The sequence below is a fragment of the Oncorhynchus kisutch genome, linkage group LG9 (genome assembly GCF_002021735.2).
Source record: "Oncorhynchus kisutch isolate 150728-3 linkage group LG9, Okis_V2, whole genome shotgun sequence".
NCBI lineage: Eukaryota > Metazoa > Chordata > Actinopteri > Salmoniformes > Salmonidae > Oncorhynchus > Oncorhynchus kisutch.
Genome location: NC_034182.2, coordinates 22,795,929 through 22,853,348, shown reverse-complemented (window position 1 = coordinate 22,853,348; position 57,420 = coordinate 22,795,929). Strand labels below are relative to the sequence as shown.

The 57,420-nt window shown below is 43.2% G+C and overlaps 2 protein-coding genes and 1 long non-coding RNA gene across 9 annotated transcripts in view; 2 read left to right on the top strand and 1 right to left on the bottom strand.

The window, feature by feature from the left end:
* The window catches only part of si:cabz01007807.1 (uncharacterized), a 10,279-nt gene extending 3,182 nt beyond the window's left edge, over positions 1–7,097 (top strand). Inside the window, exons 6-37 of one of the 4 annotated variants that reach the window (XM_020491347.2) lie at positions 1–8; positions 115–180; positions 302–358; positions 535–579; positions 691–750; positions 921–956; positions 1,078–1,149; positions 1,243–1,293; positions 1,377–1,436; positions 1,537–1,593; positions 1,673–1,768; positions 1,861–1,911; positions 2,002–2,067; positions 2,173–2,259; positions 2,422–2,484; positions 2,594–2,659; positions 2,759–2,815; positions 2,917–2,976; positions 3,057–3,116; positions 3,263–3,361; positions 3,448–3,498; positions 3,621–3,683; positions 3,795–3,893; positions 3,984–4,043; positions 4,209–4,274; positions 4,372–4,476; positions 4,586–4,636; positions 4,716–4,796; positions 5,250–5,324; positions 5,448–5,487; positions 5,610–5,667; positions 5,824–7,097. The exon at positions 1–8 is cut by the window's left edge and continues 964 nt beyond it. In XM_020491347.2, coding sequence (XP_020346936.1) covers positions 1–8; positions 115–180; positions 302–358; positions 535–579; positions 691–750; positions 921–956; positions 1,078–1,149; positions 1,243–1,293; positions 1,377–1,436; positions 1,537–1,593; positions 1,673–1,768; positions 1,861–1,911; positions 2,002–2,067; positions 2,173–2,259; positions 2,422–2,484; positions 2,594–2,659; positions 2,759–2,815; positions 2,917–2,976; positions 3,057–3,116; positions 3,263–3,361; positions 3,448–3,498; positions 3,621–3,683; positions 3,795–3,893; positions 3,984–4,043; positions 4,209–4,274; positions 4,372–4,476; positions 4,586–4,636; positions 4,716–4,796; positions 5,250–5,324; positions 5,448–5,487; positions 5,610–5,667; positions 5,824–6,574 — 2,717 coding nt within the window. In that variant the 3' untranslated portion in view covers positions 6,575–7,097. Of the gene's footprint in view, positions 9–114; positions 181–301; positions 359–534; positions 580–690; positions 751–920; positions 957–1,077; positions 1,150–1,242; positions 1,294–1,376; positions 1,437–1,536; positions 1,594–1,672; positions 1,769–1,860; positions 1,912–2,001; positions 2,260–2,421; positions 2,485–2,593; positions 2,660–2,758; positions 2,816–2,916; positions 2,977–3,056; positions 3,117–3,259; positions 3,362–3,447; positions 3,499–3,620; positions 3,684–3,794; positions 3,894–3,983; positions 4,044–4,208; positions 4,275–4,371; positions 4,477–4,585; positions 4,637–4,715; positions 4,797–5,249; positions 5,325–5,447; positions 5,488–5,609; positions 5,668–5,823 lie in introns of all 4 variants that reach the window. The other 3 variants (XM_020491346.2, XM_031832164.1, XM_031832165.1) reach the window with 3 other exon arrangements.
* Positions 7,098–16,287: 9,190 nt separating this feature from the next.
* On the top strand, positions 16,288–34,627 carry LOC109896357 (uncharacterized). 4 transcript variants are annotated; one of them, XM_031832161.1, is made up of 25 exons: positions 16,289–16,655; positions 16,915–16,978; positions 17,448–17,510; positions 18,767–18,823; positions 23,083–23,160; positions 23,296–23,355; positions 23,451–23,513; positions 23,647–23,721; positions 23,913–23,978; positions 24,087–24,158; positions 24,261–24,326; positions 24,473–24,538; positions 26,606–26,677; positions 26,787–26,858; positions 26,950–27,027; positions 27,154–27,219; positions 27,535–27,618; positions 27,725–27,808; positions 28,315–28,368; positions 28,516–28,623; positions 30,599–30,638; positions 30,736–30,787; positions 31,116–31,530; positions 32,195–32,392; positions 33,039–34,627. In XM_031832161.1, exons 2-25 carry the CDS (start codon positions 16,916–16,918, stop codon positions 33,333–33,335), a joined length of 2,349 nt encoding a protein of 782 aa, XP_031688021.1. In that variant the 5' UTR covers positions 16,289–16,655; position 16,915; the 3' UTR covers positions 33,336–34,627. The 4 variants fall into 4 exon arrangements, with proteins under 4 accessions (XP_031688023.1, XP_031688021.1, XP_020346193.1 ...); XM_020490604.2 differs by having other exon boundaries at positions 16,290–16,655; positions 23,904–23,978; XM_031832163.1 differs by lacking the exon at positions 26,787–26,858 and having other exon boundaries at positions 16,288–16,655; positions 23,904–23,978.
* Positions 26,795–55,452, bottom strand: LOC116375284 (uncharacterized). The gene is made up of 3 exons (XR_004211036.1): positions 53,424–55,452; positions 32,836–32,893; positions 26,795–27,647 (listed from the first exon to the last, which is right to left on the bottom strand). It is a non-coding gene; the product is annotated as an uncharacterized LOC116375284 (long non-coding RNA).
* Positions 55,453–57,420: the final 1,968 nt, after the last annotated feature.

Below are 57,420 nucleotides of genomic sequence, written 5' to 3'. Positions count from 1 at the left end.
CCCCCCAGGTAGTTACCTACAAGTCTTTTTTTCCTCACGTCTTCGTACAGTCTTTGATATCTGTGTGACCTCTCTTTCCAACACTGCAAAGAGTGACATGTTGTGACCTCTCAGGTGAAGACCTCCAACAGCCCTCCCAAACCACCACCTCAAAAAAGACAGCCCAAGTTACCGAGTCGTGTAAGAACACCTCCACCATTTTTTATTTGTCCCTTTTTCTCCATGTATGTAAGCATACCAATTATTGTAATGCCTGTCTGTGATTCACTTGTATCTCATTGGGTTTCTGCTATGTCTTTAGACCGAAGCTGAGCGACCAGATCCTAAACCAGGCCCTCAAACGAAGAATACCGCTCAGGTAAGTTTCTGTGCCAAGTAAGTCTATACATACTAAGTCTATTCCTACCACAATCAGTTGAACAACCTTTAAATGACAGAATTTTTCTATAACTTTCAGTAGACAAGACGGTGTCGTGTAGGAACATGTCATCTCTCTCTCTCTGTTGATCTGAGAATAACATTCTGGTTTTACAGGACAACGAAGTGGAGGTTTTTGAGAACATTCTTTTGACTGGCCAGGTATGTACTAGAGGGGCAACACTTGGACAGAATGAATGTTGAACTTTTTTCTTGTGACTGTCTTATTGCTGTGTGTACTGAACTGGGTTTACTTTGTTAAACCCAAAACAGGAGATATGTGTGGAGGATTGGCCTGAAAACAGTCCTGAGCTCAATCCTGACTGGAAACCTGTAAGAACTCATTTAATGGCTTTTTCTACACGTTCATTGTTTGCATGAAATGATCAACTCCTTGCCACACTCCTACCCTAACATTACTGTATTTTATTTAACATGAATCTATTGTACATTGACTAGCCTAAAAGTTAATCAACTGTTTGATTATCTTTTCCCCTCGCCAGTCTGGCAAACTGAGGCTTAGGAGGGAGTCGATGAAGGTAAAGTCACCACATCACAGTTTTTCTCAAATGTGTGCTTAGTGGTGGTCAATTGATACTGAAGGTGTGACTGTGTGGTGCTATTTCTGTTCCTCGCTCATCTCGCTCTCTCCTATCTCAGGTGGCGTCAGACTCTGATGGGGGGAGTATAGAAGAACTGGAAGAGAATGGCGCCGGAAAACATGCGAAGACTGTACGTCTCACACTCTTATTTGTATTCGTTCTGTCTGTTTCTACATTTATATCCTTTTGTTTTCAACTTTTTCCTTTTTTTATTTTTTTTCAGAAAAGGGGGAGGACGTTCAAGGTATCCTTTCTTTCCAGAAGAGGGTCAAAGGTAAATCAAACTTTATTTTTTTTTTATGAATAATGTATATATGCTCTGCTGCTGTAGTCAATAAACATGTTTTTATTCTACAGGATAAATATTCTGAAGACCTGAAGGATAGTGACAGCGGCACACTACGTCGAGGATCAAAGGTGAGGACTGTTATCTTTGATTAATTGTATGTGTGATTGTGTAGGTAGCTATATGGAAATGCTTTATTGTCAATGTTTTAATGTCATTTTTTTGGTTTAGGAGAGATTTTCGGAATCCAAGGATGGAGAGAGCAATAGTCTCCGTTGGAGGTCAAAGGTGAGTGTGTTCCTGTGTAAAGATTGTAATGAATTAAGACGTTTTAATACAGTATTAATTACTTTAACGTGTTGTCCAGGGGGGCTTTTTGGATGAAGACTTCCCAAAGAAAGGGGTAGATGTCTTCTCTGCAGATTACGAAGATAAGGAGAATTACATGGAGCACGGCAAGCCGGTATTTCTTTTTAACCAGTTAGTTTTGAAAGACTTTGTGTGAATTTCATTCATTTAGTATTGTAATTGTTTGAACTTCCTTCCCCTTAACAGAAGAAATCATTCAAATTCAAAATGCCCCTTGTGAATCGCAGAGGATCTAAGGTATAATTGAACATATAATTTAGGGAAGGGGTGTTTAAAAATAATTTAACATTTCTTGGAATAACTTTTTCTTTTCTTTTTTTCTTTTAGGATCGGTTTTCAGCTGACCATCTTGAAAAAGCTTCAGGCCTACATTTGCCTCAACATAGAGCGAATGTATATATATATATATATTTTTATATCTGTGTGTTTGTAAACAAAAAGAGCAATATATTGGTGTACAAAATCTGTGTTGACATATTCCTGTGGTGTGTTTTCCAGGAGGGCTTGCTAGAAGATGACTTTCCTCAGAAGGAAGTAGGATTCATATCTGCAGGGGAGAATGAAGATGAAGAAGACTCCAAACAGGTACCTATCTTCTTTATGTCTATATTTCTCGGTTTTTTTTGTTATGAAAGACTACTCATCAAAACCACTGCCGCTTTTATTGTATAAATGTTGTGCTGACAAAAGTTGCAGTCTTAACACTGATCCCTGTGGAACACCCCATATGGGTTTGTCGTTTAACAGGCCCTGGGTTTGGATGAGAACTCTGAAGAGGAGCCAGAGGAACGTGATGGGACGGGTGGATTTGTATGCTTTGTCTCATGCTTAACACGTTTAGGAAGTTGACAACTGTTTCGTATGAAAAATGTATCAAACTTCTATCATTGAGACTGTTTCCATCTGTTTTTCTGCACAGAAAAAAAGTAAAGGTGTCAAAATTAAGTTTGTGCCTCACAGAGGGTTCGCAATCTGCCTCGAAAAGGTAAGGAGGGCAACGTGTACAGTAGGCGAAATGCACATGCTTTTGTATTCATGCAAAAACTGATATAACGGCAAGAATGTTTTGTTGTTGAATTCCCAGGATGAACCAACAGGCGCTCATGAATACACACCTCGCAGAGGTTCAAAGATGATTCATGTATGTATATACTGTGTGTAGAAATACTTGTGACAAACACAATATGTTCGTTTCTATACACATTTTCACTTGTCCATATGCAGTAATTATGTGTTTCTTAGGAGAAACCTCTTGATGAACTTAAAGGTGCCCATGGTTATACACCACGCAAGGAGTCCAAGGTACTGTGAGTTTCTATGCGTGTACTCTATGTACACAGTACTACTGTATGTACAGTCAACATTTGTTTATTCTTTTGTAGGTTAATATTTTTGAGGAAACCGAAGAAGTGAAAGGCTACACCCCGCAGTCACACCCCAAGGTTGGATGCGTGTCTGTGTCGTAATTGTCTGTGTAGTTGTGTTAGTATTTGTGCCAACTCAAATTAGTCTATGCTGTTCAATGTACAAAGAAAATGTCAAATGACAGTATAAATGTTTGATTTATTGAATGTTTTTCTTTCAGCAGAGCTTTTTGGATGATTACTTGCCTGAGAAGGGGGCAGGTTTCTCCTCAGCAGGAGCGGTAGAAGAATATCAACAGAATGTGATGGAAGACTGCAAACCGGTACTTCCCTCTTTCTTTCACATCCCTCACTTCCTCTGTCTGCTCTTTATTTAACCTAATGACATGATAAACGTTGTCTCCTACAGAAGAAACCGTTCAAATTAAAACTCCTACATATGAATCGTCGGAAATCTGGGGTAAGGTTTTTTTGTTGGTTTCTGTGTGGTTGTGCTTTATAATTTTTGGAAAATACTGTTTTTCTTTATCAAACAAGATGATCAAGTTGTGAATGTTGGTGCATTATTTTTCATTCTTACAGAGCGCTGAGGAGAATTCTCAGACTAGTAGCACACAACAGTACTCCCCACAAAGGAGATCAGAGGTTTGCCAATTTTTCTGTTTTCCCATGTGAGCACATTTGAATGCGCTGTCTATTTACAAGTTAGATACTTTATAAGTTGGGACTCAACACGTGTCTCTTGTTTTTGTCCAGGAGGGCTTTCTGGACAGTGATGTGCCTCAGAAGGGAGCAGATCTCTTCTATGCTGGACAGATAGAAGATGAACAGAACGAGATGGAAGACTGGAAACCGGTACTTCTCTTTTCCTTTACACAGTAGAACTTTCTCCTCTTAAGCTTTGGATGGATCCCACTCGTGCTCTAAATGTCCTCTCTTTAACAGAAGAAACCATCGAAATTTAAGAACCACCTTGCAAGTCGGCGCAAGTCGAGCCAAATCCAGGTAATTATTATGTTTGTGTAGGCCCTCTGAGTGTGTCTGTTTTATTAGAGAATGTGTCGATTTTTATATTTCTCTTAACAGATTTACATTTGCCATTATTGGCCTATAAAGAACATCTGTATTAGTTTTAAAACAGGTCTGTGTACTTTCATTCCTTTATTCTAGGAAATGTTTCCATATGAAAAGTCACAGATTGGTTCCGAGCGCTACACACCTCGACGAGCATCCCATGTGAGGGCATTTCTATTGGTCCAAAGATACGGCTTTTGTGCGCACTTTACGTTTTGTCAGCGGAAGAGTGTTGACATTCCTGTGGTATGTTTTCCAGGAGGGCTTTCTGGACGATGACACTTCTCAGAGGAGGTCGGATCTCTTCTCAGCAGGAGGGCATGGAGATGATTATGGACAGGATGATATAGAAGACTGCAAACCGGTACTGCTACTACTTTATAAACATCCTTTCTTCATTTACTGTGTGATTTATTTTTTTATTTTTTTTTCTTTAACCCGCTGTTAATCTATATCCCATCTTTCCTCTACAGAAGAAATCATTCAAATTTAAAGCCCCTCATAAGCATCGCAAAGAAACTAAGGTAATTGTGTGTGTGTGTGTGTGGTGTTACTGCCATATGTTTACAGATGTTAGTGTTGGTTTCTCTCTCTCTCTCTCAGACTAAAGCGAGAGATGAAAGGATGACCGAGTACCCACCAGGAGCCACATCTAGTGACTACTACTTTTCAGAGGCTGCAGAGGTACACCCATACAAGAACACATCCAACATGTACATTTGTGCTGAATCATTGTCCTATATTGGAGACAGACCTGAAACGACTGAAAACCATGGGTAGTTGTCTTGATCGGTGTTGTATGACTAACATAATAGCTTAAAAAAATAAAAAAAGCCACACACACCCACGTTGTTGTCGACAACTATGGTCTGGGTCTGGCTGGCTTCTGTCTCTGTCTTGTGTGGCACATTCCCGTCGGTCATGTAACTGAACCGGATCTGCTGCATACTGTAAGGGATTTTTAGGCCTCAGGGGGAGGGAAAGCTGGCAAAGGCCATGGTTCTCATAAAAGGCAGTGCAGACTATCCCTTTGTAAGGATAATAAGGTATGCACAGCAAATAGATTCAAACTCAACCAGCAATCTCTCCTACTCCCTCTCACTTCTTTCTCACATTGTCCCCTCTTCTCTCTCTCAGGCTGAGTGGCGTTCTGCTCAGATTGACGAACAGCTTGCAGACGGTCTGGAGGATGAGGAGGAGGAGGAAGAGGGGGTCAGTATTTGACGAGTCAAATGTCGCTCACAAATCACCATCTGCCCTATTTCAATGGTAACAGTTTGAAAATGTGACTGTGAAAGCAATGTCCAAAGATATCAGCGTTTCTCCGTCTCACAGGACACTGACAGCTTGATGGAGTGGTGGAACACTGTGGAACGTGAGTCATACACACGTGCGTACACATACACATGTGCATGCACTCACAAGCACGTATGCATGCACACGCATGTGTTCACACACACACACAGTTTGTAATCTGGGAATTGTCTTGTGCCTCAGAATGGGATGAGCTGCCTTCAGATGATGAAGACAAGACGGTGAAGGACGATGAGACTAGGTATGTCCTCTTTGTGGTGATGACAACGTAATCAGTAGTCAATCTCGTGAAACATTGCTGATGTTTGAATACTTGTTCTCTCTGCCTCCCTCTCGCTCCTCTCCCTCTTGCCATGTCCTTCTGTCTCTCTCTCTCTCTTCCCCCCTCCCCCTTAAGGTCATTCACCCTACTGGCGGAGAAGGTGCACCGCGGCCTGAGTGTCTTCAACAAGGTGTTCACGGAGCGTGCCGAGGTCCTCTGGCAGTACGTCATCAAGCTCTATGCCCTCGCCGACGACATCACCTCCTTCCATAAGAAGGCCAAGATTGGCAACATCACCGGCGGCACCACCGCCGCCGTCGGGGGCGGCGCGGCCATCGTCGGCCTGGCCCTCGCCCCCTTCACCTTCGGCGCCTCGCTCATCATCACGGCTGTGGGCGTCGGAGTGGCAGCGGCCGGAGGGATCACGTCGGCATCGGCGACCATCTCGGACAACGTGAACAACATGCAGGACAGGAAGAAAGTGGAGGTGGTTCTGGAGGATTATGAGGCGAGGATGGAGGAGTTGGTGAAGATCTTGAGGTTTGTGTGCGAGGGGCTGTATAGACTCAGGGGGCATCCTCTCCTCCGGAGAGGAACCCAGCACTACTCTGGAGACTGGGAGGTCCGCAGGGCCGTTCAAATGGTCAGCCTAGTGGATAGACCTGTGTTGAGGGCCACAGAGGTAACAGAAGGAGCTGCCGTGGCCCTCAGGGGCCTCTTCAAAGGAATGGATAAATACTTCACCAAGGACTCTCGTGAGCTAAAGAAAGGGTTTAAGAAAGAGGTGGTGTTTAAGATTAGGCAAGTAGCTCAGGTGCTGCACGAGAGCCTGATGGAGCTGAATGCTATCAGGGAGGAGCTGCAGGATGCTAATGGCAATATATGAAACAGTTCAACTCCCACAATGCAACGTGTCTTATGCAACTCATGGCCCCCCATTACTGCCCAAGCTGAGGATTTGTTTTCAAGATCTTGATATTTTTTACCTAAACCTAACGAGGACTTTCCCAACTTTCCTGTTCCTCTTTAAACGAAAAGGAGAAACTGAACATTTGCCTTGTAATAAATTCAGTTACAAACTCTGATTGCATTCTGCAATTTGGACAACTATGCAGCATAATAAGCTTTTACTTACAAAGAACTTGTATGTATGACTTTACTGAATTGTGAAGTAGTAGGCCTAAGATCTTGGATACGTGTTTATAACTAGCTTAGGCTACACTCATGTGATATACCATGTAGCCATGGATCTAATCTAGCTATTATTTTAAACAGAGTATATATTTCAACGTTTAATAAATAGGTTATTTATACTGTAACCAAATGAAATGTGCAATGTTGATGATAACTAATAGCGCAATGAGGCAGCTATTCGAATTGTGTTTAATAAAGATAATTATGCATTTGAACTGGTTGTTAAACTTTTCACTTTGAACATTTCAACCTTGATTGTTACTGATGTAAATGTCAGTATTTTATCCACGTCTTTTTCATCAAATTGGAAATACCCAACTCGGGAGTGTAACTAATGAGAGGGTTCGATTAATCTCGCCCAGGCGTCCGTGAAGGCGTGTTTTGCACCGGCTGAAAGTTGCTACATTTCGTTTGGAACCGGGCTGACTCATGGGAGTGAACCAGGTGCACTGAGTTATAATAAGAACTAGACAAAATATGTGTATAACTAACCGACAGACGTTTCCAATGGGAACAAATGAATCATAGTGGGCAGAACAAGGAGGGTGGCAGAGCCAAGCATGAGCTAGCGAGGTCCTACTGGCATGCATTTGCGTATTTCTGTTTGGGAATGCATACTCTGAAGTGCAATATATCAATTTGACCTTGCATTCCAAAACAAAGCTTTAAAATATATATATTTGACAAAGGGTCAAGGAACTGTATTTGATCGATGAGGACATTTGCATAACGTCGCCCCAAAATCCATCTCGCTCCATCTTCTCTCACTGCCGCCCACTGGGCTTCCTCTCATTACCATATTTGGTAATGAGTGGAAACGCCAACCGAATGCTTCACAAATATCTGTCTCATTGTAATAGCCAAACTTGCTTTCAATTTAATCTACTCGCGTTAGCATACGCCATTTAGTGATAGCTGACATTTTTCTGACTGGGATTATTCCACCTGCATGCTCCCAGAACTCTGTCTGAGCACGTGGACAGCTGAACAAGCCAACCAGCACTTCCCCTGGCTACTTGGGGTCATTACCTCAGAGCAGGAATATAAAATGTTATTATCTTCAGTTGTGAGTGATGGAAAACAAATCTGCCTCGGTGACAATTTGAATTTGAATTTAATGGATGTTTTGTGCACAAAGTTGATTATTAAAGTGTCTTATTAGGAATTTTCAGATTTGAAATCTCTTTTGGCGCTGTCAATGGGAATTGTCTTTCTCGGCTGTGATTCAGTTAAACTACAGTACCGAAGCAATACTGTAGGTGCAGTCAAAAGAGTGCTTCCAGACCAGAAACCTGGACCTTGGTCAGGTCATGGCCCCAGGGTTTCAGTTGGGAAGCAGGCCATCTCATGTACACAGAGGAGACTGACAGTACTTCAGTTTAACTAACGCTGAGCCCAGAAAGACAATTCCTATAGATGTCCCCATAGTAAGTCCATTTTCAAAAATACACTTTCGTTATCACATTTGTGCCAAAAATATCCATTACATTTTTCCATGAATTGTCTGAGGCAGATTATTTTTTTCCTTCACTCACAGCCGAAGTTATTAATTTTAAATTCATGCTATTATATGGACGAGCTTGTGTGACATGCACACAAAGAAGGAAAAACGATGGAAATCATTCATGCACAATCGTCCAGGGTCCTCATGAATAGAAGAGATCCAGTTTTTGTCAAATTAACAGATTTGACTTTACCTAGCAGGTTGGGATAACTTTTTTTTTTTTTCTTTCTATTTCATCTTTATTTAACCAGGTAGGCTAGTTGAGAACAAGTTGTCATTTGCAACTGCGACCTGGCCAAGATAAAGCAAAGCAGACACATACAACAACACAGAGTTACACATAGAATAAACAAAACATACAGTCAATAATACAGTAGAAAAAAAGAAAACAAAAATCTATATTACAGTGAGTGCAAATGAGGTAAGATAATGGAGTTAACAATAAATAGGTAATGGTGGCAAAGTAATTACAATATAGCAATTAAACACTGAAATGGTAGATGTGCAAGTAGAGATACTGGTGTGCACAGGAGCAAGATTAATAAATAAATACAGTATGGGGATGAGGTAGATGGGCTATATACAGGTGCAGTGATCTGTGAGCTACTCTTGACAGCTGGTGCTTAAAGCTAGTGAGGGGGATATGAGTCTCCAGCTTCAGTGATTTTTGCAGTTCGTTCCAGTCATTGGCAGCAGAGAACTGGAAGGAAAGGTGACCAAAGGAGGAATTGGTTTTGGGGGTGACTAGTGAGATATACCTGCTGGAGCATGTGCTACGAGTGGGTGCTGCTATGGTGACCAGTGAGCTGAGATAAGGCGGGGCTTTACCTAGCAGAGACTTGTAGGTAACCAATAGCCAGTGGGTTTGGCGACGAGTATGAAGCAAGGGCCAACCAACGAGAGCGTACAGGTCGCAGTGGTGGGTAGTGTATGGGGCTTTGGTGACAAAACGGATGGCACTGTGATAGACTGCATCCAGTTTGTTGAGTAGAGTGTTGACATCGCCGAAGTCGAGGATCAGTAGGATGGTCAGTTTTACGAGGGTATGTTTGGCAGCATGAGTGAAGGATGCTTTGCTGCGATATAAGAAGCCAATTCTAGATTTAATTTTGGATTGGAGATGCTTAATGTGAGTCTGGAAGGAGAGTTTACAGTCTAAACAGACACCTAGGTATTTGTAGATGTCCACGTATTCTAAGTCAGAGCCGTCCAAAGTAGTGATGCTCGACGGGCGGGCAGGTGCGGGCAGTGATCGATTGAATAGCATGCATTTAGTTTTACTTGCATTTAAGAGCAATTGGACGCCACGGAAGGAGAGTTGTATGGCATTGAAGCTTGTCTGGAGGTTAGTTAACACAGTGTCCAAAGAGGGGCCAGAAGTATACAGAATGGTGTCGTCTGCGTAGAGGTGGATCAGAGAATCACCAGCAGCAAGAGCAACATCATTGATGTATACAGAGAATTGAACCCTGTGGCACCCCCATAGAGACTGCCAGAGGTCCGGACAACAGGCCCTCCGATTTGACACACTGAACTCTATCAGAGAAGTAGTTGGAAACCAGGCGAGGCAATCATTTGAGAAACCAAGGCTGTCGAGTCTGCCAATAAGAATGTCGAAAGCCTTGGCCAGGTCGATGAATACGGCTGCACAGTAATGTCTCTTATCGATGGCGGTTATGATATCGTTTAAGATTTTGAAAGTGGCTGAGGTGCAACCATGACCAGCTCTGAAACCAGATTGCATAGCAGAGAAGGTACGATGGGATTCGAAATGGTCGGTAATCTGTTTGTTAACATGGCTTACGAAAACCTTAGAAAGACAGGGTAGGATAGATATAGGTCTGTAGCAGTTTGGGTCTAGAGTGTCACCCCCTTTGAAGAGGGGGATGACCGTGGCAGCTTTCCAATCTTTGGGAATCTCAGACGATACAAAAGAGAGGTTGAACAGGCTAGTAATAGGGGTTGCAACAATTTTGGCAAATTATTTTAGAAAGAGAGGGTCCAGATTGTCTAGCCCGGCTGATTTGTGGGGGTCCAGATTTTGCAGCTCTTTCAGAACATCAGCTATCTGGATTTGGGTGAAGGGGAAATGGTGGGGGCTTGGGCGGGTTGCTGTGGAGGGTGCCAGGTGGAAAGCATGGCCAGCTGTAGAGAAATGTTTATTTAAATTCTCAATTATAGTGGATTTATCGGTGGTAACAGTGTTTCCTAGCCTCTTGGAGGAGCAGCTTGGAGGAGGTGCTCTTATTCTCCATGGACTTTACAGTGTCCCATAACTTTTTTGAGTTTGTACTACAGGGTGCAAATTTCTGTTTGAAAAAGCTAGCTGCCTGTGTATATTTGTTCCTAACTTCCCTGAAAAGTTGCATATCACGGGGGCTATTTGATGCTAATGCAGAACGCCACGTGATGTTTTTGTGCTGGCCATGGGCAGACAGGTCTGGAGAGAACCAAGGACTATATCTATTCCTAGTTCTAAATTTTTTCAATGGATCATGCTTATTTAAGATGGCACTTTTAAAGAATAACCAGGCATCCTCTACTGATGGGATGAGGTCAATGTCATTCCAGGATACCCCGGCCAGGTCGATTAGAAAGGCCTGCTCGCAGAAATGTTTTAGGGAGCGTTTGACAGTGATGAGGGGTGGTTTGATCGTAGACCCATTACAGATGCAGACAATGTGGCGGTGATTGCTGAGATCTTGATTGAAAACAGCAGAGGTGTATTTGGAGGGTGAGTTAGTTAGGATGATATCTATGAGGGTGCCCATGTTTACGGATTTGGGGTTGTACCTGGTAGGTTCATTGATAATTTGTGTGAGATTGAGGGCATCAAGTTTAGATTGTAGGATGGCTTGTGTGTTAATTTATGTAGCAGGTTAGGATAATTAGGTTGTTAGGACAAGGGTTAGGGTTAGCTAGATCCATTCTAGCCATTACCCACATCCAGGACCTGATCTCAGTGATCTCATATCACACAGCCTCAGGTGAATGTAATTTGTGTTTGTGGCCAAATCATCACAACTGTTTGAGGCTAGACAAGCTAGCTAGTTAGTTGATTGTGCACATAAATTAACTTAAATGAGAATAAATTAGCTAGCTAACAGTTTCCACTCGATACACTGCATAAAGTTAGCAGTGGGGTTAAGATTAGGTTCAAAATCTGTTTTTAAGAAGAGAAATTGTGGAAATAGACAGGGTTTATGACTTTGTGGCTGTGGTAACAAACATTAGTGATGTTTACCTTAGCTAACTAGCTTAACGCTACTGTAACGTTACTGTACCGGTAGACTTGCTACTTGCTATCCAGCCAATGCTAGTAAGGGTTTGTGTGTCATCAGTACAGTCACGTTAAAGTAGAGTTAACTGGTGTAACCGATGTTAAATGGCTAGCTAGCTAGCGGTGGTGCACGCTAATAATCTTTTGATCGGTGACGTCACTCGCCCTGAGACCTGAAGTAGTTGTTCCCCTTGCTCTGCAAGTGCCTCGGCTTTGGTGGCGCGATGTGTAACGATGTTTCGTGGGTGGCTGTTGTTGATTTGTCAAGATGGTCCCTGGTTCGAGCCCAGGTAGGGGCGAGGGAACGGACGAAAGTTATACTGTTACACTAGCTAGTTAATAACGACTGCCACTTACTTTTGTGTGTCTCTGTGAAAAACATAGCTAGCTAACCATTTATACGCAGCCTGTGATGGTGTGTTTGTTTAATAGCTACTTGAATTGTGTGTGTGCTCTGAGTAGGGACTGTGGGGGTGCGGCACTGCAGTGTGTGTTTGAAGACTTTCTGTGTCTGAGAAGAGTGGAGAGCTGGGAGAATTCAAGGTGACTTGTGGAGAGGGCCAGTTGCAGGGAGCATACTGCTGTACGCACACAGCCATGGAGATATCAACAGCACTCCCTGTGGTATAGCCATCACTAGTAAGACAGGGAGGAGGAAGTCGAGATACAGGCGATGGAGGAAGTTTGAGATGAGGGAGAGTCGGAGAGTTGGACTTTCTAAGTATGTTTTCTGTTTCTCTTTCTAAGTAGCCTACATGTCTATGTAATCTGGAGACACTGGGAATGTTTGGTGTGGAGAGGACAGCGGACTCGGTGGAGAACATCGCAGCCACTTGGCAGTGAGGGGATTCGATTAATCTCGCCCGGGTGCAAGTGTAGGCGTGTTTTGCACCAGCTAAAAATGTATTGCATTCTATTTGGAACCGGGCTGCCTCCCGGGTGTGGTGCCTCAAGGGTGTTAGCCAGGCGCCACACTCTGGCTGACTGCGAAGTCGGCTCATAACGAAAGTGACGTAGGTTAAGCACATGGAGTAATGACTAGGATTCTTTGTTTTCACATGCAAAAGTGATTGCTTTTGATAAAACACTTTCTGCTTTCCCAATGAAAACTAGTTAGAAAATTCGAACATACAGTATCAGTCAAAAGTTTGGACACACCTACTCATTCAAGTGTTTTTCTCTATTTTTACTATTTTCGAAATTGTAGAATAATAGTGAAGACATCAAAACTATGAAATAACAAATATGGAATAATGTAGTAACCAAAAAAAGTGTAAAATATATGAGATTCTTCAAAGGAGCCACCCTTTGCTTTGACAGCTTTGCACACTCTTGGCATTCTCTCAACCAGCTTCATGAGGTAGTCACCTGGAATGCATTTCAATTAACAGGTGTGCCTTAAAAGTACATTTGTGGAATTTCTTTCCTTAATGCATTTGAGCCAATCAGTTGTGTTGTGACAAGTTAGGGGTGGTATACAGAAGGTAGCCCTATTATGGCAAGAATCTCAAATATATATTTTGGGGTTACTACATGACTCCATATGTATTATTTCATAGTTTTGATGTCTTCACTATTATTCTGCAATAAAGAAAAACCCTTGAATAAGTAGGTGTCCAAACTTTTGTCTAGTACTATATGCTTTTATTGAAAATAGATATATCTTTCTGAATGATGCACCATGCTACCTTATTGACAACATGACCGAGCAGCGCAGATTACTGTTCGATTTGAAAAGCTCCTCCCTCACCGCTTTTGCTCATTAACATCAAGGGCCATAGCCGGGTGCACCCCGGCTCAGGTTAATCGACCTCCCTCGGTGTTGGCACTACTGCTACATTACACTGTTAGGAGTGTTCCAATAATTACATGTTTGGGTGTATGTGTGTCAAAGGTGAGGGAAGATAAGCCGGGGTTTGAGAAGATGCATCTGGTGTGTTGAGGATATGCAGATGCACTCCAATTTCTTGGCCAGAAAGGTGACATATTAAGTCTATCCCTACACCTTACCCCTTACCCTCTACTCTAACCCTGGCCTAGCCCCTTACTCTCAAACCACTAACCCCTAAGCTACCAACATGACCTGGCTTGTGTGTTTGTGTGTTACACATGGTGTTGAAGGCGGAGTATGCCTCATACCTGCAGCAGCACCCAGATCTCCGCACCATGATGGCTGACTTCTTGCAGTTCCTGTTACTAGAAAAACCGAGTGACATTATTATGTTCACCTGCACGGACCTCACGGGGGTCGCCTCCCGCCGACCCCCGTGGGGCCCATTCATCACCTTTTCACCTTGAGGACACACACTATGGCTGTGTCTCAATAGTCTAATAGCTTCCTCTCACAGGCACTTTAGTGAGGACAATACTATTCTGGTTGGCAGTCACTAGTATGTAGAGTGGTGGCCCTCGAGATCTAGAGTACTGATCAAGTATGAATGCTTTTATGGATGTTTAGTTTCTTATTTTGTGATACAGTTTTTACTGTCTACTGATTTTGTTTTGATTCAGGAATGAATCAAATTCCAATCAAATCTGTTGATATGGCAATCGCAAGTTACACTTATGTCAGTTGGTGTGAATAAATCAAATGTATTATTAATGTCTTGTATGTCTCCCATGCTTAATATCTGATCATCACTTTATCCTTTGGGGAGAATGACAGAAACTGCTACTTTGCTTTGGCTCTGATGTGATCAACCCATACATTTCTAAGAATACAGTTATACATGAAATGATGCTCGTCTGACTCAACAAGTAATGCTATTGTTTGTATAACTTTGCTGCCCAGCTTTCCTAGGAATGGGACAGCCTTTTGAATAACACAATTATGTGTGTGTATTAATACTCCAGACCATCTTGTACGATAGCTTGAGACAGCATTGTCTTTCCATTCCAAACTGTCTCTACTAGGTATAGGAAACATCTCAAACCATTTGAGTGCAAATGAAAAGCAACATTTCATCCATGTATCTACTGGTGCACTGGCACTTCAATGCACTTAAGAGGCAGGGTCAACTCAAGTTAGTGGGGACAGTTCAGGACGGTGATCACACACCAGATACAGCATCGTTACACTCTTACTCTATACATTTTCTAAATGCTTTAAGGAAATGTATTGTGACCTAAAAACATAATGTAGTTTCTACTAAAGTCTGATGAACTGTTGTCTTTTTTAATTTGATGTGATCAGTCTTCAACAACCCAAAAAATTTAACAAAAACACCTGTTTTGCTGTAATAAGAGGACTACAGCTCCCAGAATACACCTGACGTTACCAAGCTATATCTGTACCAAGCCGTAGTTGCTGTTGTGATTGTGTTGCGTTCAATAGCAAATATCATCCAACTGTCTTCTGAGGTGCACACACAGAGCAAGCTAGAGCACAGTCTTTGTCCTGAATAATTTCCTTGTAGACAACATTTATTTCATGTTTCCAGTGGTTGTGCTTTTGTGCCTGCATATTTCCCCTCTCCTCTAATCAAGATCCACAATCCGGTGCTGGAATGCAGGTCCCAACTCCATCATGCTCTGGGCTCAAGCCTCATGCCCACCAGATGCATCAAACTCTTTGCATCCTGGGGAAGTAGTTAATTGTCAATGGAGCAGTCCGAAACGTTGCGGTGCGTTCTGTGAACCGCATGCATTCAATAGCGTCAATGCGTGCGTTGTTTTACCATGCGGTGGTACAACCCGAAGTACACACACAGACTCCACCTAGCTATCTTTAACTAGTTGAAAAGCAGGCTAGACAAAGACAACATGCATTTGGTGGACGTCAGGCTGGGCTCCAGTACTAGCGCGTATGCACTAATGGACTCCTGAAACCGGAACTCGCAAGATGTCAGCCCCCACGAAAGATTGTATGCGACAGAGAGTAGAATATGTTGAAAACAATGGTTGGACATGTTGGAGGCCGGCTCTAGTTCTTATTATAGCTCAGTGGGACAGGTGCACCACTCTGTCAGAAGGCAAAGTCGGCTCGATTTAAAACAAAAGTTACGTAATTAAGCACATGTATTAATGAGTAGGATTCTATGTTTTCACAAGCAAAAGTTTTTTGTTGTTGTGTGTGTTTAAAAAAACAAACAAATTCTTTATCTGCCTTCCCAATAAAAACTAGTTTGAAAATTCAAACGTTTATTTTATGGAATAAATATTCCTGCATGATGCAACCTTGTTGACAACATGACCAAGCGGTGCAAATTACTGTTTGATTTGAGATGGGCGCTCCGCCCCACCCCCCGGCTTCGCCCGATGATATGACGGGAACCCCGGGCCAGATTAATCGAACCCCCTCAATCACTCTGACTGCAAAAAATCATCAATACTAGTGGGCGGGTCTTCTCAGTTCTTACATCTCAAACTTTTCACAAAGCGCAGAAACAGGGCATTTGACTTTCACAGTTGGGTTCCGACTCGAGTTTCTGGTGTACTGCTCCTCTTTGCGATAAAATGAGCTTATCATAAACCGGAACATAAAGAAAAACGTTGAATGCAGTTCATGCTTGTCTTGAGCTCCCGAGTGGCGCAGCGGTCTAAGGCACTGCATCTCAGTGCAAGAGGTATCACTACAGTTCCTGGTTCGAATCCAGGCTGAATCACATCTGGCCTGATTGAGAGTCCAATAGGGTGGCGCACAAAACGCCCAGGGTAGGCCGTTAAAAAATTGCCGTGCCTAAAAAAATAAAAACCCTATTTCTCGTCAGTAGGCTATTTCCCATCGCTGCAAAGCCAGTATGACAAGTCACAAGGGCAGTGACGGAATTTCAGATAAAATGAGTTTAACAAACCGGAGCAGAAAGAACAAAGTTGAATGCCGTCAAGTTTGTGTTGACCATATTCCGCGTCAGTAGGCTAGTTCCCATCGCTGCAAAACCAGTTTGACAAGTCATAAGGGAAGTGACGGAATATCAGAAGTGTTTTCCTTCGCGTTTTCTACAGCCCTACTGTAACACCTCAATTATAACTTATATGTGCCATATTAAGGTAGGCTTTAATGCTTCATATTAATCGTATTTCATAATGTTGTGAGTGGTGATAACAACCAACGCTAATGTAGTAGGCTAAATATATCCCAGTCGTGTGTTGTATTGACATTGATTAACCTAGTCAAAGTCAACTCAAGGTACTTATGTATCTGACCGGTATCAGTGGTTATAGGGACACATATAACACAACCTGATTGTGTGTGTGTTCTATTCGAGTCATGTGTTTCTCATGTGTCACTTTTGTGTATGTAACACAGTATGAATAGTCCGCGAAGGGACAACAAGTCTTCTCCAGTGGTTCCTCCCAGACCCAGCAGTGAGGTAGGACACTGATTGAATACACACACTAGAGCTGGAACGATAAACCGAAAAGTATCGAACAGACCGATTACTTATCGCAGGTATTTTGCTGATCTTGATCATTATGGTAAGTAGCCTATACTCGAGAAATGTGAAGTTTGAAAATGAGATGTTTGTTAATATGGTTAATTGGGACAATGATTTCTACAACCATCAACATTAGTAGTAGTAGTTTAAGTACCAGTTTGTAAAAACTGTAATGCACAGTAATGTTATAAACGTATCATTGTTTTTACCCCCCACCCCACCCCCAGTGTCCCATTGAATCCAGTGAGCTCATGTTATGTGTGTATGTGGTTGTGTGAATCCTGATACAAAAAAAGTGTCCTATTGAATGGACAAATAGTGTTTCTTTCATCGTTCTTTTTGTAATTAATTTGTTTATTCATTCATTTGGTCCATGATATTGATGTCTTCTGTCTTCACACAGGAGATGAGCAACCCAACCGCACACCGCTTGAACAAAGAGAATGATACGAGCAGTAACTCACAGGTATCAAATCAAATTGTATTTGTCACATGCGCCGAATACAACCTTACACCTGTTTACTTACAAGCCTTTTAACCAACGATGCAGTTTTAAGAAAATACCCCAAAAATTAAGCGATAAGAACGACAAATAATTAAAGAGCAGCAGTAAATAACAATAGCGGGATTATATACAGGGGGGTACCGGTACCGAGTCAATGTGCGGGGGCACTGGAGTTGAGGTAATTGAGGTATCTACATGTAGGTAGAGTTATTAAATTGACTATGCATAGATAATAACAGAGAGTAGCAGCGGGGGGGGGGGGGGGGGGCAATGCTGTACTGACACACACAGACAGCTCTGTCTTACTATACTTGTGAGGACTTTTTGGGGAGCAACAATTGATTCCCATTCAAAATCCTATTTTCCCTAAACCTAACCACTGACCCTTAACCCTAACACTAATTCTAACCCTAAACCTAAGCCCAAAATAGCCTGCTTTTAGCAACGCGGGTGTATTTCCATTCACTAGCAATGCTTTCAATTGTATTGGGTTGCACAAAAACAGTCCACAGGAAGACAGAAGTTAAATACAAATCCATTTCAACTTACTGTGCCGGTGGGTAGGATATTTGGTCATTATGACAGAGGTGATTTGAGACAAAATATCGTAAGGATCGTATTATTAAACAGAATTTCCAAACGTGGGTGTGTCGTAGACCCACTTCCTCTCGGCTTACCTCATGTCAAAATAGATGTCCTGCACATGCGTCATAAGTGGGCAAAAAAGGAATAACTTGTGTTGGACCGAGAGGAAGTGGGTCTACGACACACCCACGTTTGGAAAGTCTGTTTAATAATACAATCCTTTCGATATTTTGTCTCAAATTCCTGTCCACTGGCACAGTAAGTTGAAATGGAATTGTATTTCACTTCTGGATTCCCGTAGACTGTTTTTGTGCAACCCAATACAACTGAAAGCAACGCCAGTGTATGTAAATATGCCCTCTTTGCTAAGAGCAGCTAATACATCCCCATTGTATCGTCGGTGAACACAACACTAACGAAAAGCTTGTTGTTTTTTTACAGACGATACAACGATGCAGTTGATGCAATTGACTGTTAACCATGATCAAACAATTGTTTTCAGGAGAATAACACTGAGAGTGAGCTGCTCCCCAAAACCAAGGTTATAAAAGGCTTCAACTGAGCATGCTCTCTCTGCCCATTGTAAGTAGATTTTGTGATGAGTTGTGTTTTTGTTTGTTTCTCTCCAACAGAGGACTGGGATGATGGGAGTCATGCAGAAAGTCAACCCGTTCAAAACTACGACACAGGTTACTACATCAGTAATGTTAAATAGATTACTATTTTCATAGCCTAGTCCCAGATCAGTTAGTTCTGCTCAAATCAAATCACATTTTATTGGTCACATACACATGTTTAGCAGATGTTATTCCGGGTGTAGCGAAATGCTTGTGTTTCTAGCTGCAACAGCACAGTAATATCTATTTTCTAAATTGTAGAATAACACCAAAACTATCAAATAACAAATATGGAATCATGTAGTAATCAAAAAAGTGTTAAACATATCAAAATATATTTTATATTTGAGATTCTTCAAAGTAGCCACCCTTTGCCTTGATGACAGCTTTGCACACTCTTGGCATTCTCTCAACCAACTTCATGAGGTAGTCACATGGAATGCATTTCAATTAAAAAGTGTGCCGTGTTAAAAATGTATTTCTGGAATTTCTTCTTTCCTTCTTAATATGTTTGAGCCAATCAGTTCTGTTGTGACAAGGTATGGTTGGTATACAGAAGATAGCCCTATTTGCTAAAAGACCAAGTCCATATTATGGCAAGAACATCTCAAATAAGCAAAGAGAAACAACGGTCCGTCATTACTTTAAGACATGAATGTCAGTCAATCCAGAAGATGTGTACGTTTCTTCAAGTGAAGTCGCAAAAATGATCAAGCGCTATGATGAAACTGGCTCTCATGAGGACCGCCACAGAAAGGAAGACCCAGAGTTACCTCTGCTTCAGAGTTAACTGCACTTCAGATTGCAGCCCAAATAAAGGCTTCACAGAGTTCAAGTAACAGACACATCTCAACATCAACTGTTCAGAGGAGACTGCGTGAATCAGTCCTTCATGGTCGAATTGCTGCAAAGAAGCCACTACTAAAGAACACCAATAATAAGAAGAGACTTACTTGGGCCAAGAAACACGAGCAATGGACATTAGACTAGTGGAAATCTGTCCTTTGGTCTGATAAATCCACATTTTGATATTTTTGGATCCAACCGCCGTGTCTTTGTGAGATGCAGAGTAGGTGAACAGATGATCTCTGCATGTGTGGTTCCCACTGAAGCATGGAGGAAGAAGTGTGATGTGTGGTGGTGCTTTGCTGGTGACTGTCTGTGATTTATTTAGAATTCAAGGCACATTTAACCAGCATGGCTACCACAGCATTCTGCAGCGATACGTCATCCCATCTGGTTTGCGCTTAGTGGGATTATCATTTGTTTTTCAACAGGACAATGACCCAAAATACACCTCCAGGTGTGTAAGGGCTATTTGACCAAGGAGAGGGATAGAGTGCTGCATCAGATGACCTGTCCTCCACAATCACTTGACCTCAACCCAATTGAGATGGTTTGGGATGAGTTCAAACGCAGAGTGAAGGAAAAGCAGACAACAAATGCTCAGCATATGTGAGAACTCCTTCAAGACTGTTGGAAAAGCATCCCTCATGAAGCTGGTTGAGAGAATGCCAAGAGTGTGCAAACCTGTCATCTAAGCAAAGGGTGGCTCCTTTGAAGAATCTAAAATATAAAGTATATTTTGATTTGTTTAACACTTTTTTTGGTTACTACATGATTCCATATGTGTTATGTTATGGTTTTGATGTCTTCAATATTATTCTACAGTGTAGAAAATAGTACAAATAAAGAAAATGAATGAGTAGGTGTGTTCACACTATTGACTGTATCACCTTTCAGTTAAGACCCAAATGCAGACTATGTTGAAAAAACAATGTTTACTACAGCAACAGGGGCAGGCAAACGACAGGTCAAGGCAGGCAGGGGTCGATAATCCAGAGTAGTGGCACAGGACGGCAGGCAGGTTTAGTGTCAGGTCAGGTCAGGCAGAGGTCGGTAATCCAGAGTAGGGGCAAAGGCACAGGACGGCTGGCAGGGTCAGGGGTAGGCAGAGTGGTCAGCCAGGCGGGCTCAGAGTCAGGACAGGTAAAGGTCATAACCAGGAGAGCGAGAAAAAGAGAGATTGGGGAAAAGCAGGAGCTGTGAAAGACCGCTTGTTGACTTGATAAACAAGACAAACTGGCAACAGACAAACCGAGAACACAGGTATAAGTACCCAGGGGATAATTGGGAAGGTGGGCGACACCTGGAGGGGGGTGGAGACGAGCACAAAGACAGGAGAAACATAAGATCTTTTCCATTTGAACATCTTGGTCATGTTCTGTTATAATTGCCACCCCTCATAGCCTGGTTCCTCTCTACGTTTCTTCCTAGGTTCAGGCCTATCTAGGGAGTTTTTCCTAGCCACCTTGCTTCTACACCTGCATTGCTTGCTGTTTGGGGGTTTAGGCTGGGTTTCTGTACAGCACTTTGTGACATCGGCTGATGTAAGAAGGGCTTTATAAATACATTTGATTGATTGATTGATCAGGGCGTGACAGACTGGTACTGTATCTAGGGCAGCAGCCTCTAAGGTTCAGGATTTCATATATGGGTGGAAGCTGCCTAGTGATGGTTATTTAACAGTCTGAGGGCCTTGAGAAAGAAGATGTTATTCAGTCTCTCAGTCCCAGCTTTGATGCACCTGTACTGATCTCGCCTTCTGGATGATAGTTGGGTGAACAACCAATGGCTCGGGTGGTTGTTGTTCTTGATCTTTTTGGCCTTCCTGTGACATCGGGTGCTGTAGGGGTCCTGGAGGGCAGGTCGTTTGCCCACTGTGATGTGTTGGGCAGACCGCACCACCCTCTGGAGAGCCCTGCGGTTGTGGGTGTTGCCATTGCCGTACCAGGCGGTGATACAGCCCGACAGGATGCTCTCAATTGTGCATCTGTAAAAGTTTTGTGAGGATTTTTAGGAGCAAGACAAATTTCTTCAGCCTCCTGAGGTTGAAGAGGCGTTGTTGTACCACCTTCACCACACTGTGGGTGGACCATTTCAGATTGTCAGTGATGTGTACACCGAGGAACTTGAATCTTTCCACCTTCTCAACTGCAGTCCCGTCAAAGTGGATAGGGGCTTGCTCCCTCTGCTGTTTCCTGAAGTCCATGATCATCTCCTTTATTCTGTTTACGTTGAGTGAGAGGTTATTTTCCTGGTATCACACTCCCAGGGCCCTCACCTCCTCCCTGTTGGCTGTCTCATCATTGTTGGTAATCAGGCCTTCTATTGTTGTGTCAAGGGAGTACAGGAGGGGGCTGTGCACGCGCTCTTGTTGGACCCCTGTGTTGAGGATCAGTGAAGTGGAGGTGTTGTTTCCTACCTTCACCACCTGGGGGCGGCCCATCAGGAAGTCCAGGACCCAGTTGCATAGGGCGCAGTTCAGACCCAGGGCCCTGAGCTTAATGATGAGCTTGGAGGGTACTATGGTGTTGAATGCTGAGCTATAGTCAATTAACCGCATTCTTACATGAGTATTCCTCTTGTCCAGATGGGATAGGGCAGTGTGCAGTGCGATGGTGATTGCATCATCTGTGGATCTATTGGGGCGGTAAGCAAACTGAAGTGGGTCTAGGGTGTCAGGTAAGATAGAGGTGATATGATCCTTAATAAGCAAATAAGGCACATGTGTGCAGTCTGATACAACATTTTGAACAGAAATGCAATGGTTTATTGAATCAGTCTTAAACTTTGCACATACACTGCTGCCATCTAGTGGCCAAAATCTACATTTCACCTGGGCTGGAATAATACATTATGGCCTTTCTCTTGCATTTCAAAGATGATGGTACAAAAAAAATACAAAAGAACGGTTGTTGTTTTCTTTGTATTATCTTTTACCAGATATATTGTGTTATATTCTCCGACATTCCTTTCACATTTCCACAACCTTCAAAGTGTTTCCTTTCAAATGGTACCAAGAATTTGCATGTCCTTGCTTCAGGGCCTAAGCTACAGGCAGTTAGATTTGTTAGACGAACATTTAAAAAAAGGGGCGGTTTCTTAAGAGGTTTTAACTAACCTCTCAAAGCACTTCATGATGGCAGAAGTGAGTGCTGTGGGCGATAGTCATTTAGTTCAGTTACCTTTGCTTTGCAAACTCCTAAGGTCATTGTCACACGTTGGCAAGGCATACAAATATAATATTTTTCTATTTGGCAAGGCAGGATAAACTGATCTGGGACCAGGGACTGTATTAAAAAAGTGCCTCACAGTAGGAGTTCTGATCTAGGATCAGTTTAGCCTTTCAGATCATAATGAATAAGATAGGGAGAACGTCATCCTAGATCAGCACTCCTTCTGAGACGCTTTATAAATACAGGCACAGGCTACTATTTTTAGTGGAAACAAACACCAAAGATCCTCATTGATCCTTCTCTTCCACCCAGGCCTCCTCTACAGCCAGTACAGCTACAGATCCAGTGTCAGAGAAGACTGTGGATGGAAATGTCCCTGAAGCGAAACAGGTAGATTTCTGCTCTGCATACTCTGTATCTAAACTGATCCGACTTGTCAGACTTCTGGTCCTTTTCATGAATAATTAACAAAAAAAGATCTGTGTGATATAATTGAGGGAACCATAATGCTTGTATGTGTTGCAGAACCTGGGTATGTTTAAAGGAGTGACACAGAAAGTCAACCCATTCAGGTCCTCTACACAGGTATTAGCCATAATCCAGTTGATCATACATACTATGTTGTTCAACACTATGTTTTTTACATTTAGTACCAATTTGTGAGTGTTTGTGTGTTTTAGGTGAGAAAAGAGGACCCTCCAAAATACACTGTGGATCAGGAAAAGCTACCAGAAGGCAAACAGGTAAACCTGTCTGTTCATCCTTGAATCTAAAGCATCATTATCCTGATTATAGGACTATATTAGTGAGTAGAGTAAAATGGTATTGTTGCTGCTGTACTGAAATGACTTTTTGTGTCACTTGTGCACCTTTCAGGTCTTCCAGAACCCTGGAATGTTCACGGGAATGATGCAAAAAGTCAACCCTTTCAAATCTACAGCACAGACACAGGTTGTGAAGATGAGTTCACTTGGTCACATTACAGTAGTCTCCTGAAATACATTTGTTCACCCTGTATCATATTGCAAAACAATAGTAATATTTAGGACTGATAATTACTAATGCAAAGCAGTAAATATTCAAATTCCCTCTTTTCTCTCTCTCCCTTTCCCTTCCTCTCCTCATGTTTTGAGGACACTCAGTCGATACACAGTGATCTGTCCTCCAGTGCTGGCAGTCTGGCCGAGAACACCACAACAGAAAGACAAGTACAGCACATGTCAAAATAATGTCCTACCATGTAGTCTACCAAGTTACACACAAGGCCTATTGAAGACTATTCTGTACATTCGTTATCTATTTGCGTTGTGTTTCAGGTGAGAAAGGAGGATCCTTCGACAGACACTGTAGGTCACCAAGTGACAGCGAAGCTACCTGAAGCCAAGCAGGTAAAGATGTTTATCCATGTTCAGTATAATAATGAGTTGATGAACTTTAAAAGCGGATCATCCTGAAAGGGATTTTGTATGTCATGTGGTTTGCTTTTGCAGAACCCTGGAATGTTCACGGGAATGATGCAGAAAGTCAACCCTTTCAAGTCTACAGCACATAATCAGGTACTTATGGTGATGATGATAATGCTGTATCATATTGCGATGAAACATTTTTGGACGGATGCTTTTGGTTATGTAAAATGCCAAGCTGTGCCAAATACTCGAACTCACCGTTTTCCTCATTTCTCCATTTCTCTCCTCGTTTTCAGGATACTCAGGCCGTACACAGCAATCTGTCTTCCAGTGCTGACAGTCTGGCTTCTACAGGAAGACTGGTACAATACAGCATATACACAAAATAAAATACATATATATGTGTATGTCACGTGCTTCATAAACAACAGGTGTTGACTTAACAGTGAAATGCTAACTTAGGGGCCCTTCCCAACAATGCAGAGAGAGAGAAAATAGAGACATAATAGAACAGTAAAACACCAAATAATAGATACACAATGAGTAACGATATACACGGGGTATCCAGTACAGAGTCTATGTACAGGGAAGTGAGATAATTGAGGTAGATATGTACATATAACTAGGAACAAAGTGACAGATAGCAAATAATAGCACCGGCATATGTGATGAGTCAAAGTTAGTATATACAGTTGAAGTCGGAAGTTTACATACACTTTAGCCAAACACATTTAAACTCAGTTTTTCACAATTCCTAACATTTAATCCTAGTAAAAAATTCCTTAGGATCAGTTAGGATCACCACTTTATTTTAAGAATGTGAAATGTCAGAATAATAGTAGAGATTGATTTTATTTAATCTTTTATTTCTTTCATCACATTGCCAGTGGGTTAGAAGTTTACATACACTCAATTAGTATTTGGTAGCATTGCCTTTAAATTGTTTAACTTGGGTCAAACGTTTTGGTTAACCTTCCACAAGCTTCCCACATAAGTTGTGTGAATTTTGGCCCATTCCTCCTGACAGAGCTGGTGTAACTGAGTCAGGTTTGTAGGCATCCTTGCTCGCACACGCTTTTTCAGTTCTGCCCACAAATGTTCTATAGGATTGAGGTCAGGGTGTTGTGATGGCCACTCCAATACCTTGACTTTGTTGTCCTTAAGCCATTTTGCCACAACTTTGGAAGTATGCTTGGGGTCATTGTCCATTTGGAAGAACCATTTGCGACCAAGCTTTAACTTCCTGACTGATGGCTTGAGATGTTGCTTCAGTATATCCACATCATTTTTCTGCCTCATGATGCCATCTATTTTGTGAAGTGTACCAGTCCCTCCTGCAGCAAAGCACCCCCAGAACATGATGCTGCCACCCCCGTGCTTCACGGTTGGGATGGTGTTCTTCGTCTTGCAAGCCTCCCCCTTTTTTCCCCAAACATAACGATGGTCATTATGGCAAACAGTTCTATTTTTGTTTCATTAGACCAGAGGACATTTCTCCAAAAAGTACGATCTTTGTCCCCATGTGCAGTTGCAAACCATAGTCTGGCTTTTTTATGGAGGTTTTGGAGCGGTGACTTCTTCCTTGCTGAGCGGCCTTTCAGGTTATGTCGATATAGGACTCGTTTTACTGTGGATATAAATAATTTTGTACCTGTTTCCTCCAGCATCTTCACAAGGTCCTTTGCTGTTGTTCTGGGATTGATTTGCACTTTTCGCACCAAAGTATGTTCATCTCTAGGAGACAGAATTTGTCTCCTTCCTGAACGGTATGACAGCTACGTGGTCCCATGGTGTTTATACTTGCAAACTATTGTTTGTACAGATGAACATGGTAGCTTCAGGCATTTGGAAATTGCTCCCAAGGATAAACCGGACTTGTGGAGATCTACAAATTTTGGACTGATTGGCTGATTTCTTTTGATTTTTTCCCATGATGTCAAGCAAAGAGGCACTGAGTTTGAAGGTTGGCCTTGAAATACATCCACAGGTACACCTCCAATGGACTTAAATGTTGTCGATTAGCCTATCAGAAGCTTCTAAAGCCATGACATAATTTTCTGGAATTTTCCAAGCTGTTAAAAGGCACAGTCAACTTAGTGTATGTAAACTTCTGACCCACTGGACTTGTGATACAGTGAATTATTAGTCAAATCATTTGTCTGTAAACAGTTGTTGGAAAAATGACTTGTTCTAACCGACTTGCCAAAACAATAGTTTGTTAACAAAGACATTTGTGGAGTGGTTGAAAAACTAGTTTTAATGACTCCAACCTTACTGCATGTAAACTTCCGACTTGAACTGTACCATTTAGACCTATCCTTGATAATGTCCCCTAGTGTAAACTGCACATGTACAGGGTTATCAGAACACAAGTCCTTTCCTATTCAAGACTATGTTTTACATTTGGTATCCATTTGTGTGTATTTTAGGTGATAAAGGATGACCCTCTAAACGACTGTGTGGATCACCATGCCACAGAAAAGCTACCAGAAAGCAAACCGGTAAACCTGTTCATGAGGCATAAATTAGATATACTCATAAAGACGTTGTTTTCCTTCTGCTGTCATACAGAAGATTTGTGTGCCATGTGTTCAACCTTGTGTATTGCAGCAGCAGAATCCTGGAATGTTTATGGGAATGATGCAAAAAGTCAACCCTTTCAAATCTACAACACCGATTCAGGTAGCCGTGGTGATTATGATCAACCTGTATCATGTTGCAAAGTTATGCTAAATATTCAAATGGACTATTTTCTCTCTGCCTTCTTTTTCAGGACACCCAGTCCATACACAGTGATCTTTCCTCCAGTTCTGGCAGTCTGGCTGAGAGTAACAGTTCTGCAGGCAAACAGGTAAACCTGTTTATCCCAGGTGCTGAGGCATACACCTTCTTAGTATAGAAATAGAACCGGGCTAGTAGAGGAACATTTTATTATCAGTACTAAGTGATTTCTGTGTTCACCTGTTTTTTTTTTCAGAACCCTGGGATGTTCAAGGGAATGATGCAGAAAGTCAACCCATTCAAATCTACAGCACTGACCCAGGTAGACTTACACACCCTTGTCGTGATGCAAAGGAAGTTCCGATAGTTTAGACCAGAGTTTCCCAAACCGGTTCTGGAGTAACCCCAGCCAGTCCAGTTATTTGATGTATTCCAGAACTAGCACTGCTGATTCAACAAATGAAGGGCTTGATGATTAGGAGATCATTTGTTCTGGAGTTCATCGAAGACGTGGACTGGCTGCGGGGTACTCGAAGGAGAGGTTTGTGAAACCTGGTAGAATGTCACTATATGCAAAATGGCAAATGATTTAAATACTCCCCCTCTCTTCCTCACACTCCCTTCCTCTCCATTTCAGGAGACTCAGCCGTCATACAGCGATTCATCCTCCAGTTCTGACAGTCTGAGTGACACCAGCGTCTTCAGTCCTGCGGAGAATCAGGTACGACAGCACGTCTGTGATGTCCCGACCTGCAAAATAAAATGCAATTGCATATTTCCCGCACAAGGTTAGCTAAAATAACAACTTGCTCCATCTCTCGTCACAGACCGTGTGGTACACAGACAACGAAGCAACTTCTTCAGTGAAAAGTGGACCCCCACCACCACAAGAAAATAAGAAAAGGACTGGGGCATGTCGCTTTTTTATTTAATCATACTATTATATTATACAATCAAATGTATTTTAAAATTAAGCATAAGTATTTTAAAATCGAGGCACTCCGTTTTGCGTCGGGCATAAGAACGGCCCTTAGCCAATATACCTTGGCTAAGGGCCGTTCTTATGCCCGACGCAAAACGGAGTGCCTCGATACAGGCTTTAGCCATGGTATATTGGCCATATACCACAAACACCAGAGGTGCCTTATTTCTATTATAAACTGGTCGCCAACATAATTAGAGCAGTAAAAATATCAATGTTTTGTCATACCCGTGGTATGCGGTCTGATATACCATGGCTGTCAGCCAATCAACATTCAGGGCTCGAACCACCCAGTTAATAAAGCCATTTTTACATCAGCACTTGTCACAAAGTACTACACTATAACACTATCATCCTATTTAAGTACATCATCTACATAAGGCCTCTCCATAGGGCGTGTGTTCTTATGTTTCTGTCTGTTTGTTTCTCTGGTAGACATTCCAAATCCGAAGGATTCTCCCTGGTGCCCTGTTTGGCTATGACGCTAAAGTAACCATATTTCCACTCTCTTCCTTTTGGTCTTAGTTATGCCTGTCTTTTTTTTTACTCTTAGGTGTGTTATTTTCTTAATTTTCACATGAATAATATTACAGTTGAATAATATCTTCACTTATATTCATCTTTATTTTCCTACAGAATACTGATGCTCAGCCCACAGCCCAGGCGGGCCTAGTGGATGTCCAGACACTGGAGATGGCTGCAGTGCCTGTACCTGGGGAAGGAAACCCACCGGACAGTGAGGATGTATGTATCACATGTACTATGTTGCATTATGATACTACCGAACTCACCATGACAATCCTTATATTGCATTATAATACTATGACACTGGAGATGGCTGCAGTGCCAGTACCTGGTGAAGGAAACCCACCGGACAGTGAGGATGTACAGTATACCACAAAAGTGAGTACACCCCTCACATTTTTGTAAATATTTGAGTATATCTTTTCATATGACAACACTGAAGAAATGACACTTTGCTACAATGTAAATTAGTGAGTGTACAGCTTGTATAACAGTGTAAATTTGCTGTCCCCTCAAAATAACTCAACACACAGCCATTAATGTCTAAACCGCTGGCAACAAAAGTGAGTACACCACTAAGTGAAAATGTCCAAATCAATATTTTGTGTGGCCACCATAATTTTCCAGCACTGCCTTAACCCTCTTGGGCATGGAGTTCACCAGAGCTTCACAGGTTGCCACTGGAGTCCTCTTCCACTCCTCCATGACGACATCACAGAGCTGGTGGATGTTAGAGACCTTACACTCCTCCACCTTCCGTTTGAGGATGCCCCACAGATGCTCAATAGGGTTTAGGTCTGGAGACATGCTTGGCCAGTCCATCACCTTTACCCTCAGCTTCTTTAGCAAGGCAGTGGTCGTCTTGGAGGTGTGTTTGGGGTCGTTATCATGTTGGAATAGTGCCCTGCGGCCCAGTCTCCGAAGGGAGAGGAGCATGCTCTGCTTCAGTATGTCACAGTACATGTTGGCATTCATGGTTCCCTCAATGAACTGTAGCTCCCCAGTGCCGGCAGCACTCATGCAGCCCCAGACCATGACACTCCCACCACCATGCTTGACTGTAGGCTAGACACACTTGTCTTTGTACTCCTCACCTGGTTGCCGCCACACACGCTTGACACCATCTGAACCAAATAAGTTTATCTTGGTCTCATCAGACTACAGGACAATAATCCATGTCCTTAGTCTGCTTGTCTTCAGCAAACTGTTTGCGGGCTTTCTTGTGCATCATCTTTAGAAGAGGCTTCCTTCTGGGACGACAGCCATGCAGACCAATTTGATGCAGTGTACGGCATATGGTCTGAGCACTGACAGGCTGACCCCCCACCCCTTCAACCTCTGTAGCAATGCTGGCAGCACTCATACGTCTATTCCCAAAGACATCCTCTGGATATGACGCTGAGCACGTGCACTCAACTTCTTTGCTCGACCATGGCGAGGCCTGTTCTGAGTGGAACCTGTCCAGTTAAACCGCTGTATGGTCTTGGCCACCGTGCTGCAGCTCAGTTTCAGGGTCTTGGCAATCTTCTTATTGCCCAGGCCATCTTTATGTAGAGCAACAATTATTTTTTTCAGATCCGCAGAGAGTTCTTTGCCATGAGGTGCCATGTTGAACTTCCAGTGACCAGTCACTATGAGGGAGTGTGAGAGCGATGACTCCAAATTTAACACACCTGCTCCCCATTCACACCTGAGACCTTGTAACACTAACGAGTCACATGACACCGGGGAGGGAAAATGGCTAATTGGGCCCAATTTGGACATTTTCACTTAAGGGGGTACTCACTTTTGTTGCCAGCGGTTTAGACATTAATGGCTGTGTGTTGAGTTATTTTAAGGGGACAGCAAATTTACACTGTTATACAAGCTGTACACTCACTACTTTACATTGTAGCAAAGTGTCATTTCTTCAGTGTTGTCAGATGAAAAGATATACTCAAATATTTACAAAAATGTGAGGGGTGTACTCACTTTTGTGATATACTGTATGTACGTATATTACATGCCCTGTGTTGCATTATAACACTTCATAATTTACTATGACACTGGATGGTGGTTATTGTACATGTATGCTTTACATTGCAAAATAACCTTAAAACATATGACTCACTGTGACACTGGTGGGCATAAAAAATATACCTCTGTGTATTCATACTGCATTATGTGTATGTGACTAATAGTATTTTATTCTTAGAAGGAGGAAGGTCTTATGGATTGGTGGCAAACAGTAGAGGGTATGTTTGGCACAGAGCACTATTTTTCACCAGTGTACAAGTTCGTTCTCCCGTCGTTGTTTACAGTAACTACAGCTTATATCTCTGCTCCCTCTAGGTTGGGAAACGTGGAAGGAGTCCAACACCTTTGACGCGGATGAAGGCGAGATGTAAGCATTTTCATGTATTTAGCCATTGGTTGTGTCGTTTTAAGAGAAATTGTCGATGTGGGATTTCATACAAGGTGTATTAAACGTCTTTAGGGAACCCAACTGAACTGCATAACGCCGAGACATAATATTTATAGTGTAAGATCAGGCTTATTTCTCCAGGATTCCCAAGGTATCGTTGTTTGAAAAAGGATACAAGTTCTTACAAACCCCTCCCTCTCTTTTCTTTCTCAATTATTCGCCACCTTTTCTTATTTGTCCTTCCCCTTTTCTGTCACTCTCTTTCTCCTCCTTCCCCTCCCTCTCTCTCTCTCTCTCTCTCTCTCAGGGCAGTGGAGGCGGTGGCGGACCGTGTCTTCATGGCGGCCCGTCTCTTCGTGCGTCTCTTCAACCAGCGCGGGGCCTCCTTACAGCAACGCATCCTGGAGCTCCTATCATTGGCCGACGCCGCCGACAGCTTCCACAAGAAGACTGTGAAGGCCAGCGTGGGGGGTGGAGTCGCCAGCGTTGCTGGGAGCATCACCACTATCACCGGCCTCATCTTGGCGCCGTTCACCATGGGAACGTCGCTCATCGTCACGGCGGTGGGCATCGGCGTTGCGACGGCGGGCGGAGTAGCGTCAGCCTCTGCAAATATTACCGATACGGTGCACTCCAAGACAGACAGGAAGAAGGTGGAGAAGATGATTCAGGATTACCAGGAGGAGATGAAGGATATCAAGGAGTGCCTGGACTTTTTGCAGGTGGGTGAAGGGTGGAGTTGTCCCTAGATCATGCGGTGCACATGTCAGGACTGGCCCGCCAGTGATTTTTCTTTTGGTCCCCCAAATTTTGTAGTTATCTATCTTTTGGAATTTTAGTTTTAAGTTAAAAAAATAAAAATATCTTAAACGGTAAAATCACCAGGAATTCAGCAAAAAAGTGAGTTTGGTTTAGGAAATCTGTTCCCATGTATTCCCACGAATAAAAAAAGAAATGTGATCATGTCTCAATGTAATCTAGGTATGAAATTCTTGTTATTTTCAAATGCAATCTCTTTTTGGGCTTAGCTGTGGTCAATTTGCGGTGTATAAATGATCAGAATTATGTTCCGTCCCCCCCGACCATCCACTCTGACAAATCGACCCGCGGCTGAATCTAGTTGCCTATCCCTGCCCTAGATGCTGATCTTAGTTAGTTTAGTATTTTCACCACTAATGGTGAGGTTTCGAATTGGAGGAGGGGAAGCTGATCCTAGATCTGCGCCTAGGGGAAACTTCACCCAGCAGTGTGCAGCTGAGGTGAGGCGGGGGGGGATTTGGGTGTCTTGACCTCTGACTTTATATCACGTTGTTGCTTCTTTTCTTACTCTCCCTTTTATTTCTCCCTTGCGCTTTCTCTTTCTCCATCTCTCTCCATCCACCTCAGGTCGGTATGGAGACCCTGGAGGAGTGGGACTTTGATCAGTACGTGGACAGCATCTCTAAGAAATATCTCAACCAGAATGTCAAACACGTGATGAAGGAGGGTGGCCGGGCCGGCAAGGCATTACTAATCAACACAGAAAGTCTGATCAACACCGTGCAGGTTCTCAACGTGGCAGGCGGAGCGGCCAAGGCAGCCCAGGTACATGATGATGATAATACATTATTTGTTTGGTACAGATTAGGGGTGTGAACATTTAAAGGTTCAAATATTTCAACTAAATTGGGATACTTGCTTTTCCGCCGCACAAAATTATAATCGCAGTGCAGAAAACATTATTTTCTGTGTTATAAAGGCCTGGGGAATGTTGGCTATAAAGGCCAGGCTATAAAGGCCTGGGGAATGTTGGCTATAAAGGCCAGGCTATAAAGGCCTGGGGAAAGTTGGCTATAAAGGCCAGGCTATAAAGGCCTGGGGAAAGTTGGCTATAAAGGCCTGGGGAAAGTTGGCTATAAAGGCCAGGCTATAAAGGCCCGGGGTAAGGTGTTTAATCGAAATAAAACCAGAGAGAAAGAGGCAAACTGTAGGCTACTTTGGTGAATTTGCACGGCATGCAAGACAAGACATTGCTAGATACAGATTACCTTGCTTGTTCACACTGAGCTGCCCCATCAAGTTGGTGCTAATTTGCAGCGTCCATCCCTAGATTGGGTTTCAAATAGGGAAAAGGAAAAGACAAGAAAACAAATCACTGATCAAAACAAACAATATAGAATAGATCACAAATGGTTCAGTTCTTTATGTTCTCCATGTGCTGATTAGCTTGTCCTAATAAAAAATTTTTTAGGTGATGAGTGTCACCACAGGAGTAATGTCGGGTCTCTTCCTGGCCCTGGATGTGTTCTTCCTGGCAAAAGACTCCATCGAGCTCAACAAAGGAGCCAAGACGGAGTTTGCTGGGAAGATCAGGGAAGTGTGTAAGGATCTTCAGAATGGACTGTTGGAGCTCAACCGCATCAAAGAGCAACTGCAGAAAACTATGGATGGGATCGAGGTGGTGGAGGAAGAGGAGGAGGAGGAGGAGGAGGAGGAGGAGGAGGTGTACGAGTCTGATCCAGAGAAACTGGCCCAGTTGGAAGAATAAGTGAAGGAAGAGAGGGAGGGAGGGAAGTTTTGGGTTGTGAAACCGAAGGCGTTTGACCAAAAATGTTGACCAATTAGTTTTTTTTACTTATTCCTTTACATGCAGTAGACCTATAATCTGTGCTATGTTTCAGCCAAAAAAAGGTGCCTGGAATGTTTTTGACATGGCCAAACTTTGCCAAATTGCCACTTTATTTTTCAGTTGAGAATGTAGTGCCTTATTTAATGTAACACCGATGGTGTCACTAGTCTTCTTATTTCTATATTTTGCTCATTTTTATGACTGGTTAGTAGGGGAGAGTTTGGAATGATGACCCATTTTTTTTACATTCAGCATCACTAGGTCAAGCTAAATATAGTATTCTTTCTAACAAAGATATATTTAAATATTTCAGGATATCATGTATATATCATGATATCATCTCTGGAAATCATCAGAATTCATGTAAACAAAACACTTTTGAAAACACAGCTTGCCCAACAAAAGTAGTCACTTGGTTTTGGGGTAAATTGAGCATAGGGACACATTTCTAACACTTTGTATTTAAGAAAAAACACTTTTACCGTAGGCTCAGGCCCTGGTTTAACCTCATATCCCAGTGATAATGCCTTGCATTACGCCTAGGAAGAAAACACTTCATTTGAGGGCCTACCGAGGAAGGCATTTTTCATCATTTGAGTAATTATGACTAATCATACGGATGGCGAGGTGTCTTCAAAAAACTATGCTTGTTATGCATAAAACTGACAATGTAATAATCATGGGGTATATTGATAGCCAATGGCTCAATTTGACCCTGGCAACAATTTTGACTATATTAGCCCACACAAGGATGCACTTTCATGCTTCTGTTGGTATAAGACTTCAATTTTAGCTTATAAAGACCCCAAATGATGTATAGAACAATCTACTTTAGTTTAGATACAAGCAGTGGTGTCAAGTACTTAATAAATAAAAAATACTTTAAAGTCCTACTTAAGTAGTTTTTGGGGGTATCTGTACTTTACTATTCATATTTTTGACAACTTTTACTTCACTACTACACTCCTAAAGAAACCGATGTACTTTTTACTCCATACATTTTACCTGACACCCAAAAGTGACATTTTGAATGCTTAGCAGGACAGGAAAATTGTCTAATTCACACTTTTACCAACAGAACATCCCTGGTCATCCCTACTGCCTCTGATCTGGGGGACTCACTAAACACATGCTTCGTTTGTAAATGATGTCTGAGTTGGAGCATGCCCCCGGCTATCAGTAAATACAATAAAAACTGGAACATGTGGCCATCTGCTTTGCTTAATATTTGCTTAATAATTTTTAATTATTTATACTTTTACATTTGATACTTAAGTACATTTTAGCAATTACATTTACTTTTGATTACTTAAGTATATTTAAAACCAAATACTTTTAGACTTTTACTAGACTTTTACTCAAGTAGTATTTTACTGGGTGACTTGCTTTTACTTGAGTGTATTTTCTATTATACTCAAGTATGATAATTGGGTAATCTTTCCTCAACTGGATACAAGCATGATGAAACCTATAACACTGACTTTGTGAAAATATGTTTTTTGGAACAAACTTGTTTAACACTTTTTCCATGTGGGTTCTTACCTCTTCCTAACTCTTCCAGTCATTCAAGGGTTTTTCTTTAGTTTGACTATTTTATACATTGCAGAATAATAGTGAATACATAAACTATCAAATAACACATATGGAATCATGTAGTAACCAAAAAAGTGTTAAACAAATAAAAATATATTTGAGATTCTTCAAAGTAGCCACCCTTTGCCTTGATGACAACTTTGCACACACTTGGCATTCTCTCAACCAGCTTCATGAGGTAGTCACCTGGAATGCATTTCAGTTAACAGGTGTGCCTTGTTAAAAGTTCATTTGTGGAATTTCGTTCCTTAATGCTGAGCCAATCAGTTGTGTTGTGTCATGTTAGGGGTGGTATACAGAAGATAGCCCTATTTGGTAAAATACCAAGTCCATATTATGGCAAGAACAGCTCAAATAAGCAAATAAAAATTACAGTCCATGATTACTTTAAGACATGAAGATCAGTAAATTCTGAAAATCTCAAGAACTTTGAAAGTGTATTGAAGTGCAGTTGAAAAAAACATCAAGTGCTATGATGAAACTGGCTCTCCTGAGGACCGCCACAGGAAGGAAGACCCAGAGTTACCTCTGCTGCAGAGGATATGTTCATTAGAGTTACCAGCATCAGAAATTGCAGTTCAAATAAATGTTTCACAGAGTTCAAGTAACTGACACATCTCAACATCAACTGTTCAGAGGAGACTACATGATTCAGGCCTTTCTGGTTGAAACCACCATTCTGCAGCGATACGCCATCCCATCTGGTTTGCGCTTAGTGGGACTATCATTTGTTTTTCAACAGGACAATGACCCAAAACACCTCCAGGCTGTGTAAGGGCTATTTGTCCAAGAAGGAGAGTGATGGAATGCTGCATCAGATGACCTGGCGTCCACAATCACCCAACCTCAACCCAATTGAGATGGTTTGGGATGAGTTGGACTGCTGAGTGAAGGAAAAGCAGCCAACAAGTGCTCAGCATATGTGGGAACTCCTTCAAGACTGTTGGAAAAGCTCTCCAAGCTGTCATCAAGGCAAAGGGTGGCTACTTTGAAGAATCTAAAATCTAAAATAGATTTAGATTTGTTTAACACTTTTTTAATTACTACCTGATTCCATGTGTTATTTTATGGTTTTGATGTCTTCACTATTATTCTACAATATAAAATAAAGAAAAATCCTTTAATGAGTAGGTGTGTCCAAACTTTTGACTGGTACTGTATTTGTCACATGGCAGAGCTACCCCTTTGGAACAACTTACCCCACGTTCCCCTACTGTGAAATATATCGTTTTTTTTGTTTTAGTTGAATAGTAATTTAGTTGAATAGTAATACATTTGTATTATTTATTTGTATTGTAATATTGTAGATTAAATGTGATATGTTTTATTTATACATGTAGTAGGACCAATATGATTGGGACTATGATAAATCAAGTCTTTTTCCGAACTTGGTAATAAAGGATTTCTCACTTAATTTGAATTTTTGTTTTGTTTCCTGTCTGCCCGGAATATTGTGTGATTATTTTAAATTGTGATCCTTCCCAAGGAATATTAACGCTGCAATGTGTTCAGATGAATTTGCGGAGGATAAAATGATGTGTTATCATTTAAAACCACTAGAGGGTCACTTGTAGTTTTGAGTCAAATGAATCTGAGCAGCAAAGGAACGTACCGACTAACCTACAGTATTATGACGATGTTTTTCTCTCTGTCACAGGAAGAGGGCGCTGCCTCTACAGGTATGGGGTTTGATTGAGCTTGATTGATGAAAATGTCCGATTTAGATGTTGCAGATTCAAGATTACATCTACATCAATTTAAAATGAATATACACACAGAGTGTACAATACATTAAACACTTGTGCTTTCCAAGACTGTGTGAGTGGTCCCAGGAATCAAACACACTACCCTGGCGTTACAACTGAGCTACCAAGGACCACTATTATCTTTGTCAACCCTGGAGCAATAATGCTTACTTACGGCCCCTTCTCCACAATGCAGAGAGAAAGAAAATAGAGAAACAATAGAAAAATATAATATAACAAGTAATAATAAAAGTAATAATAGATACACAATGAGTAACGATAACGTGGCTATATGTACAATGGGTACCAGTACCGAGTCAATGTGCAGGGGTACGAGGTAATTGAGGTAGCTATGTACTACGAATAAAGTGAGAGATTAGTAAACAGTAGCAGCAGCATATGTGATGAGTCAAAAATGTTGCGCAAAAAGATTCCATGTGGGGCCTCCCAAGTGGCGCAGCGGTCTAAGGCAGTGCATCGCAGTGCTAGCTGCGTCACTACAGATCCTGGTTTGAACCCAGGCTGGATCGCAGCCAACCAGAAGCCCCATGAGGAAGCGGACAATTGGCCCAGCGTTGTCCTAGTGACTCCTGTGGCGGGCCAGGCACAATGCACACTGACTTAGTCACCAGGTGTACAGTGTTTCCTCCGACACATTGGTGTGGCTGGCTTCCAGGTTAAGCGAGCAGTGTGTCAAGAAGCAGTGTGGCTTGGCTGGGTCGTGTTTCGGAGGATGCATGGCTCTTGACCTTCGCCTCTCCCGAGTCCGTACAGGAGTTACACTCGACCAATCAGTAGTGGGTGAACAGGGAGTACAGGAGGGCATTAAGCACGTACCCCTGAAGGAGCGCCCGTGTTGAGGGTCAGAGTGGCGGATGTGTTGTTGCCTACCCTCACCACCTGGGGGCGTAATGTCATGAAGTCCACGATCCAGTCGCAGAGGGAGGTGTTCTGTCCCAGGGACCTTAGCTTAGTGATGAGCTTGGAGGGCACTATGGTGTTAAACACTGAGCTGTAGTCAATGAACAGCATTCTCACGTAGGGGTTCCTTTTTTCCAAGTGGGAAAGGGCAGTGTGGAATGCAATAGAGATTGCGTAATATGTGGATCTGTTGGGGCAGTGTGCGAATTGCAAAACGGAGTCCTGGAATATATTGCAGTCTGTGCTCGTGAAACAGTCCTGTAGATTAGCATCCGCTTCATCGGCCCACTTCCATATTGAGCACGTCACTGGTACTTCCTGTTTGAGTTTTTTGCTTGTCAGCAGGAATCAAAAGGATAGAGTTCTAGTCAGATTTGCTAAATGGTGGGCGAGGGAGAGCATTGTATGCATCTCTGTGTGTTGAGTAAAGGTGAGCTAGAGATTTCTCGGCTCTATTTGCACCGGTGACATGCTGGTAGAAATTAGGTACGATTAGGTACGACAGATTTCAGTTTTCCAGAATGAAAATCACCTGCCACTTGGAGCGCCACCTCTGGATGAGAATTTTCTTGTATGCTTATGGCCCTATACAGCTCATTGAGTGCTGTCTTAGTGCCAGCATCAGTTTGAGGTGGTAAATAGACAGCTAAGAAAAATATAAATGTAAAGTCTTGGTAAATACTATGGTCTACAGCTTGTCATGAGGTATTCTAACTCGGGCAAGCAGAACCTTGAGACTTCCTTAAAGGAAACCTCTACCCAAAAACTATATTTTGGTATTTGTTTCATTAGTCCATTGTTGATATAGTCTCCAAAATGTTTGCTTGTCAGCAATCAAGTTTTCAAGATATGTAACTTTCAAAATACAAAATTATTTATTTATTTTGAAAGGCACATGTCTTTAAAACTTGATTGCAGAAAAACAAAAAGTTTGGGACTATGTCAACAATGGACAAATTAAACAAATACCAAAAGGTAGTTTTGGGGTGGAATTTTCTTTTAATATTAGAGATTGTGTGCCAGCTGTTGTTAACAAAGAGACCACCACCCCCTTGAAAAACCAGCTGGATGTTTATTATCCTTGTCCTTGTTAAGCTTTACGAGAAATATAGGATATTTCCGGTCATAGATACCGATTGAGGAAACATTATGTACAAAGAAAGATAAAGACAGACTGCCTTTGAAAAGCAACAAATCCCTTTGAAAACGGACACTGTGGCATTGATAACAGTCATAGACAATTGTTATAGTTTCAAAATTGACTACAAAGTGTAAATAGGATCATTTTGGTCATAAAGTCAGTCTCGTCTAAAATGGAGTTTGGAACATCCGTGCGTCACACCGGGTAGTTGAAGGTTCCGTTTTATTTGATGATGTCCATTTGTCCACAAAGATGGGGTGAACAGCTGTGGTGTTTGCTCTCTATTCAGTAGCATAGAAAGTGATTCAGAACCTGCCCAGCAGTTCCGTCGGTTTTTATAAGACAGCACTTCACAATTGAAAAAAAAAACAGAACTGCTAATTGCCGTGTTCAGTGGCTCTTTAAGATCAGCTTCAGTGTCTCATTGGATAAAAACATCATTATCCAAACGTGGAATTGGTCAGTAAACGCACCTCCAAGACTGCAATCTCATTTTTCTAATGAGCAACAGAAAAACACACCTGCCAATTGGCATGTTCAGTGGCTCTTTAAGATCAGTGAAAAATAATGATAAACATTTGCAGAATTCCCACAAATTTGAAAGTGGTTACATTTCTCCAGTCTCATCCCTCAGCTTTTCCGGGCAGGTAGATCACTTTGTTATTGTTTCTACCGCTGATAGCCGCTTTAGGGTTGCCCTATTGCCTGGGGCAAGTGAACTGAGCAATAGTGCAAGTTGAGCCTGCTCTGCAGGTTGCCCCATCGGGGCCGGTGATTTTTTTTATGAAAACAACCCATCTGCAAAGAATTGAAGTAATCTAACACTGATCTCTCTGGTTCCTACCATTGTTTAAGTGAACGTTTCAAGTTTGTGGAAAGGGTTCTACAAAGGGTTCTCCTATGGGGATGGCCGAAGAACTCTTTTACGTTTTAGATAGCAGCTTTTTTTCTAAGAGTGTATTTGTAGGTGAAAGGCGGGCAAGATGTGGCACTTCTGCATATAAAAAGCTCATTTCCATTTTTGGGCAAGTGATCACAATCTTCGGGCAACCAAACAATACTCCTTACTTCAAGTGCCTTTCAGACTTTAATGTCAACATAAAAATGTAATCAGCAAACATACTTTGGGAACTTCCTGAGCTGGGGTGTGGACATGAAGCTAGGGTTAGGGTTTAGAGTTAGGGTTGAGGCTATAGGGTTAGGGTTAGGGTTGAACTGGCATGTGGACATGAAGCTAGGGTAAGGGCAATGGCTAGGGTTAGGGTTGAGTCGGCTTGTGGATAATAAGCAAAGTTAGGGTTAGGATTAGGGACTTAGTAATAGACGGGTTAGCTGACATTATGATAACGATGAGCGCAATTCAATGGGGCAGAAGTCCCATGTGCGTTATTGTGATTCTGAATTGCCAAATAGCTAGCAGCTATGGCAAAAAGCTGCCTGGGGAATCGTAGGTGGACCATTTCAGCTAGTTAAAAAAAAAATATTGTTCTTGATACCATGTCTTGTGTTGAGGTGTTTTGACTGATGTCAACCCTGTCTGTTTTGTCCCATAGTTGTGCACGTGTCTACAACCAACCCATCTATAAACCTCAGAATACATTTTATAGAGAATCAGAACACAGAATGGCAGTACATTTAAAAAAGAATTAAAGCTTGGTGGACAGGCATACCCACGCATAGCTCTCCGGTATAGGCTAATACGTATGCTATGTGGAAGTCAGACAGACACACATACATAGGAATTAAATGGTTGTAGGACTACATGGAATGATCCGAAAGACACAAACAAACACAAACGGTCCCCTAGTCAACAAGCGTACAGTCAACAGAATCTCAGACTGATTACCATTGTCAATGACACGTTGGAGGCAAAACGTTTTGCTTTTACGAGAAACCATGGCCTTGGGAGAGGTCCAATGGCAGCTGGGCGGGCACCTGTCTGATGAAAGACGAAACTGACAGTCGGAGGAAGAGACGGGTGGATAGAATGACAGATATGCTTTTGTAACAGTTATCATATTACAGTAAAATAAAGTATTCTGGGGCGAAAGACGAGTGCAACGTGAGGATGGTGAGATGAAATAGTGTTTTGGTGAGTCGGGGACAGGTCTTGGTGAATAGAGTGCACGACTGACTGAAACAACAGTAAAAATAAATATTTAAAAAAAAGTGATTTTATGAAAAGCCAGAAAGCTACACATTAATTTGGCACTCTTTAAATGATCTTCATTAAATTATTCAGAATTGATAAGATATAAGTCCCCATATTTTCTAAAGTATGAGGTCTAAAGTACCGCTGTTTTTTTCTGTCATTTGTCAAGGTTAACTACTCTATGAGCCACGATGACAGAGCCTACTGTACCCACTCCAAACAGCTAGACAGGATTGATATACATCAGGCTGCCATTCTGTTTGAACGAAACAACGGAGAGACGACACGCTCCTCTTCTGTGACACTAACCATGTTTCTATCCACGGTTTTCATGCGAGTAAAGTCAGTACAGCTGTAATGGAAACAGGTGGTTACGGTACAATTTGATAAATGCTGACAGATCATTTGCTCGTTCGACATGGTGCGATCGTTTTGTATCCGTCAAATTAATGAGGCGAGAAATGGTGGTGGAAACGCCTTTATGCACAAATATTGATAAAATATTATCATCATATCGAAGTAAAGTTGGAGTCACACGATGATATGGTGTGTGGACCTGACATTATGACTCGGGAAACAATGCAGTTTACTAGGCTGCAGATTAAATAGAGTTGAAGTCGGAAGTTTACGTACACCTTAGCCAAACACATTTAAACTAAATGTTTCACAATTCTTGACATTTAATCCAAGTAAAAATTCCCTGTTTTAGGTCAGTTTAGGATCACCACTGTATTTTAAGAATGTTAAATGTCAGAATAATAGTAGAGAGTGATTTATTTCAACTTTTATTTATTCCTTTCATCACATTCCCTGTGGGTCAGAAGTTTACATACTCAGTTAGTATTTGGTAGCATTGCCTTTAAATTGTTTAACTTGGGTCAAACGTTTCAGGTAACCTTCCACAAGCTTCTCACATAAATTGGGTGAATTTTGGCCCATTCCTCCAGACAGAGCTGGTGTAACCAGCTGTTGTTAACAAAGAGACCACCACCCCCTTGAGTTTACCTGACAATGCCGTTCTGTCCTGCCTATGCATTGAAAAACCAGCTGGATGTTTATTATCCTTGTCCTTATTAAACAAACCTAGTCAGGTTTGTAGGCCTCCTTGCTAGCACACACTTTTTCAGTTCTGCCCACACATTTTCTATAGTTTGGGGTTAGGGCTCTGTGATGGCCACTCCTATACCTTGACTTTGTTGTCCTTAAGCCATTTTGCCACAACTTTGGAAGTATGCTTGGGGTCATTGTCCATTTGGAAGACCCATTTGCGACCAAGCTTTAACTTCCTGACTGATGTTTTGAGATGTTCCTTCAATATATCCACATCATTTTCATTCCACATGATGCCATCTATTTTATGAAGTGCACTAGTTCCTCCTGCAGCAAAGCACCCCCACAACATGATGCTGCCATCCCCGTGCTTCACAGTTGGGATGGTGTTCTTCGTCTTGCAAGCATCCCCCTTTTTCCTCCAAGCATAAAGATAGTCATTATGGCTAAACAGTTCTATTTTTGTTTAATCAGACCTGAGGACATTTCTCCAAAAAGTACGATCTTTGTCCCCATGTGCACTTGCAAACCCTAGTCTGACTTTTTAATACTTTCTATAGAACAAACTTCACATCAGGATAGGCAACCGAAAATGAATCATTAATGTATGTATGTTATATTAAACATAGAGTCGGGAGTAAGATGTAGGCAAGCAAATAAACATTTCAGAACATCAACTAGTCGAATAAGACATGGGAGAGATGATGCATTTTGGCAAAGAGATTCATTAATAGACTAATACACTTTAAACAAATAGCCAAACCCGAAAACTGCAGACATTACTAGTGCCTCCTCCGCGATCAAACCGACATAAAAAATGTAATGAAGCACAGCGTTTTTTTTACCTAGGCAAGTCAGTTAAGAACAAATTCTTATTTTCAATGATGGCCTAGGAACAGTGGGTTAAGTGCCTGTTCAGGGGCAGAAGGACAGATTTGTACCATGTCAGCTTGGGGATTTGAACTTGCAACCTTTAAGTTACTAGTCCAAAGCTCTAACCACTAGGCTACCCTGCCACCCCAGCCTAATGTGATCAGAAATCTGAACTAGCAAGCAGGTCGCAGCAATGAAGAATTGAGTGTGTGTGCGTTCACGCAAAGGGGGAGGGGATTCTGGCAGGGGGGGATCTTTTCGGCACAACACCGGTCAAAAAGGACCGGTCATTAGAAATTAATGGGTGAGACTACAATTTGTGTATAAAATTGAGTTCAGGCACATGCCTATTCATCAGATGGAAACACTTCCTCTCCCAGACCCCCACATGTATGTATGTTTGAGCGCACACACACACACACACACACACACCTCACTCCCCTTCTTGGCTTCCATGGAATCCCCCAAGGAAACCTTTCCCCAATAGAATCTTTCCTCCACGAGAACCACACCTGTTGGCATTCTCACAAACAATCGCAAAATTTTTTCAATAATAGAATAACTTTTCTTGCAGCTCTGGTATATAACGTTTTTTTGAGGCCTTGCTCACAGTTCATTCTGTGCCAGCAAATGACCAAGCGATATACTTCTATGTGAGGCTCTTGATCATCTTTGATCATGACACTGGTGAAGAGGAGAGAGTCCTTGTTACACTTTGACACAAGGTAGTCTGTGATAAATAGCACAATATGTTTCATCTGAGTATTTGTTATTGTCTAAATAATCCATACATTATGCTTTTTTAAACTCAAAAACGAGTTGTATGAGCTCAGGTCAATGAGGCCCACAGGCCATAAATAGCAAATAGAAGTTCAAAACTTGTAATGTTCACAAGAACTTTAGTTGATAAAATGATCTAACACAACATTAGGTGATAACATATGGATTATTATGGATTTATAATCAGCTATAATGGGGCGGCCATTTTGGACTGGGAACACGAAATTAATTAACAAGAAACTACACAACAGGGGGATTAAAGGCACAATCAATTTTTGGACTCATAAATGGAATATATTTACCAATTGATTAATGAAGAATATAACTTATAAATGCCTCATGAGCTTAGTTCAACTGTTGTGCCCCATCAGAACCCAAAATATAAGCTTATTTTACTCCAATGTTTCTAGACAAAGAAAATCTAAACAAACACCATGTAGCTTCAAAACATGGTTCAAACTATAATTTCTATATCATGGATGGTCAGACCTTGCATCCATAGCTCTGTTTATGAATTTGAGAGTGGTTACATTTCTCCAGCCCCGTCCCTCTGCTTTTTACGGAACCAGGGACGGGAGTGGGCTTTGTTATTGTTTCTACTGCTGATTGCCCTTTATATTCTTCAGAATGCCTTGGGCAACCTGTTTTTAACAGTGCTCTTAAGTCTCCTGTTTTTCTGTCCATCAGAATTTTCACTAGTTTAACCACTTATTGGCTGAAATTACTCACAATCGCAAACACCAATTTAGGACTGTCTTGGAAAGCTCCTCAATATTACTTATTTTGGATAAGAGTGACACTGTACCCACTGAAAGCAGATAGACAGGTTTGAACGACCTCATGCTGTCATTCTGTTTGCTGACATCTGAAAGGAAAACACACTCCTCCTTAGTCACACAGATGTGGGGAAATGGTCTGTTTTCTCAAAAGAGATGGACAATACATATTATTTGACTTGACATACTGTGTACAAGCTAAAGTTGTGTGTTGTCAGAGAGTGTGTGTGTGTGTGTTAGTGCGTGCGGAGTTGGTTTTACCCTTGCAATTAAGGTCACGAGACTTGAGGTGTGCTGGATTCTCCCGCCTGTTTAGCGCAGCCAGAGCCTTCCTCCTCTCCTGCTGCCGGAGTCTCCCGCCTGTTCAGCGCTGCCAGAGCCTTCCTCCACAGCGCTGCTGGATTCTCCCGCCTGTTTAGTGCAGCCAGAGCCTTCCTCCTCTCCTGCGCTGCCGGAGTCTCCCGCCTGTTCAGCGCAGCCAGAGCTGTCAGTCTGCATGGAGCAGCCAGAGCTGTCAGTCTGCATGAAGCAGCCCGAGCTGCCAGTCTGCACGGAGCTGCCAGTCTGCACGGAGCTGCCAGTCTGCAAGGAGCTGCCAGTCTGCAAGGAGCTGCCAGTCTGCACGGAGCCGCCAGAGCTGCCAGTCTGTAAGAAGCCGCCAGAGCTGTCAGCCTACATGGAGCAGCCAGAGCCGCCAGTCAGCATGGAGCAGCCAGAGCCGCCAGTCAGCATGGAGCAGCCAGATCTTTCAGTCTGCCAGGATCCGCCAGTCAGCCAGACTCTTCCAGATCCGCCAGTCAGCCAGACTCTTCCAGATCCGCCAGACTCTTCCAGATCTGCCAGTCAGCCAGACTCTTCCAGATCTGCCAGACTCTACCAGATCTGCCAGTCAACCAGACTCTTCCAGATCCGCCAGTCAGCCGGGATCTGCCAGAACTGACAGTCGGCCAGGATCTGCCAGTCAGCCAGGATCTGCTGAAACCACCAGCCAGCCAGGATCTGGTAGATCTACCTACCTGCCTGAGCTTCCTCTCACTCCTGAGCTTCCTCTCACTCCTGAGCTTCCTCTCACTCCTGAGCTTCCTCTCACTCCTGAGCTTCCTCTCACTCCTGAGCTTCCTCTCACTCCCGAGCTGTCCTTCAGTCCCGATCTGCTCCTCAGTCCAGTGGGGTTCTGGGTGAGGACTACTAGGCCATGGTCGGCGGCGAGGGTGGACTATCCAGGGACGAGAGGAGACTAAGACATTGACTGAGTGGGTTCCACGTCCCGCGCTGGAGCCACCATGGACAGACGCCCACCCGAACCCTCCCTATTGTTTTGAGGTGCGTTCGGGAGTCCGCACCTTAGGGGGGGGTTCTGTCACGCCCTGGTCTAAGTATTTTGTGTTTTTCTTCATGTATTGGGTCAGGCCAGGGTGTGGCATGGGGTTTTTGTATTGTGGTGTGTTTTGTCTTGGGGTTTTGGTGTGTATGTATTGGGATTGTAGCTAGTGGGGTTATCTAGCAAAGTCTATGGCTGTCTGGAGTGGTTCTCAATCAGAGGCAGGTGTTTATCGTTGTCTCTGCTTGGGAACCATATTTAGGCAGCCATATTCTTTGAGTTTGTCATGGGTGATTGTCCTTAGTGTCCTCTATGTTAGTTTGCACCAGTATAGGCTGTTTCGGTTTTCGTTACGTTCTTTGTTTTGTTTTGTAGTGTTTGTTTTATTCGTGTTGTACGTTATTTCATTAAACATGGATCGCAATCTACACGCTGCAGTTTGGTCCGACTCTCCTTTACAACTAGAAAACCATAACACCACCATATTGATTGTACAAACCCAACCCTTTCAGGTCGGTATTTTAACTCGGCTCGGGGTTCTTATTGCATGGACTGCTTTTGTGCAGTGGTTCCCTCCCTATTTGACCTTACCTTCCCATGTAGATCTCCTTACCTCATAGACATTACAGTACAGCTCTGTCATTCCATCACGCTATGTCAGTCATACTATCACACACAGTCATACCATCACGTCTAATATACAGTTGAAGTCGGAAGTTTACGTACACCTTAGCCAAACACATCTGAACTCAGTTTTTCACAATTCCTGACATTTAATCCTGGTAAAAATTTGCAATCTTTGGTCAGTTAGGATCACCACTTAATTTTAAGAATGTGAAATGTCAGAATGATAGTATAATTATTTCAGCTTTTATTTCTTTCATCACATTCCCTGTGGGTCAGAAGTTTACATACACTCAATTAGCATTTGGTAGCATTGCCTTTAAATTGTTTAACTTGGGTCAAACGTTTCGGGTAGCCTTCCACAAGCTTCCCACAATAAATTGTGTGAATTTAGGCCCATTCCTCCCGACAGAGCTGGTGTAACTGAGTCAGGTTTGTAGGCCTCCTTGCTAGCACACACTTTCAGTTCTGCCCACAAATTTTCTATAGGATTGAGATTAGTGCTTTGTGATGGACACTCCAATACCTTGACTTTGTTGTCCTTAAGCCATTTTGCCACAACTTTGGAAGTATGCTTGGGGTCATTGTCCATTTGGAAGACCTATTTGCAACCAAGCTGACTGTCTTGAGATGTTGCTTCAATATATCCACATAATTTTCCCGCCTCATGATGCCATCTATTTTCTGAAGTGCACCAGTCCCTTCTGCAGCAAAGCACCCCCACAACATGATGCTGCCACCCCTGTGCTTCACGGTTGGGATGGTGTTATTCGGCTTGCAAGCCTCCCCCTTTTTCCTCCAAACATAATCTGATTAACACCAGACCTGAGCCCTAGGACCATGCCTCAGGACTACCTGGCATGATGACTCCTTGCTGTCCCCGGTCCACCTGGCCGTGCTGCTGCTCCAGTTTCAACTGTTCTGCCTGCGGCTATGGAACCCTGACCTGTTCACCGGACGTGCTACCTTGTCCCAGACCTGCTGTTTTCAACTCTCTAGAGACAGCAGGAGCGGTAGAGATACTCTTAATGATCGGCTATGAAAAGCCAATTGACATTTACTCCTGAGGTGCTGACTTGATGCACCCTCGACAACTACTGTGATTATTATTATTTGACCATGCTGGTCATTTATGAACATTTGAACATCTTGGCCATGTTCAAATGTTATAATCTCCACCCGGCACAGCCAGAAGAGGACTGGCCACCCCTCATAGCCTGGTTCCTCTCTAGGTTTCTTCCTAGGTTTTGGCCTTTCTAGGAAGTTTTTCCTAGCCACCGTGCTTCTACACCTGCATTGCTTGCTGTTTGGGGTTTTAGTCTGGGTTTCTGTACAGCATTTTGAGATATCAGCTAATGTAAGAAGGGCTATATAAATACATTTGATTTGATTAGATAATGAAGGTCATTATGGCTAAACAGTTCTATTTTTGTTTCATCTGACCAGAGGACATTTCTCCAAAAAGTACGATCTTTGTCTCCATGTTCAGTTGCAAACCGTAGTCTGGATTTTTTATGGCGGTTTCAGAGCAGTGGCTTCTTCCTTGCTGAGTGGCCTTTCAGGTTATGTTGATATAGGACTTGTTTTACTGTGGAGATACTTTTGTACCTGTTTCCTCCAGCATCTTCAGAAGGTCCTTTGCTGTTGTTCTGGGATTGATTTGCACTTTTCGAACCAAAGTACGATCATCTCGGTGGCGACGGCTGCGTGGGTCCATGGTGTTTATACTTGCGTACTATTGTTTGTACAGATGAACGTGGTACCAGGCATTTGGAAATTGCTCCCAAGGATGAACCAGACTTGTGGAAGTCCCATGATGTCAAGCAAAGAGGCACTGAGTTTGAAGGTAGGCCTTGAAATACATCCACCGGTACACCTCCAATTGACTCGAATGATGTCAATTAGCCTATCAGAAGCTTCTAAAGCCATGACATCATTTTCTGGAATTTTCCAAGCTGTTAAAAGGCACAGTCAACTTAGTGTATGTAAACTTCTGACCCACTGGATTTGTGATACAGTGAATTATAAGTGAAATAATCAGTCTGTAAACAATTGTTGGAAAATTGGCTTGTGTCATTCACAAAGTAGATGTCCTAACCGACTTGCGAAATCTACAGTTTGTTAATTAACAGGACATTTGTGGAGTGGTTGAAAAACTAGTTTTAATGACTCCAACCTAACTGTATGTAACTTCAACTGTACTTGGTTAGAGCATGCCATGGTATGGAAGTGGAAATGGGCATGTGATGGTGTTGGTGTTTGCCTGCATATACACTGAGTGTACAACACATTAGGATCACCTTCTTAATATTGAGTTGCACCCCATTTTGCCCTCAGACTCTACAAGGTGCCAAAAGTATTCCACATGTTGACTCCAATGCTTCCCACAGTTGTGTCAAATTGGCTGGATGTCCTTTAGGTGGCAGACCATTATTGATACACACGGGAAACTGTTGAGAGTGAATAACCCAGCCTTGCAGTTCTTGACACACTCAAACCGGTGTGCCTGGCACCTGCTACCATACCCCGCTTAAAGGCACTTAAATATATAGTCTTGCCCATTCACCCTCTGAATAGCACACATAAACAATCAATGTCTAAATTGTCTCAAGGCTTAAAAATCCTTCTTTACCCTGTCTCCTCTCCTTCATCTACACTGATTGAAGTGGATTTAACAAGCGACACCAATAAGGAATCATAGCTTTGACCTGGATTGACCTGGTCAGTCTATCTCATGGAAAGAGCAGGTGTTCATAATGTTTTGTACACTCAGTGTTTGTGCGTGGTCTCTGTTAAGTGTGTGTACACTATGATAATGTGTATGTACGTATCAATGATTTTGTGCGCCTGTACACATAACACAATTTATGGTTCAATAGCAGATTAAAAGTCAACATTTTTATGTGCACATTAGTTTGTTTGTAAGCGTGTATATACTTTATCACATGTGAGTGTACGCGACTACTGTTCAGTATGTGGATGTCACAATAGCAGATTAACAGTCAGCACAGTACCATATTGCCATGCCAGCTGAAATAGAAGTGGAATAGTACAGTATGGGCATGGAAAGATTTCTGAACGCTACTTACAGTGAATTACTGACACTTGCTGTGATTGCCTCTGTTGTCTGTAACAGTGTCCTTTCGTTCTTAACAGCGTTGAAATAACTTCACTTTCTTTATATTACAACACTGGCACAACTACTCACTTTCACTCACATCAGATTGTCAAGTGAGTGAATCACCTGCGTATAGGAAATGACAAATGAGAGACACAGTGCATATCTTAGGTAGGTATGTACGTTACTGATGTGACATTCCAGTTCACTTCAGATAAGATGTTGATATGATCGTATGATACGTTTTGGAGAATGAAGTGATATTGAGCAATGAGTCATGTTTGATGATGTAATAATATAAGAAACCATATATTTAAAAAAAAGTTGAATTCAAGTTCTTTAAAGTTATAGTATGCCTTCTCTGTCTGTCTGGTCTGTGGAATCTAATGTCTCTGTCTATTGGTAGCAACAAGGACACCTTGAACCATTCAATTTACCATGTCTATTCTTCTACTCTAATGACAGTTAATTACAGCAACTATAGCTTAGTTAGGGGGTTGTTAGGAGGATCTACCAAATAACACAACAGTGAAGTTTAGACAATGCAGCTAGGAGATCGGCTGGGCATTTTTCAGTGGATGCACCAGTTAGTGTGTGTGTTAGTGTGTGTGCGTGTGTCTCACATGACATTTGTCTTGTCAAACACAAAGTGACGCCAGAATGGTTGGGAAATATGACCCACGGCAGAGTCAACAACTAATACGAAATACAGTGCATTTGGAAAGTATTCAGACCATTGACTTTTTCCCACATTTTCTTATATTACGGTCTTATTCTGAAATGGGATTAAGTTGTTTTCCCCCCCCTCATCAATCTACACGTAATACCCCATGATGACAAAGCAAAAACAGGCTTTTTTTTGTTGAAAATGTCTAAGAAATATTGATAAAAAATATATGACGTTTACAAGTATTCAGACCCTTTACTCAGTACTTTTTTGAAGCACGTTTGGCAGCGAGTACAGCATTAAGTCTTCTTGGGTATGATGCCACAAGCTTGGCACACATGTATTTGAGGAGTTTCTCACTTTCTTCTTTGCAGATCCTCTCAAGCTCTGTCAGGTTGAATGGGGAGCGTTGCTGCACAGCTATTTTCATGTTTCACTAGAGATGTTCAATCCGGGCTCTGGCTGGGCAACTCAAGGATATTCACTTGTCCTGAAGCCACTCCTGCGTTATCTTGGCTGTTTGCTTCAAATCAAATCAAAGTTTATTTGTCACGTGTGCCGAATACAACTGGTGTAGACCTTAGAGTGAAATGCTTACTTATAGGCTCTAACCAATAGTGCAAAACAGGTATTTGGTGAACAATAGGTAAGTAAAGGAATAAACAACAGTAAAAAGACAGGCTATATACAGTAGCTAGGCTATAAAAGTAGTGAGGCTACATACAGACACCGGTTAGTCAGGCTGATTGAGCTAGTATGTACATGTAGATATGGTTAAAGTGACTATGCGTATATGATGAACAGAGAGTAGCAGTAGCGTAAAAGAGGGGTTGGCGGGTGGTGGGTGGCAGGACACAATGCAGATAGCCCGGTTAGCCAATGTGCGGGAGCACTGGTTGGTTGGCCCAATTGAGGTAGTATGTACATCAATGTATAGTTAAAGTGACTATGCATATATGATAAACAGAGAGTAGCAGCAGCATAAAAAGAGCGTTGAGGGGGTTGGGGGGGCTCACAATGCAAATAGTCCGGGTACCCCTTTGATTACCTGTTCAGGAGTCTTATGGCTTGGGGGTAAAAACTGTTGAGAAGCCTTTTTGTCCTAGACTTGGCACTCCGGTTCCGCTTGCTATAAGGTAGTAGAGAGAACAGTCTATGACTGGGGTGGCTGGGGTCTTTGACAATTTTTAGGGCCTTCCTCTGACACCACCTGGTGTAGAGGTCCTGGATGGCAGGCAGCTTAGCCCCAGTGATGTCCTGGGCCGTACGCACTACCCTATGTAGTGCCTTGCGGTCAGAGACTGAGCAATTGCCGTACCAGGCAGTGATGCAACCAGATGCTCTCGATGTTGCAGCTGTAGAACCTTTTGAGGATCTCAGGACCAATGCCAAATCTTTTTATTTTCCTGAGGGGAAATAGGCTTTTTCGTCATTGTCCTCTTGGAAGGTGAACCTTCGCCCCAGTCTGAGGTCCTGAGTGCTCTGGAGCAGGTTTTTGTCAAGGATCTCCCTGTACTTTTCTCCGTTCATCTTTGCCTCGATCCTGACTAGTCTCCCAGTCCCTGCCGCTGAAAAACATCCCCACAGTATGATGCTGCCACCACCATGCTTCACTGTAGGGATTGTGCCAGGTTTCTCTTTGGTATTCAGGCCAAAGAGTTCAATCTTGGTTTCATCAGACCAGAGAATCTTGTGCCTTTTACTGAGGAGTGAATCCGCCCTCTCCTTAGGGGATACAGCTGTCGGCAATTACAAACTCCTTTTGCAGCTGGATCAAAGCCAGTGTTCCTTTGTTAGAGAGAGACAGCTTCTTGTCCTGTGTTGGTTGTTGAAAGTATTTTATAGCCGCTACTTCTATCCAAATCTACTAATTATATGCATATTCTAGCTTCTAGGACTGAGTAGTAGGCAGTTTACTCTGGACACATTTTTATCCAAGCTCCTCAATACTGCCCCCCTGTCTCAAAGGAGTTAACCCTCAATTTGGCCAAGTGTGAGTTTGGGAAGGCTACTGTGACTTACTTAGGGAACAGGGTGGGACGAGGTCAAAGGCGCCCAGTAACTGGCAAAGTGGAAGCAATTGTTGCTTTTCCTGCTCCCACGACTCGCCGCCCAGCAGATTCCTGGGGATGGTAGGGTACTATCATACGTTCTGTAATAATTTTTCAATGGTAGTAGCTCCCCTACATCTCTTCTTAGTCCTAAAGAACCATTTAAGTGGTACCAGGGCTGTAACTATGCTTTTGAGTCCGCCAAAGCGCTACTTTGTAGTGCCCCAGTGCTTCCTGCCCCCAACTTTGACAAACGTTTTAAGTTGGAGGTAGACTCAGTGTTTTTGATTATTGAAATTGTTCACTTTAAGTTTGTATTATTCTGTTTAATTTGTTCCCAGGGGGGAAGGGGAAGGCACCTTGGGAGTGTTTAAGCAAGAGGCCTGCGGGCATACATATACCCGTAGTATGTACTCTGTTTATGCACACTAGGTAAGACCTGAGCAGACCAGCCCCTGTATTTTGGTTAGCTTGCCAGGTGGCGTTAAGAATAAGTAAGTAGTGGGTAGGTAGGTAAGGTAGGAGAGGGGGCTCTTTAACTTTTACTTTCTTTGCTTTGGTTCCATCTGGCCCCTTTTCCCCACATTTACCGTGTTAAGGAAATCAATTCCCTGTAAACGGTAATATTCTCTGCCTCTGTCATCCTTATCCGCACCTACAATCGCATACCTCTTTCACTCCACGGGAGTTGAGTGTAGCAGGGTGTTGCGTTCCCTCCTCCAAGAGGCGTACGTAACACAGGGCACAAGGTGAGACCCAGATGAAGACACAGGAGTCAGATGGTTGGAGTCTTGATTATTATGCCAATGTTTATTGATCCAAAAAGGGGTAGGCAAGAGAAAGGTCGTGGACAGGCAAAAGGTCAAAACCAGTTCAGAGTCCAGGAGGTACAGAGTGGCAGGCAGGCTCGAGGTCAAGGCAGGCAGAATGGTCAGGCAGGCGGGTACAGAGTCCAGAAACAGACAATGGTCAAAAACAGGTGGACTAGCAAAAAGAGATTATTGAAGGCAGGAGCACGGGAAAAACATACAAGACAAACTTGGACATACAAGACGAACTGGCACAGAGCGACAGGAAACACAGGGATAAATACACTGGGGAAAACAAGCGACACCTGGAGGGGGTGGAGACAGTCACAACAAAGACAGGTGAAACAAATCAGGGTGTGACAGTAGCCCCCCCAGAGGCATCCTACCTGGGCGCATACCTGGCTGACCGAGGTGTCGGCGGTGAAAACCGTCAATGAGGGCCGGGTCCAGGATGTCTTTAGCAGGGACCCAGCACGTCTCCTCCGGGCCATAACCCTCCCAGTCAACCAGGTACTGGAAACCCCTACCCTGTAGTCGAACCCTCAAGGGGCATCTCACCGTATATTCTGGCTGGTCATTGATGACCCAGGGGGAGGGATGGGCCTAGAAAAACAAGACAAAGGACTGTGAGACACGGGTTTAATCCTAGACACATGGAAGGTAGGGTGAATATGGAGGGTACTGGGTAACACAAGACGGACAGCAGTGGAACTAAGGACTCTAGAGATGGGAAAAGGACCAATGAAACAGGGGATCATTTTGCGGGACTCCACCCGAAGGGGCAGGTCCCGAGTGGAAAGCCATGCCCAAAACGGTAGCGGGGAGCTGGGGTCCGACGACGTTCAACTCATCGACGATACCTGGAGTTGGTCTTGAGAATTCCCCCCCGAGCTCTTCTCCAGGTACATCGACAGTCGGTGGACAAACATCTGAGCCGAGGGTACGCTGGCCTCTTGCTCTTGTGGAGAGTGGACGTTGATACCCCAAAGAGCACTCAAAAGGAGAGAGTCCCATGGCCGAACAGGGAAGGGTGTTCCGGGCATACGCCACCCAGACCAGTTGTCGTCTCCAGGTAGTGGGGTTGGTTGAGACCAGGCATCTCAGGGTGGTTTCAAGGTCCTAGTTGGCTCGCTCCAACTGGCCGTTGGATTGGAGATGAAATCCAGGGGACAGGCTGGTCGACGATCCAATGAGGGAGCAGGACACCTTCCAGAACTGTGACGAGAACTGAGGACCCCGGTCGGAGACCATGTCCACCGGGAGTCCATGGATCCGGAAGACGTGCTGCAACATAAGCTGGGCCATCTCCTTGGCAGAGGGTAATTTGGGGAGAGGGATGAAATGGGCGGCCTTGGAGAATCGAGAGAACAAGCTGTGCACTCGGTGGCGAAGGCAGAGACGTCAGGAACCATTGTGGGCCACCAGAAACGTTGTCGGATGAAGACTAGGGTACGACGGGAAACTGGATGACAGGTCAGCCTTGAGGAATGAGCCCATTCCAGGAACCGGGATCGGACTGAGTTAGGAACAAATAATCGGTTAGCCTGGCCCCCTTCAGGTTCAGGCTGGGAACATTGTGACTTGCGACCACATTTTTCAATACCCCAATCCACTGAAGCAGCAAGGCATGAGGTAGGGAGAATGGTTTCGGAGACCGAGGGTGTGGTAGAGGAACTGTATATGCGGAAGAGGGCCTCCGGCTTCACATTTTTTAACCCTGTGCTGTAGTAAATGGTGAAGTTGAATCTGGTGAACAAAAAAACCCACAGGGCCTGCCTGGAGTTAAGGCAGGTCGGTTCAGACCACAAAGCGCTCTTCTACTCCTTCCAGCCAATTCATCCACTCCTCCAGCCTCAACTTGACAGCCAGGAGTTCTCTGTTGCCAACGTCATAGTTACTCTCTGCCGGACTGAGACGATGAGACAGGAAGGCACAAAGATGGAGCTTCTGGTCCTGTGCAGATCGCTGAGACAGGATGGCCCCCACTCCAATAACAGAAGCATCAACCTCTACCACAAATTGACGGGATGGATACGGATGGACGAGGATGGGTGCTGTGGTGAACCGATGTTTCAGGTCCACGAAGGCTTTGTCAGCCGCTGGAGACCATGTGAACAGAACTTTGGGAGAGGTGAGTGCCGAGAGGGGGGCCGCCAGAGCCCCGCATGAAACGGCGGTAGAAATTAGCGACCCCCAGGATACGTTGCAACTGCACACTGGACGTAGGCTGAGGCCACTCCACCACCGCTTTCAATTTTTCCTGATCCATTTGGACATTTCCAGCAGCGATGACATATCCCAGAAAGGAGATTGTTGAGCGGTGAAACTCACATTTCTCGGCGTTCACACACAATTGGTTCTCCAGGAGATGCTGGAGGACTTGTCTGACATGAAGAACGTGTTCTTGGGCAGACCGGAATAAAAACAGGATGTCGAACACAAAATGGTATAGCATGTCCCGAAGCACATCGTTTACCAGAGCTTGAAAAATAGCAGGGGTGTTTGTGAGTCCAAACGACATGACCTGGTACTCATAATGTCCACTGGCTGTATTAAAGGCTGTCTTCCACTCATCTCCTTCGCGTATCTGGCCCAGGTGGTAGGCATTCCGAAGTTCCAGTTTGGAAAAAATGGTGGCTCCCTGGAGAGGTTCGAAGGCCGAGGAGATGAGTGGTAGGGGATAACGATTCTTGATTGTTATATCATTAAGACCCCGGTAGTCAATGCACGGACTCAGGGTCTTGTCCTTCTTCTCCACAAAGAAAAACCCTGTGCCGGCAGAAGATGCAGATGGATGGATGCCTTCAGTAGCCAGAGATTCCTCAATATACTCTTCCATCGCCTTGGTCTCCGGGCCAGATAGAGAATATAGAGGACCACGAGGTGGTGTGGTGCCTGGGAAGAAATCAATGGCACAATCATAAGGATGGTGCAGAGGAAGAGAAGTAGCCTGTGCCTTACTGAAAACCTTCAGGAGGTCATGGTACTCAGTGGGGACGGCAGAGACACCCGTGGCTTTGCTCACGTCCTGAGGGGAACGTCTCAAGGACGGCTGTGCCGTTTAAGGCAATGAGAATGACAAAACGGACTCCAACCCTGGATGGAGCCTGTGGTCCAGTCAATAACCGTATTGTGTTTCTGGAGCCAAGAAAATCACAGGAACAAGGGGTGAATCGATGAGGAGAAGCTGTATAGTCTCACTATGGTTTCCTGATACCCGTATATGAACGGGCACAGTGCTGTGGGTGACTCTTCCAATAAAACGGCCATCCAGTGCCCTTGCATCCATAGGGACAGAGAGAGGTTGAATGGGAATACCCAATTCAGCAACCATGGTAGCATCCATAAAACTTTCATCAGCCCCAGAGTCAATGAGCACTCGGAGAGACTTAGATTGGTCTCCCCACAGCAAAAGCACAAACAAAGGTGTGCGGGTGATGGGAATGAAGGAATTCTCAGTCTGGCTAACCAGAGTACTTGTACCGACCAGAGACAGGGGTTTCCTAATAGGGCAGATAGCTATATAATGTCCTGCCTAACCACAGTACAGAGAACAGTTAGAACTCAACCTTCGTGAGCAGTTTCCTAACCGATAACCGAGCTCTTCCCAGTTGCATTGGCTCAGGAGTATCCAACTCACCGGTGGTAGATGATTCACGAGGGGGCTCGGGTGGCTTTGGTTCCTCTCTGAAAAACTGCCTTCGGAAACTTCCGGATTCCTTCGAAGGTGAGCAAGCCCTAGCAAATGAACTAGTGTGCCCGAGGCCAGACCTTTTCTCACTCCAGTGTTCCCTTAGACATCCATCAACTCTAATGGTGAGAGCGATGAGGGAGTTGAGGTCCACCGGTAATTCCCGAGCAGCTAGCTCATCTTTAACCACCTCAGATAGTCCGTGAAGAAAGGTATCGAAAAGAGACTCTGGGTTCTAGGCACTCTGGGCGGCCAAAAAAATCAACCACGCAGTCTGCCACACTACGGGAGTTTTGACATAATTCAAGAAGCTTACTGGCCGCCTCTCTTCCGGATACCGGCAAATCAAATACCTTCCTCACCTTTGCCATGAATTCCTCCAGATGACAACAAAGGGTGGATTGTTGCTCCCAAACAACCGTGGCCCAGGAGAGTGCCCTTCCTGACATTAGCATAATAATATATGCTATCTTCAATCGGTCCGAAGGGAATGAAGATGGCTGTAGCTCAAAAATGAGAGAGCACTGAGAAAGAAAACCCCAAAAGATACCAGGATCCCCAGAATATCTCTCCGGAGGAGGTAAGCATGGTTCTCGGGGAACCGGGGTAGGCTGTACCAACTCAAAAATAAAAGGAAAAAATGTACCAGGAGATTGGGGTTTCTCAGGGATAGCAGACAGCTTATGAGCTAA

Coding starts and splice junctions, on each gene's coding strand:
- LOC109896357 (XM_020490604.2), top strand. CDS start 16,916: ATGAATAGTCCGCGAAGGGACAACAAGTCTTCTCCAGTGGTTCCTCCC. Junction 23,161..23,295: donor ATGTCCCTGAAGCGAAACAG/GTAGATTTCTGC, acceptor TATGTGTTGCAG/AACCTGGGTATGTTTAAAGG. Junction 26,859..26,949: donor AATCTACAACACCGATTCAG/GTAGCCGTGGTG, acceptor CTTCTTTTTCAG/GACACCCAGTCCATACACAG.